Here is a 72,089-nt window from a genome sequence, read left to right as displayed (position 1 = left end):
ATCCTATATTTCTTTTGATCAGGAGTTATTTGTTAAACACTAGGTAAATGCTTTTTATGAATTGTCTCATTTAATGTTCTCACAACCCTCCAAGGGAGGTAATATAGTTTTATGTGTCTTACAGTTGAGGAACACAGACTTAGGGAGAGTAAATAAAGCTTCCCATTTTACCTAAAGTGTCACTATTAGTATAAAAGATAATAACTAATGAACTGATTGTGGCCTACCTCTGTGCCTTCATTCCCAAAAGAGGGACTCTCCATGTTCATCCTAATATTCCAGACATTCAGATGCAATCATATGCTGCATTATTTCAGGGCCTTTGCACCCTCTGGTCTTTCTGCCTCAAATAACTACATTAACTTCGTGACTTCAGTATTCCTCATGTGCTTTGTCAGTGTTGCAGAAAATCTCATTTCTCTGCTCCAGAATTTTTGCATAGGTCTTTCTTCTTCTACTATAGAACCTTTCCTGATAAGCTCAAGTGGAAACAGTCTCTTCCTTATCTCTCTCTCTCTCTCTTTTTTTTTTTTGCCACAACTGCATTGACTGTAGTGTGATATTGTGCCTCTCTCACTGTACTGAAATTATTTGTTCACATGCATATCTAAGAGGTCTTATCCTTTTACAATAAGAATTGTATTTCTTTCCTGTTTTTGGCTCCCAATAATGTTTATTATATGATAAAAACAAATAAAAAGGAATGAGAGATAAAAGAAACCTAGTTTTATTTTATAATAAAATATTACAACCAAGTTTTAACAGTTAAAGCTTATATTGGGAGACAATTGTGATAAGCTTCTCTTATGGTATTAGAATACTGCAATATTTTGAAGGCAATGAGATATTTATATCTAATTTTAGTATTATGCATGTTTAAAAAAATCTACGGAGAACCATTTTTATGGACAACATCTATTTTAGTCAGTTTTGTCACTGCTTTGACCAAGAGACCCAACGTGAACAGTGTTAAAGAAGGAAAGGTTTATTCAGGGCTCATAATTTCAGACGTCTCAGTTCATTAGACTCCCAGGTAAGCTGCACCTCTTGCCCCTGGACTGTGGTGAGGGGAAGGGATTTTGGTAACCTCCTGCCAACTGTGATCCATCTACAAGGTCCTTCTCTATGGATTATTGGGAAAACCACTTCTGAGGCATTCCCTGTGTTTTTATTTGTAATTGTAGATGGGGAGAAGCTCTACAGATTTAAAATCTTCTAAGTCTAGGTGTGGTCTCCACAAAACAGCTGTCCTTCCCAGCACCACTTTCTGTCAACAATTTAAGTTGAATTGTGCAATGTCCTTGATTGTCTTTACTACTTCTAACCTTTTTAAACTCTATTTGCTTTTTTTGGTAACTGTGTTAAGGAAGCGATTTTCCCTGCCTTTGTTCTTTCCCCTGGCCCTGCCATAGTCAGCTCTGGGTAAAGGAAGTATTTCCTTATTTTTTTTCTAATAATCTAATTCCAACTTGCCCAAGTATTAAGTTGTTCAATGTTGAGTGTTTGAGTATTTGCTCTGCCACCCACCTCTCTGGTCAGTTGTTCTTTCCCTGCTTTGATTCCAGGCTGCAGAGGAGTTGATGGTTGCTGCCCTGGTCTGCTCTGCCATCTTTGTTCTCTTGTTTGTCTTAAATAATGTAACTTCACTAATGTTACTGTCATTTTCATTTTTTTCTCACTTGTGTTCCTCACTTATGATTTTCTGTTAGGAGTAAGGTTTCTTTTGGTATGTATTTAATAATTTTTATTCATGAGTACATTTTTAGAGGCAGTTTTCCTCCTGAGTAATCTCAATATAGTTGTGTGTTGGAAGTAATACTTAGAAGTGGTTCTACACTTGCTTTTTTCAAATTTTCAGAGTTATTATCAGATGTGGACAGGTTTTTAAATTCAATTGTTGGTTAGGAGTCTTTTCCCTATAAAAGATCATATAAAGTTTCACTCAATCCAAATGTATGCAAAGAAACTGTGTTTTTACCCTCAACATTTTATCATCAATAATTTCAATTAGCAGTTGAATGAATGTATAATTAATTTCCACATAACTACCATCTATATTTGAGAATTGTTAACGTTTTGATCAGTTACATAAATAGTATTTGTTGCACCATCTGAGAGTATGGTTTATATTTAGTACTTTGCCCCCAAATACTTCAGAACACATCTTTTAAAATTTTCATTCCTCTCCAGAATTTAAAATTCTCTCTACTGGCTACTTGAAAATGCTCAGTTCATTGCTGTGAACTGTTATTTTTCCACTGTAACTATATGTCCCCTGTACCTATTAACTACCTGCTTTCCAAACCTCTTTTTCAGTCACTGGTAACTAATATATTATTTATGCCTATGAGATCAACTTTTTAGCTACCAAGTTAGGGAGAGTATGTCATATTTGTCTTTCTACGCACTGACTTATTTTAGTGAAGATATTCCAGTTTCATTCATGATGCTACATGTGACAAAATCTCATTTTTCATATTAGTGAATGATATTCAATTATATATATATGCTACATTTTCTTTTTTATTGATTTTATTATTTTTTTTAAATACACAACAAGAGTGGAATGCATTACAATCCTTATTACACAATTAGAGCACAGTTTTTCTTATCTCTGTATATAAAGTATGCTCTCATCAATTTATACCATTATACATGTACTGTTTTTTTGGCATTACAATTCTTTTTTTAAAATGTTCTTTAATGTACCTATATTAAAAAAAACACATGAGACTTAGAACAAGCAGGAGTGTCACAGTGGTGGTCCCAGAGTCATCCACAGACCAAACAGGCATGAGGCCAGCTGCAGGGCACACAAGGGCACATTTCTATGGTCCAGCTGCAAGAAGGCTGAGGCAGGCTGAGCAAAAGTTCAGGGGCAGCCTCACTCCATCTCAGAAAAAAACAAAAGAGCTATGGTTAAGCTCAGTGGTGGAGCACTCCTGGGTGAAATCTGAAGGAGGGAAGAAAGCAAAGGAGAAAGGAAGAGATTTCACCAATCTGTACTTAAGGCTGGAGTGGAGATGCCTAAATTAACATACACAATCTGTAATAAAATTTTAGAAAGACACAAAATAAATTGTGAAGTCAGGAAATAACAATTGATTTTTGAGAAAAAATAGTTGGCAGCAACATTGTGAGAAAAATCAAAGAAATCAATAGTTGCATTACATAGTGAGGATGAAAGAACTGCACTAGGGAGGGTATGTACAGAAAAGGGTGACTTGGTCCTGTACATGTGTGTGCACATGGGTGTGAGTGTGCATGTGTGGGTGCCAAAACTCACCCTCCCAGGTGTTTGCTTTTGTCACTTCACTTGGTGCTCTAGAGAACACTCACATGAGCATGATGCAATATTCCATAGCCTCTGTGACTCTGCAAAGTTGCTTAGCTGTTGCCTGGTGCACAGAGGGAACAATAAATTGTTAAAAAAATCTAATAATACTCACTGTGATTACTTAAATTTTATCATATCATAAGATCTTTATAGAAATAAATAGTTTATTCCCTTAAATATTTAAATAGTCCTTCCACCCTATTTTTAACAAAAAATTATCTAAAATAAACTTTTTCCAAGTGGACTTCAATTTAGTCCAACCAGACTAATAAAAATTTGGAGTATAAAGTGTGAATTAATGTTCTTATGATGCTAGAATCGTTCTAAAATCTTAGAGCTTGAATGGCATTAATATACATAAACACATTATGTATATTAATTAAGTAATTCTTGCTTCTTAATCAGTTAACACTTGGAAATTCTACCCAAAAATCACATTTTGATTTACATCAGGGTTTCAAGAAACATTCAGGATCTGGGCTTGGTAGCATGTCTGTCATCCCAGTGTTTATAGAATGAGGATCGCAAGTTCAAGCCCTTGGAAAGAATTTACCAGGATCTTCAATCAAAATTAAAAAATAAAAATATCTAGGGATGGGATCAGTGCTTAAGCACTCCAAATATGATGTTAATGGTGGTGCTGGTGATGATGATGATGATGATGATGATAATAATAATAATATTTATTGTGTCATAATTTGTGAGAGATGACTACAGATGCAAAAAACTTAAAATACAGAAAAATTAAATCTAACAAGAAGAGATATTTAACCCCGAGGAAACATGTTGCTTTCACATCTTCATGCTGAAACAATCCCTATATCCACTCCAGGGTGCATTTTCATTACCTCTGAATAGACAAACAATAAATGAAGGCACACACCCTTTTTACACACTTACAGTGTTTTTCTGAAAAAAAAAAAAGGTTTCTTGCTGAAGGGGTTGCATGACTAATTCTAGTGAAAAACCAGGCTGAGGCAGGGGATCACAAATTCAAAGTCAACCTCCACAACATAGTGAGGACCTAAGCAATTCAGTGAGACTATGTCTAACTATTTGAAAAAAAAATTAAAAAGAACTGGGATGTGGCTCAGTGGTTAAGTGTCTCTGAGCTGAATCCGTGGTACCAAAACAAGTAAAATAAAATAAAGTAAAAATTTCCCTCAAGTTTGATGAGTAAGTCTAAAACAAACTGAAACAACTGAAGGTCTCACCACATTTTTATATACAAGGCTTTTCTCCAGAGTGAGTTCTCCCATGATTCTCAAAAAGAACCTGGAAAGGTGAAAGTTTTACCACATTGTTTAAAGAGCAGTAGGGTTTTCCCTGATGTGAATCCTCTTTATGTCTTTGGAGGAAACCATGAAAGCTGAATACTGCCCCACATGGCTTATCCACAGGATTTTCTACAGTATGAGTCCTTTCATACAACTGAACAAAACTGGAACACTGAGCCCTTTGTATTTCTTACTTGAATACAATTTATTCATTTTACATGAATCTTTCAAGAAGAATCTTCCCAGTCCTTATAAAAAAGTGGGAAAATTAGAAAACTTTCCACATTTCTCACATTCTCAGGGCTTCTCTCCATGAATATTTTCATATAGGAGAAGGAAAGCAGGGCTGAGATGGGAAGCTGACAGGATGTATCCAATCCTCCACATTCTGAGTTTTTTTTTCCCCAATGTGAGTGAAATGGCTTTGAAGGCACCAGGGAAAATGGAATGATTTTCCAAATTTTTTACATTTAAAGCATTATTCTGTTAGATGTGGTGGTGTATGCCCTTAATCCCAAGTCTTGGGGAGCTCAGGCAGAAGGATCACAAATGTAAAGCCAGACTCAGCAACTTAGGAAGACACTAAGGAACTCCGAAAGTCCCTCACATTGAAAAGGTTGAACTCCACTGTGTCTTTGAACACCTTAAAATGCTCTCAGAATTTTTGATCTCATCTTCAATGTTTTTTTTCATCCAATTTGTTTCCTATAAAAGCCAGGTTTCTGAGGACTTCCAGCATCACATCTCTGTAAAGGTTCTTCTGGGAAGGATCCAGCAATGCCCACTCCTCCTGGGTGAAGTTCACAGCCACATCCTCAAAGGTCACTGAGATCATTTTTGTCTTCCTTGGGGACCTAGTGTTCTCTTGAGGAACCTCTGAGCATGAGAGATCTCTGGGACACAGGTTGCTCAGAATCACCTAGGCCTTTTTTTTTTCTCATTACAATTCTTAATACACATATATACCACAATTTTTCATATCTCTGTTTGTATATAAGGTATGTTGACACCAAATTCAAGTCTTCATACATGTACTTTGTATAATGATGACCATCACATTCCACCTTGCTTGCTAATCCCCTTCCCCCTCCCTTTCTCTCCCACCTCTCTTCCCTATATAGAATTAATCTAATCCTCCCATGGTCTTCCTCCCTACCCCACTATGAGTCACCCCCCTTTTATCAGAGAAAATATTGAGCATTTGTTTTTTGGGATTGGCTGACTTCACTCAGCAGTATCTTCTCTAGTGCCATCCATTTACCTGCAAATGGCATGATTTTGTTATTTTTAAATGCTGAGTAATATTCCATTGTGTATAAATGACACATTTTTTTATTCATTCATTCACTGAAGGACATCTAGGTTGGCTCCATAGTTTAGCTATTGTGAATTATTCTGCTATAAACATTGATGTGGCTGTGTCCCTGTAGTATGCTGTTTTTAAGTCGTTTGGGTATAGTCTGAGGACAGGGATAGTGGGTCAAATGGTGATTCCATTCCCAGAATTCCAAGGAATCTCCATACTGCTTTCCAAATTGGCTGCACCAATTTGCAGTCCCACCAGCAATGTATGGGTGTACCTCCCCCCCCCAGCCCCATTCTCGGCAACACTTGTTGTTGTTTGTCTTCATAATAGCTGCCATTCTGACTGGAGTGAGATGATATCTTAGAGTAGTTTTGATTTGCATTTCTCTGATTGCTAGAGATGATTAGCATTTTTTCATATATTTGTTGATTGATTTTATATCCTCTTCTGAGAAGTGTCTGTTCAGGTCCTTGGCCCATTTATTGATTGGGTTATTTGTTTTTTGGTGCTTAGCTTCTTGAGTTCTTTATATACCCTAGAGATTAGTGCTCTATCTGATGTGTGAGGGGTAAAAATTTTCTCCCAGGACGTAGGTGCTCTGTTCACCTCACAGATTGTTTCTTTTGCTGAGAAAAAACTTTTTAGTTTGATTCCATCCCATTTATAGATTTTGGGTTTTAATTCTTGTGCTATAGGAGTCTTATTAAGTAAATTGGGGCCTAATACCACATGATGAAGATTAGGGCCTACTTTTTCTTCTATTAGACACAGAGTCTCTGGTTTAATTCCTAGGTCCTTGATCCATTTTGTGTTAAGATTTGTGCATGGTGAGAGATAGTGGTTTAATTTCATTTTGTTGCATATGGATTTCCAGTTTTCCCAGCACCATTTGTTGAAGATGCTATCTTTTTTTCAGTGCATGTTTTTTTGTATGTTTGTCTAATATAAGATAATTGTAATTTTGTGGGTTAGTCTCTGTGTCGTCTATTCTGTACCATTGGTCTACCAACCTGTTTTTGTGCTAATACCATGCTGTTTTTGTTATTATTGCTCTGTAGTTAAGTTTAAGGTCTGGTCTGGTATAGTGATACCACCTGTTTCACTCATCCTGCTTAGAATTGCTTTAGCCATTTTTCCAGATGCTTTTTTAATTTCTCTGAGGAATGCATTGGAATTTTGTTCAGAATTGCATAAAACCTGTATAGTCTTTTGGTAGTATTGTCATTTTGATAATATTAATTCTGCCTATCCATGAGCAAGATAGATCTTTTCATCTTCTAAGGTCTTCTTTGATTTCTCTCTTTAGGGTTCTGTAGTTTTAATTTTATAGATTTTCACCTCTTTTGTTGATTTCCAGGTATCTTATTTTTTTTTTTTGAGGTTATTGTAAATGGAGTAGGTCCCCTAATTTTCCTCTCAGAGGATTTTTCACTGATACACAGAAATGCCTTTGATTTATGGGTGTTGATTTTATATCCTGCTACTTCGCTGAATTCATTTAGTAGTTCTAGAAATTTTCTGGTGGAGTTTTTTGGGTATTCTAGGTATAGAATCATATCGTCAGCAAATAGTGATAGTTTAAGTTCTTCTTTTCCTATACTTAATCCTGTAATTTCTTTCATCTGTCTAATTGCTCTGGCCAGTGTTTCAAGAACTATGGTGAATAGAGAGAGGGCATCCCAGTCTTGTTCCAGATTTTAGAGGAAATGCTTTCAATTTTTCTCCATTTAGAATGGTGTAGGGGGGAGAGCCAACATGGCGGCAGGCACGGAGAGATCAAGTCTCTGACCTCTTCAGCTGTGCCGGCATAAGGAGTCATAAACCTTCTAAATGCTGTTTTCTCAGGATCACTAGGCAATGCTGAGCTGACGTGGATCTGGGGCGAACAGTCTGGGCCTCTCAGAACACACACCGGGCCCAGATCGGCTGAATTCAAGCTCCCGTTCGTGTTGCCTGCTTCTCGCAGACAAACTGCTGTGACTGAGCACTAAACAATCCCACGGAAACAACTGGTTGGCCCTTCTGATCCTACCGAGGTTAATGCCAACCGAGCCTTCATAGGCAGTGGCCACAGGATTGAAACGGGGCTTGGGAGAGACAGTCAGGACCCACCCATTGCATTGGTCTTCCGGCAAAGGGAACGAACTGTCGCCATTTGCATGGGATACCACCATGGCAGAGAACTGACGTCACCAGAATGTGGCGGAGGAGATAACTTCATTGAAACCAGCGGCGACAGGTGTGTAGTCCCCTAGTCTTCCCTCTCCACACAGCGGGAAAACCTTAAGGGCCCCTCGCAGCTCTCCCGTGAGCGCGATAGCCAGACCGAGGGAATCAGGAGTGGTGCAGGACCCGTGGCGCGGAACTCCCGGCTACTGCTCCCACCAGTGCTGACAACTGAGGTCTCATGCACCAGCTACCGGGGGCGTGGCTACCAGAGGGCAAGCAAAATTCGCTGAGGGTTCTCAGCCCCAAGCTCTACAAACTTAGGGTCTGAAGGAATGGCAAACAGGGAGAGTGTGCCCAGTCGTTCATGAAAACAGGGCTCCAGGGAGCAGCAGACCTGGCATGTAGCCAGTATTGTGGTGAGCGTCACCAGTGAGCAGGACCTGGCTTGAGGAAAAGTGGGGAAGTGACTAGACACAAGAGAAGGCCCTAGGCACTCAGGATTGGAGACCCGCCCAGTCTGGGAGGAGGAGCTGCTGCACAGTGATTGGTTCCCGCATATTGAGAGGAGAAGCTTGGCCCAGTGGGAACAGCTCCACCTACTGGAAGAGAAGTTAATCAAACTCTAAGACTGCATTTATTAATTTTTTTTTAATTTAGGTTTTTTTTTTCATTTTCATTTTTTTGTTGTTTTTGTTTTTTAAATATTTTTTAATTTTTTTTAAATTTAAATTTTATTTTTTAAATTTTTTAAAAAATTTTTTTATTTTCTATTTTTTTCTTTTGTCTTTTCATTTCTTTTCAATTTTCTTATTCCCCCTTCCTTGAATTTTACCTGCTTACTCTCATTCTCTTTAGTGACTTCTTCCCTTCCCTTCTAATACCTTTCTTCCCAAGCATCAAATAAATTTATAGGAGTAAAACAGTAACTCAGCAGTCAAACAGAACAAGAAGTAACATGAGCAGCATGAAGAAGCAAGGAAGAAAAGGAGTACAAACAATGCAGGACAGCCTAAATATTCAGGAGGACCTAGAGTCATCAGAAAAATGGTCAAATAAAGAACTCAAAGAATACCTTAGCAGATGGAATGGAACCTTAAAGAGGATATGAGACAGCTAATTCAAACAGTGAAAGAACACATTGAAAATGAATTACATAAACAGATAAAAGAAGTTAAGTATCTTTATCAGGAGATAGAGATTATAAAAAAAATCAAACAATAATTCTAGAAATGAAGGAAACTATAAACCAAATTAAAAACTCAAATGAGAGTATCACTAACAGAGTGGAGCAAGTAGAAGCCAGAACGTCAGATAATGAAGACAAAATATATCATCTTGAAAAGAGTCTAGCCAACTCAGAAAGGCTGGTAAAAAATCATGAGAAAAACATCCAAGAGATAGGGGATAACATAAAAAAAAACCAAATTTAAGAGTCATCGGGATAGAGGAAGGTATAGAGGTTCAAACCAAGGGAATGAATAACCTTCTGAATGAAATAATTACAGAAAACTTTCCAGAAATAAAAAAGGAAACGGATATACAAATTGTAGATGCATACAGGACACCGAGCACACAAAATCACAGTAGACCAACGCCAAGACACATTGTTATGAAGCTATCCAATATACAGAACAAAGAGAAAATATTAAAAGCTACAAGAGAAAGGAGGCAGATTACATTCAGGGGTAAACCAATAAAGTTAACAACGGATTTTTCATCACAGACGCTGAAAGCGAGAAGATCCTGGAATAACATATTTCAAACACTGAAAGACAATGGATGCCAACCAAGAATTCTGTATCCAGCAAAATTAAGCTTCAGGTACGATAACGAATGGGAAAATAAACAAGGAGAGTAGATGGGGTAGAAAGAGAAGATGGGAGGGGAGGGGAGGGGGGATAGTAACGGATAGGAAAGGTAACAGAATACAACAGTTACTAATATGGCATTATGTAAAAATGTGGATGTGTAACTGATGTGATTCTGCAATCTGTATTTGGGGTAAAAATGGGAGTTCAGAACCCACTTGAATCTAATGTATGAAATATGATATGTCAAGAACTTTGTAATGTTTTGAACAACCAATAAAAAAAATGAATGGTGTTGGCCTGAGGCTTAGCGTAGATAGCCTTTACAATGTTGAGATATGTTCCTGTTATCCCTAGTTTTTCTAGTGCTTTGAACATAAAGCAGTGCTATATTTTGTCAAATGCTTTTTCTGCATCTATCGAGATGATTCTATGATTCTTATCTTTAAGTCCATTGATGTGATGAATTACATTTATTGATTTCCGTATGTTGAACCAATGTTGCATCCCTGGGATGAATCCCACTTGATCATTGTGCACAATCTTTTTGATATGTTTTTGTAGTTGATTTTACAGAATTTTATGAGGATTTTTGCATCTATGTTCATTAGAGATATTGGTCTGAAGTATTCTTTCTTTGATGTGTCTTTTCCTGGTTTTATAATCAGGATGATATTGGCCTCATAGAATGAGCTTGGAAGTACTCCCTCTTTTCTATTTCCTGAAATAAATTGATGAGAATTGTTATTAGTTCTCCTTTAAAGGTCTTGTAGAACTCGTCTATGTATCCATCTGTTTCTGTGCTTTTCTTGGTTGGTAATCTTTTGATGGCTCCTTCTATTTCCTCACTTGATATTGGTCTGTTTAAGTTGTGTATATCTTCCTGACTCAATCTGGGCAGATCATTTGACTTAAGGAATTTATTGATGCCTTCACTGTCTTCTATTTTATTAGAGTATAAATTTTCAAAATAATTTCTGATTATCCTCTGTATTTCTGTAGTGTCTGTTTTGATATTGCCTTTTTCATCACATATGCTGGTAATTTGAGTTCTCTCTCTCCTTCTCTTCATTAGCATAGTTAAGGGTCTGTTGATTTTATTTATTTTTTTCAAAGAATGAACTTTTGTTTATTTTTTCAATTGTTTCTTTTGTTTTGATTTCATTGATTTCAGCTCTGATTTTAATTATTTCTTCCCTTCTACTGTTTTTGCTGCTGATTTGTTCTTCTTTTTCTAGGGCTTTGAGATGTAGTGTGAGGTCTTTTATTTGTTGACTTTATCTTGTTTTAAGGAATGAACTCCACACAATGAATCTTCCTCTTAGTATTGCTTTCATAGTGTCCCAGAGATTTTGATATGTTGTGTCTGTGTTCTCATTTACCTATAAGAATTTTTGAATCTCCTCCTTGATGTCTTCTGTTACCCATTGTTCATTCAGTAGCATATTGTTATGTCTTCATGTGATGCAGAATTTTTTATTATTTATTTTGTTGGTGACTTCCAATTTCATTTGCTAAGAGTTTTTATTTGCTGAGAGTTGCCCTGTGGCATAGTATATGGTCTGTTTTTGAGAAGGATCCATGTGCTGCTGAGAAGAAAGTGTATCCTCTTGATGCCGGTTGATATATTCTATATATGTCAGTTAAGTCTAAGTTATTAATTGTGTTATTGAGCTCTATTGTTTCTTTATTCAACTTTTGTTTGGAAAATCTGTCCAGTGGTGAAAGAGGTATGTTAACGTCACCCAAGATTATTGTGTCGTGGTCAATTTGACTCTTGAACTTGAAAAGAATTTGTTTGATGAAAATAGCTGCACCATTTTGGGGGGCATATGTATTTATGTTTGTTATGTCTTGCTGGTGTATGGTTCCCTTGAGCAGTATGTAATGTCCATCTTTATCCCTTTTGATTAACTTTGGCTTTAAGTCTAGTTTATTTGATACAAGTATGGTGACCCCTGCTTGCTTCTGCAGTCATGTGAGTGGTATGATTTTCCTCAACCTTTCACCTTCAGTCTGTGTATGTCTTATCCTATCAAATGAGTCTCCTGTAGGCAGCATATTGTTGGATCTTTTTTTTTAATACAGTCTGATAGCCTATGTCTTTTGATTGGTGAGTTTAAGTCATTATCATTTAGGGTTACTATTGAGATATGGTTTGTATTTCCAGCCATATTATCTTACTTTTGTTATTTAACTTGAGTTGGTTTTTCTCTTTGATTAGTTTTTATTTAAGTGTATTACCTCCCTCTGCTGGTTTTAATTTTTGTTTTTCATTTCCTCTTCATGAAATATTTTTCCAAGGATGTTTTGTAGTGCCAGGTTTCTAACTGTAAATTCTTTTAACTTTTGCTTATCATGGAAGGTTTTTATTTTATCTTAAAATCTGAAGCTTATACAAGATTCTTAAAATCTGAAGCTTATACAAGATTCTTGGTTGGAACCCATTATCTTTCAGAGTTTGAAATATGTTGTTCCAGGATCTTCTAGCTTTCAGGGTCTGCATTGAAAAATCTGCCATTATCCTAATTGGATTACCCCTATATATAATCTGATTCCTTTCTCTTGTGGTTTTAAAATTCTCTCCTTGTTCTGTATGTTGGGCATTTTCATTATCATGTGTCTTGGTGTAGATATGTTGTGATTTTGCACATTTGGTGTCCTGTAGGTTTCTTGGATGTGGATTTCTATTTCATTCTTCATGTCTGGAAAGTTTTCTGATATTATTTCATTGAACAAATTGCTCATTCCTTTGGTTTGGACCTCTAGGTCTTCCTGTATCCCAATAACTCTTAAAATTGGTCTTTTTATGCTATCCCATATATCTTGGATGTTCTGCTCATGGTTTCTTTTCATTTTTGCTGTGCTGTCTACCTTCTTTTCAAGATGATTTACTTTGTCTCGTTGTCTGATGTCCTGTCTTCTAAGTTGTCTACTCTGCTGGTGAAGCTCTCATTTGTGTTTTTAATTTGGTTCATTATTTCTTTCATTTCAAAGATTTCTTTTTTTTAAAATAATTTTTATCTCTTTGGAGAGGTCATCTTTTGCTTCTTGGATTTGTTTATGTACCTCATTGTACATAAACAAAGTAATCTTTCACTGTCTGCATTTGTTGTATAATCTCTCCTTTGAGATTCCAAAACATGTAAATCATGTAAATCCTGAAATCTTTCTCTGTCATTTTTTTCCTGCTGTTTCTGTTAATTTTTCTAGTGATATGTTGTCTTGAATTGTTTGTTGTCCTTTCTTCCCTTGTCTTTTCATGTTGCTTTCATTTCTTTCCCTCTCTGTGGGACTGTTGTGTTATTGTTTTTACCCTATAGATTTGTAGTTCTCTTGTATAGTTCCAAGATCCCTATTTTGTGGGAAGGACACTGTTGACAGTTCCCAATATCAACAATACATCACTTATGAATAAATTATTGTTATTAAGACATTTATAGTTAGTCTCAATGTCTAGAAATGTTGATTCAATTATTATTTAAAATCTAATCAGTAGTTTCATAAAAGCTGTACAGTTTCTGGTGGTGGACAAAGAACTGGGGGTTGGGTGTATGATGTTAAGAGGGAAAGATGTGAGGGTATGCAAATAACTTAGGAAATTTGGAGAAGAATTCTAGTGAAGAGGGTTAGTAGCAGGAGAATAGACAGGAGGTAATTTAGGGTAGACAAGTACATGGGAGGACAGTAGAAAGCAGAAAAAACAAATAATATATGTATTTAGAAAATTACAAGAAGTAAAAATAGTAAAAATTAGGAGATTGAAAGAGGAAGAGAGGGATGAATAAAAATAAAAAAGAAACAAAGAAAGAGAAAAAAGAGTGAAAGGAAAAAAAGAGGGTTTATGCAATTTCTCTATATTATATTATTCTGGTGACTCAGTTCTTAAAATTCTATTTCATTCAAAGTTCTTGGTTTCACATATATGTTAGGGTTGTCAGGACCAGAGGAGGAAGGGTAGAGGAGAAATGAAGAGGATAAAATGGAAGAGAAGAAAACAAACAAACAACAACAAAAAGCAAGCAAACAAATAAATAACAAAAAATATATAGAGAGTTCTGTTTTCTTCTCTTCTCTTTCAGTAGGTGGAGGTTATTTATTCCAGGCTTGAGTCTCTGCCCTCAGGGTGGTGTAGGTAACCAGTGTGAGAAGACTTGAGCCTGGGTATCATCTCCCTCTCTTGCCTGTAGCTTCCCTAATCTTGGTCTCTCTGAGTTGCTCCTGGTTTTTAGACCCTTCCCCTCTCTTGCTTATCAGGTCTCAACTGTGGGACCTCTTCCATCCACCCTTATTTGCACCAGGTGGACAGTGCCCTGGTCACATTGCGCTCCTGTTCAACTGAGAGCTGATTTTGTGCTGATACTTACTGTGCTGAGTTATCACAGCTGGGGGGAGGGGGAGTTGGAAACAAGGTACCTGTTCAGTCACACAACCAAGCTGGTAGCCACACCCAACAAAGACGGCGAGAAGGTTTTCCAAGATGGAGTCTGTCTGTTTCCCATGTTGGAGTGACTGGTGAGGTGGGGGGAGCTGAGATGTCCTCATGCTGTGGCTAGAATGTGGTCCAGTGACCTGCATGGGAGTGAAGCATAGTCTGGAGTCCTGCAGCTCTGCAGAGGTGCTGATTTGGTGTTTCTGCTTCACCACTTGAGAGCTGCACATGTGCTCAAACTGGGGGCTTATGGATCAGAGTCTGGAGTCTTACCAGAACATAGAGGCTCTGAGTTCTACTCAGTGTTTGCAACTCTGGTGGATTCTGTGAAAATCCGCTACATGGGATCCTGTCACATGCTTTGGGGTGTTGTATTCCGTCAAGGTGAGACCTTGTGGAGAAGCCACCTGATAGCTTTCTCAAATTCATGTACAGAGTAGCCAGACATGAAATCTCCTCTACTCTGCCATCTTGGATCCCCTCCTACAATTTCTTTATCCATTTATCTGTTGATGGACAACTTATCTGATTTTATATTCTGGTTATTGTGAGTAGTGCAGCAATAAATATAAGTGTGAATGTATCTCTTTTATGACACTCACAGTTTCAAAATTATGTATACAAAATGAGATAGTTGGGTCATATGGTGAGTTTATTTTTAGTTTTTTGAGAAAATTTTATAGTTTTTCCATAATGCTTATAATAATTTACCTTCCCACCAGCAGTGTAAGACTTACATTTCTGTGCATTTTTTACCATGATTTGTTAGTTTTTGCTTTCATTGATGATATCCATTCGAACTGGGGTGAGATGATTTCTCATTCTGTTTTTTTCAGTAATTTATTATTAACTAAGTTTTCCCTACGAGGAAAAAGAAAATAAAACATACAAAACACCCCCAACAAAATGTGTCTTAAAAATGCTCTGATATTTATAAGCAATTGAATATGTTCTAGATCCCAATTGCAGGCTGCAATACTGTTACCTTCAATGTAGGCTCAAATAAATACTACCCACATAATGTTTATTATTGTGCAGAAACCTGAGTTTGCAATGGTGGAGAAATTTTGTCATTTTCAACATTTTCAGAGTTAGTAGCCACTAATGGTTGACTTTGGGGCTTAATTTAAAGTACATATTTCTCCACAATATCTTGAATTTCTTTTGAAATCTATTAAGTCTTTGTTAAGTTTTGTGGCTTTATTGATGATTCTTTCTTGTCTTTCATTCAATTGAGACAGGAGGTCTAAGATCTTATACATCTGCTTCACATCTAAGCAAGCATCAGGAGACCAACTCTTGGGTTCTTGCCTCCTGAGAGTGGTCTGGCTAGACATGTAGAAATCAAAATCCATGTGACTTGGATTCCAAGACTGGTTATTCAATTTCTCAATGACAGCCATAGCACATCATAGATTGGTGAAATAGTATCTGTCCTCCCCGTCATCAGCCAGCTGGGATTTCAGAAGAAGGTGATGTACTGGATGTAGGACTACAAGTGTGGTGGGTTTGCCCTTCAGCACAATGTAGATGAGATCGGGAAAGAAGTAGAAGAAGGCTCAAGTCACTTGCAGAAGCAGGCTAATTGTTGGTGATCTTGATGATGTTGAAGATGTGCTTGCTACACCTGGTAATGCAGACCAGCTTATCTTGGGCACAGTATTTGTATCCATATCAGTGATGTCTTATCTTCTTCTAAATGGTGTGGTCTTTCCTATTATCAGTGGCTTCTGAACAAAACCATATTTATAGAGGTGAGTTATGATGTAATTCTCCATTTGATCCATTATCTTCTCAACTGTTTCTGGAGGCACTTTTCCACAAGTCAGTATTCTTTCCACCACATTCTGGTAAAACTCCTGAGTACACTCTGAATGCTCCTCAATGCCTGAATCCTTTTTGTAATGAATCATTCCCCAAACATCTTGGTCTGCTTATGGATCTCTTGTTTGATTTTGTGGAAGGTCTTGAGAAACTCTATGAGCTCCTTAGGCCCTGTTTCAATGTTGGTTTTCCAGTTTATGAAAGGAGTGGGAGCTTTTGCTTCATGAATTTCTGATCTTCTTGATCCAACTCTGGAAGAAGCACTGAAGGATTTCTTCACTGTGGTTACCTTGTGGATCTTTCCACTGGTTTTGTTTTCTTCAAATTTGGAAAATGTGATGAAGGGCACCCCTGCTGCTCTGACTGCTGCTGGCAAAGGCCTCTTCCTCTTCCTGCTGAAGTCCTTCAGCCAGCTCCAAGTCCTTCTGGATCTGCTTCTGCTGGGCTCTGTGGTACTCCTCTCTCCAGCACTGGGAGCAGAAGCCCTGCCAGGCAGGGTTGCCATAATATCCACAACCCTTCTTGCACAGGACCTCCAACTGGTCCCTGTGAATTTCTAGGTGCCCAGACTTCAGGCTCATACTCTTCCTGCTGGGCGGCCCCTGGTGTCAGCACCACCTCCCCTGGTGCAGCTCCAGGAGGTGCCTCACTGTGGTTTTGATTTGCGTTTTGCTGATGGTTAGTGACACTGAAATGTTTTCCTGTACATTGAGTAATTGGCATTTTTTTAATTTTAAGAAATGTGTGTTCAGAAAGCCTATTTTTAATTGAACAATTTATATTTTATTGTTGTGTTTCTGAAATCTTTATTCATTCTTGTAGTAATTCCTGTCAGAAAATTAATTGAAAAATATTTTCTCCTCCTCTTTAGGTTGTATCTTTACTCTGTTGTTTCCTGTGTTGCTTCCTTGACATAATGTTATGTTTCCTTTACTGTCAGTGCTTTTGGGGTGTTATCCAAAAAATATTTTCTTCTATGGATGTACTGAATTTATTTCCCCTTTGTTTGTCTTGTAGTTTTATAGTTTTAGGTGATAAATTTAGGTCTTTAATACAATTTGAATTGATTTTGAAACATGGGGAGAGGTGGTGGTCTAATGAAGACCTCTATTTTTAGGATTTAAAAAATGAAGGTGGATAACTGTATCCCCACATTAAACAAAAAATCACAATGTGGCAATAACATTTTTTTCTGTGTTCATTTTTCCAAATTGTCCCCCCCAGGTACATGTGTCTTTTATAATGTAGTTGTCTTCTCAATTGTTGTTAGAACATTTTGTTTGCCCAGGGAGCATGGGTTGTGTGTACATGTGCTTGCATGCTTAATTAAAGATGTGCTAATTAGCATATGATTGGAAAACTATACACAGCACTCGAAAAAGTGAGCAAAATTTGCAGCACATGACTTTTACTTACAAAAAGCTCACAAAGCAACATGTAGCACAAAAGGCAACATGAAAGATACAACATAACATTTAGGAACTTCCATGTCTCCCTCATGAGAGGTCACATAACATACATGACAGGCATGCGATAGTAAATCCATAAAATATTAGTGAAGACTATTTTTCTTAAAATCACAAGGAAATATAAATAGAAGTTCTAGTATTTTATTTTTCTTCCCCAGTTTTTCCTATTTTTTTTTAACAACCAGGGCACCCATGCTCAATTTTAAAGTTCACTAAAAAAATCTGTTGACTATATAATTTAAAGGATTTAAGCATAGATTCCATCACCATTCCCAAGTGTTTATATTCTTCTCTGAGAAAGGATTAAGCTTTGATGCTATTGACATGTCTTCCTATGGGTGGAGTTTCTTTTTTCTGCCCTTTCACAGGTTTATCCAGGTGACATCCATTGGTCAAAAGATCAGAGTGAATATAATATGCACTTGATCCAAACTGAGGATGCTACTGCACAATTCAGCTTACAAGGAGTCACTCAATGATTGTGGATACCTTCTCAATCATTTATACCCTGATACTGTGCTTTTGTACACTGCACATCCTCCTCACCATACCTCCCACCTGCGTTCTAGGATGAGAAAACATTCAGAAAGGATACAAGTCAAGTTATAGTCAGTTTAGGATCTACATCCTAAGCCCACATGTAATGTGTATGGGAAATAAATGTTCTAAGCCACTCAGCTTTAGGCGTTGTTTCTGATACAATGTAATCTATTTGCAATGTGATTTATTCTAGGGAGAGAGATATAACTTTATAAACCTATTTTGCTTAAGGAATTTGGATGAGAAAGCCTCTTAGAATCAGTTATTATTATTGGGAGGAGGGTATGTGTATGCACAACCCTCTAACTGCATGTACTTTGTGAAGTCCAAAAATTAATTGCAGAGAACATAAGACTCCTTTGTACATTGTAGCACCCTTTTCCTACTAATTTTTTCAGTCTTAAATTAAGCACTAGATGGGACAGGGCAAAGTAGGTGTTTGCTGTAGGATGGGTTGAGCAGGTGTAATGTAGAACAAGACCTTAGATCTCAAGCAGGGAAAGGTGACAATGAAGGTGTTTGGCTTGACAGTGGTATTGAAGCCCATGAAAAGTGAAGAAAATCTCACCATGGTGTGGTGGGAGTGTATTCTGGTGTGTATACTCAGAGCCTGAGCATGGTGAGGAGGATGTCCACAAGTGGCAGTGGTCCATAGCAGAGTAGCAGAGGACAGGAGAATTAAGGAGGTGTCCCAAATAGTGGAAGGCTGGTGTGAGTTGTCAGCCTGTGAGAAGAGGCCATCTATGTGGTGGTGTGGTGAGGTATGGGGAATGTAAATTAAGCAGGGTTTGGAAGTCATTCATGCATGAAGTCATTTTTTTGTGAGAAGTCAGAGCCCCCTTTTGGGTGAGGAGTGAGTCCCTGGAGAGATGCAGCCTGGCATGGAATCTCAGCATCTGGGAGAAGCAAGTAGACACTGCTGAACAGTGTTAGTTCCAATGTTGGTTGGGATTCATTGACTAATGTGGGGTGAGGACATCATCCTTGCAGAGGGTAATCCTGTGTGGGTTTCAGAGACCAGGCAGGGTAAAGAGGGTGTCTGCATGTAGACAGTTCAGTGTTGGAACTCATCACATAAGCAAGGTAAAGAAGGCAATTAAATTTTTTTGCTATGTTTTTTTTTTTTTTAATTTGTTCTACATAACAGTAGAATGAAAAATGTATTTTGGCAAAATACACAAAAAGTATAATATATATATATATATATATATATATATATATATATATATATATACATAAAGTATATACATAAATATATATATATATATACATAATATATATACATAAAGTATAACTTATTCTATTTAGGTTCACACTCTTGTGATCATACAAGATGTGGAGTTATACTGGTCATATATACAAATACAAATCTAGGAAAGTTATGACCAATTAATTTGAATGTCTTTCCTATTCACCACCCCCACTCCCTTCCCTTTGTCCCCCTTTGCTAGTCCAATCTATTTCTATTATTTCCCTCTCCAACCTCTCTTATTTTGGGTTTGCATCGACAAAGTATAGAGAACATTTGGCTTTTGTTTTTTGGGGGATTGGCTTATTTCAGTTAGCATGATATTCTCCAGTTCTATCCATTTACTGAAAAATATCATTATTTAATTCTTCTTTATTGCTGAGTAATATGCTGAGTAATATTCCATTGTGTTTATATGACACATTTTCTTTGTCCATTCATCCATTGCAGGTTGTTTCTATAGCTTACCTATTGTGACTTGAGCTGCTATAAACATGAATGTGGCTGCATCTCTGTAGTATGCTGTCATTTGCGTATATGTTGAGGAGTGCTATAACTGCATCAAATGTTTCCATTTCAAGTTTTCTATGGAATCTCCATACTGCTTTCCAGAGTGTTTGAACCAATTTGAAGTCCCACCAGCAATGTAGGAGAGTAAATTTCTCCCACATCCTCACCAATACTTATTGTTACATGTATTCTTTATAAATGCCATTCTGACTGAAATAGGATGAAATCTTGGTGTATTTTTAATTTACATTTCTCTACTTGCTAGAGATATTGAACACTTTTAAATATATTTTTTGACTATTTGTATTTCTTTTTCTGTGAAATGTTTGTTTTTCCCATTTATTGACTGGTTTATTTATATTTCTGTGTTAAGCCTTTTGTTTTTTGGTACTGAGGATTGAACTTGGGAGTGCCTGACCATTAAACAACATCTTCAGCCCTATTTTTATTTATTTTTTTAAATTTAGAGACAGGCTCTCACTGAGTTGGTTAGTGCCTGTTTGCTGAGGTTGACTTTAAACTCGTGATCCTCCTGTCTTAGCTCCTGGGATTATAGGTATGTTCCACTGAGCCCAGCTCTGAGTTAAGATTTTTTGAGTTTTTTTTGAATATCCTGAATTTAATGCCTTTATGTGAGGTACTGGTGGTGAAGGTTTTCTCCCAATCTGTAGGATCTCTGTCCATGTTCTTGATTGTTTCAAGAAGGCATTCTTCCTGGCGGTGGAGGACCTGGCATGGGATATCAAAGCCCAAGCAGGATGAGAAAAGTATTTACACAGAAGACAGACATGGTGTGGCTTTCAGAAACTGAGCTGGATAAGGGACCTCTCCACATGGAGGCAAACCCCAGAAGGGAAATTGATCCTTACCTGGTAAGGACTTCCATCCATGGGAGTAAACTTGTGTGGGTGTGAGAGCTCAGGCAGACCAAAGTAGGTAGAGATAAGCTTTAAAAATCTGATCTGATTCATCCTTAAAGAAAATTAGAGCAGCAATACACTATGTCCCTGAAACACTCCTCTCTATTCTCAAGAAAGCAGCCAAATTAAGAGAACCATATGAGTGGTCTTGGACTAGCATGTTCAGGTGAATACTATCTTGTAGGATACTGACTCTCTTTTTCATATATGCTGTAAATTTGAGGTGTGGCTTAGCACAGGGTCAGAACTTCAGCGAAGTGAGCAGAATGTTCATTTTGTGGGGTATGGCTGGCTGGTCCTATGTGGGAACACCCATTTAGAGCTAAGAGGGCTTCAGGGTAGGGGATAGGAGATTAGATTAAGGAGCCTGGAATTTATCAGGGGGAAGAGTATCTTAGGGAATGATGGCACAAGATGAGCAAATGGTAACATACAGAGAATAATCAAACAAGTTAACAAATAAGTGAAAAGTTAAAGATAACAAACACAGGTTTCTTTATGTCACTGAAGTGTGGAACAAATGTGGAAATTAAGTAAATGAAAATAAAATCTGAGGCATTGAATTACAATTAGGGGTATTACTGTGATTTTAGTGTTTTCAGTATAGTTGATATGAAATAAGTGTAGAAATAGAATGGAAATAAATATAGAGGCGAGAGAGAGGAAAAGATGTGGAAAGAGGAAGATAGATATAAGAGAAAAAAGAGTTAGGTAGGGGTTATTAAAAGAAGGCAAATCATTTGGGGTGAACTGAGGCAAAGAACCAGGGCTTGAGTTGAGAGCAGCCCTTTGAAATAATCCCACATGAAAGATTTAGTTTTCTTGATGTTATCCCATAATTCTTGGATGTTCTGCTCATGATTTCTTAACATTCTCGCTGAGCTGTCTATGTTCTTTTCAAGTTGAAAAACTTTGTCTTCATTGTCTGATGTTCATCTTCTAAGTGTTCTACTCTGCTGATAATACTCTCATTTGAGTTTTTAATTTGGTTTATTGTTTCCTGCATTTCCAGGATTTCTGTTTGTTTGTTTTTTATATCCTCTATCTCCCTATAGAGTTGATCTTTTGCTTCTTGGATTTGTTTATGTAATTCATTGTCAAAGTGATTTTTCATTGTCTGAATTTGCTGTAGAATGTCTTTCTTGAGACTCCAGATCATCTGAAGCATGTATATCCTGAACTCTTTGTCTGACATTCCATCAGCTGCAGATATTACCTCATCTAATGTTGAATTGACCTGTATTGTTTGTGGTCCTTTCTTTCCTTGTCTTTTCATACTGCTCATGATTCTTTCTAGCTTTGTGAAACTGTTGTGCTAATGTTTTTCCCCTTATATATTAGTATTGTTCTTGTATAGCTCCAAAATCCCTGTTTTGTGGAGAAAGACAATGTTAACAGTTCCCAATATCAACAGTACATTATCTAATCACAAGTTTTCATTATTAATACATTTATAGTTAGATTCTAAGACTATAGATATTGGTTTTAATTATTACTTAAGAATATATTCATTAGTTTCTTAAAAGGCGTACCATACTGGTGGCATATAGAAAGCTTAATTTCAGACGAAGGATGTTATACTTAGAGGGAAAGAAGTGAGGGTATGAGGTTAAACTAACTTAGCACCTTTGGAGAACTCTAACCACTAGACTGGTAATTTATGGAAGAATGTATAGACAGACTCAACCTCCTATCTATTTAGATAGTTACCTTATGTATAGATAGCAAAAGTTAGGAGATTGAAAGTGGGATCAAGAGAATACGAATGAAAAAAAGAAAAAATAATAACAAGGAAGAAAAGAGAAATAAGAGAAGGAAAAGGAAAGTAAGATAGAAATAAAGAAAAAAATGGGGGAAGGTGGGGTATATGCAATTCCTCTATATTATATTACTTTGGTAATTCAGTTGTTCATGCACAGTTCTTAGTTTCACATATGCTGAAGTTGTGGAAGAGAGAGAAGAAAAGAGAGAAAGAAAGAGAAGAAAAGAAAAAAAAAGTCTCTCAGAACACTGTTTTTCTTGCTTCCAGTAGGTGGTGTTGTCTATTCCTAGCTTGAGCCTCTGTATTCAGGGTGGTGGGTATAGCCAGTGTGAAAGGAAATGAGCTTCCACCTGTATCTTCCCTACTCTAGTCTCTGAGGTAGAAACCAGTTGCCTGAACAGTTGTTGTTTTGCGTTGATAGCTACAACCCCCTAAAGCTTGTGGGAAATATTTTGAGTTATCGCAGCTATGGGTGGGAGAGTTGGAAACCGGGTACCTGGATCAGCCACAGAACTGTGCTGGTAGCCACACCCCCTTTGATGGGTTTTAAGGGTTGATGGGCTTCCTCTGGACTAGCACTTGGGGCGGGGCTGGACTTCCTCCTTTGGTCTGGCTGGGCGCCTGGCGTCTTCCTCCTCCAGTCTGGCTGGGCGCCTGGAGTCTTTCCTTCTCCGGTCTGCTGGGCGCCTGGCGTCTTTCCTCTTCTGGTCTGGCTGGGCACCTGGTGTCTTTCCTCCTCCCGTCTGGCTGGGCGCCTGGCATCTGTCCTCCTCCGGTCTGGCTGGGCGCCTGGTGTCTTTCCTCCTCCGGTCTGGGATACAAGAGGGTACAGAGGTCCAAACTAAGGGAATGAGCAATCTATTCAATGAAATAATACTAGAAAACTTCCCAGACTTAAAGAATGAAAAAGAAATCCAAATACTAGAAGCCTACAGGACACCGAATGTACAAAATCATAAGAGATTCACACCAAGACACATAATAATGAAGATGCCCAACATACAGAATAAGGAGAGAATCTTAAAATCCACAAGAGAGAGGAAGCAGATTACATTTAAGGGTAAACCAATCAGGATAACTGCTGATTTTTCAACACAGACTCTGAAAACTAGAAGATCCTGGAACAACTTATTTCAAATGCTGAAAGAAAAAGGGTTTCAACCAAGAATCATGTATCCAGTGAAATTAAGCTTCAGGATTGAAGATGAAATAAAAATCTTCCATGATAAACAAAACTTAAAAGAATTTGCAGCTAGAAAACCAGCTCTTCAAAACATCCTTGGCAAAACATTACAGAAAGTAGAAATGGAAAATAACAATGAAAACCAACAGTGGGAGGTAGTACAGTAAAGGAAAAAGTAAGCATAGAGGAAAAACAAATCATGTTAAGTAACATAAATAAACAAATATGGCTGGAAGTACAAACTATATCTCAATAGTAACCCTAAATGTTAATGGCTTAAATGCACCAATCAAAAGACATAGGCTAGTAGAATGGATTAAAAAAAAAGATCCAACAATATGCTGCCTACAGGAGACTCATAGATTTCATAGGAAAAGACATACAAAGACTGAAGGTGAAAGGTTGGGAAAAATCATATCACTCATACGGACCCTGGAAGCAAGCAGGGGTGTCCATACTTGTATCAAATAAAATAGACTTCAAGCCAAAGTTAATCAAAAGGGATAAACAAGGACACTACATACTGCTCAAGGGAACCATACACCAACAAGACATGACGATCATTAATATATATGCCCCAAACAATGGTGCAGCTACATTCATCAAACAAACTCTTCTCAAGTTCAAGAGTCTAATAGACCACAACACAATAATCATGGGAGATTTTAACACACCTCTCTCACCACTGGACAGATCCTCCAAACAAAAGTTGAATAAAGAAACCATAGAGCTCAGTAATACAATTAATAATTTAGACTTAATTGATGTATACAGAATATACCACCCAACATCAAGCGGATACACTTTCTTCTCAGCAGCACATGGATCCTTCTCAAAAATAGACCATATATTATGTCACAGGGAAAATCTTAGCAATTACAAAGGAGTTGAAATACTACCATGCATTTTATCTGATCATAATGGAATGAAATTGGATTCAATAATAAAATGAGAAAGGAAAAATCCGACATCACATGGAGATTAAACAATATGCTACTGAATGAACAAAGGGTTACAGAAAACATCAAAGAGAAAATTAAAAAATTCTTAGAGGTAAACAAAAACTCAGACACAACATATCGAAATCTTTGGGACACTATGAAAGCAGTACTAAGAGGAAAATTCATTTCATGGAGTTCATTCCTTAAAAGAAGGAAAATCCAACAAATAAATGACCTCATACTACACCTCGAAGCCTTAGAAAAAGAAGAACAAATCAGCAGCAAATACAGTAGAAGGCAGGAAATAATTAAAATTAGAGCTGAAATCAATGAAATTGAAACAAAAGAAATAATCAAAAAATTGACAAAACTAAAAGTTGGTTCTTTGAAAAAATAAATAAGATTGATGGACCACTAGCTATGCTAACAAAGAGAAGAAGAGAGAGAACCCAAATTACTAGCTTATGGGATGAAAAAGGCAACATCACAACAGACAATTCAGAAATACAGAAGATAATTAGAAATTATTTTGAAACCCTATACTCTAATAAAATAGAAGATAATGAAGGCATCAATAAATTCCTTGAGACATATGAACTACCCAGATTGAGTCAGGAGGATATAAACAACCTAAACAGACCAATATCAAGTGAGGAAATAGAAGAAGTCATCAAAAGACTACCAAACAAGAAAAGCCCAGGACCGGATGGGTATACAGGAGAGTTTTACAAGAACTTTAAAGAAGAACTAATACCAATACTCCACAATCTATTTCAGGAGATAGAAAAAGAGGGAGAACTTCCAAATTCATTCTATGAGGCCAATATCACCCTGATTCCCAAACCAGATAAGGACACCTCAAAGAACGAAAACTACAGACCAATATCCCTAATGAATTTAGATGCAAAAATCCTCAATAAAATTCTGGCAAATCAGATACAAAAACATATCAAAAAGATCGTGCACCATGATCAAGTAGGATTCATCCCTGGGATGCAAGGCTGGTTCAATATACGGAAATCAATAAACGTTATTCACCACATCAATAGACTTAAAGATATTAACATATTTTCATCTTGATAGATGCAGAAAAAGCATTCGACAAAGTACAGCATCCCTTTATGTTCAAAACATTAGAAAAACTAGGGATAACAGGAACTTACCTCAAAATTGTAAAAGCTATATATGCAAAGCCTCAGGCTAGCATCATTCTAAATGGAAAAAAACTGAAGGCATTCCCTCTAAAATCTGGAACAAGACAGGGATGCCCTCTCTCACCACTTCTATTCAATATAGTTCTCAAAATACTGGCCAGAGCAATTAGACAGACAAAAGAAATTAAAGGCATTAAGATAGGAAAAGAAGAACTTAAATTATCACTATTTGCAGATGATAAGATCCTATACCTAGAAGACACAAAAGGATCTACAAAGAAACTACTAGAGCTAATAAATGAATTCCGCAAAGTGGCAGGATATAAAATCAACACGCATAAATCAAAGGCATTCCTGTATATCAGCGACAAATCTTCTGAACTGGAAATGAGGAAAACCACCCCATTCTCAATATCCTCAAAATACTTGGGAATCAACCTAACAAAAGAGGTGAAAGATTTATACAATGAAAACTACAGAACCCTAAAGAAAGAAATACAAGAAGATCTTAGAAGATGGAAAAATATACCCTGTTCATGGATAGGCAGAACTAACATCATCAAAATGGTGATATTTCCATAAGTTTTCTATAGGTTCAATGCAATGCCAATCAAAATCCCAACGGCATTTCTTGGAGAAATAGATAAAGCAATCATGAAATTCATATGGAAAAATAAAAGACCCAGAATAGCAAAAGCAATTCTAAGCAGGAACTGTGAATCAGGAGGTGTAGCGATACCAGATTTCAAACTGTACTACAAAGCAATAGTAACAAAAACAGTATGCTGCTGGTACCAAAACAGGTGGGTGGACCAATGGTATAGAATAGAGGACACAGAAACCAATCCACAAAATTACAACTATCTTATATTTGATAAAGGGGCTAAAAGCATGCAATGGAGGAAGGATAGCATCTTCAACAAATGGTGCTGGGAAAACTGGAAATCCATATGCAACAAAATGAAACTGAATCCCCTCCTCTCGCCATGCACAAAAGTTAACTCAAAATGGATCAAGGACCTTGATATCAAATCAGAGACTATGTGTCTGATAGAAGAAAAGGTTTGCTCCCATCTACATATTGTGGGTTCGGGCTCCAAATTCCTTAATAGGACACCCATAGCACAAGAGTTAATAACAAGAATCAACAAATGGGACTTACTTAAACTAAAATGTTTTTTCTCAGCAAGAGAAACAATAAGAGATGTAAACAGGGAGCCTACATCATGGGAACAAATTTTTACTCCTCACACTTCAGATAGAGCCCTAATATCCAGAGTATACAAAGAACTCAAAAAATTAAACAATAAGAAAACAAATAACCCATTCAACAAATGGGCCAAAGACCTGAACAGACACTTCTCAGAGGAGGACATACAATCAATCAACAAGTACATGAAAAAATGCTCACCATATCTAGCAGTCAGAGAAATGCAAATCAAAACCACCCTAAGATACCATCTCACTCCAGTAAGATTGGCAGCCATTATGAAGTCAAACAACAACAAGTGCTGGCGAGGATGTGGGGAAAAGGGTACACTTGTACATTGCTGGTGGGACTGCAAATTGGTGCGGCCAATATGGAAAGCAGTATGGAGACTCCTGGGAAAGCTGGGAATGGAACCAACATTTGACCCAGCTATTGCCCTTCTCGGACTATTCCCTGAAGACCTTAAAAGATCATACTACAGGGATACTGCCACATCGATGTTCATAGCAGCACAATTCACTATAGCTAGACTGTGGAACCAACCCAGATGCCCCTCAATAGATGAGTGGATAAAAAAATGTGGCATTTATACACAATGGAGTACTACGCAGCACTAAAAACTGACAAAATCATGGAATTTGCAGGGAAATGGATGGCATTAGAGCAGATTATGCTAAGTGAAGCTAGCCAATCCCTAAAAAACAAATGCCAAATGTCTTCTTTGATATAATGAGAGCAACTAAGAACAGAGCAGGGAGGAAGAGCAGGAGGAAAAGATTAACATTAAACAGAGTCATAAGGTGGGAGGGAAAGAGAGAGAAAAGGGAAATTGCATGGAAATGGAAGGAGACCCTCATTGTTATACAAAATTACATATAAGAGGTTGTGAGTGGAATGGGAAAAAAATAAGGAGAGAAATGAATTACAGTAGATGGGGTAGAGAGAGAAGATGGGAGGGGAGGGGAGGGAGGATAGTAGAGGATAGGAAAGGTAGCAGAATACAACAGTTACTATTATGGCATTATGTAAAAATGTGGATGTGCAACCGATGTGATTCTGCAATCTTTGTAATGTTTTGAATAACCAATAAAAAAAAAAGAGAAAGATTTAGTTTTTGGACTGTTTTTATTTTGGCCTTTGGAAAAATAAATCATATTTGGCACTCAGTTTGAATTCATCCTCTTCTAAACGTGATTCCATTTAATTTTCTGAACCGTTAAGTATATTCATATGTACCTTCCAGAGCAGGTTGTTAAGGTGATGTTGGGGGTAAAGGGAGATATAAGTGTAGAAATAAAGGTTGCATCCTCTTTTATTATGGCTTTCAGGAGTATTGGAGGTGACCAGTAGCAAAATGAATGAATGAATGAAGGTTGATGATGGTGCTGATTGTGAACAACAGGGAAAGCAGAGAGCACAGAGGATACCTTCAGACTACTCATTCCTCACTATGCTAAAGGAAAATGGCTCTGCACATGGGGAGGCTGTCATGTGAGATTTGTGTAACGATCACCTTAGAATGTGGCACAAAAAAGCTGCCTGATCAATCAGACATGATGACATGAAGGCAATATGAGCAAGTGTTGCTCAGGTTGGTTAGCTAATTAGTTATATTTGCATGTGAAAGCACAAATTTAGTTTTCCTGGTGAGTTTACGAAATGAGGTTCTTAGGAAAGACTTCTCTAATTGCTTGATTCCTCTTTTCCTTTCCTTCCTATTTCTTTTGAGTTCCCACTTTTGTTACACTTATCTATATCTACTGTTTGCAGGCTGTAATTCTCATTCTGGTTGTCCTGAGGATGAGACCTCAGTGATTTCACTGTCAGGTATGTGTCTATTTATTACATCTAGTTAAGTGGTAGAGTAATTTGCTCTAAGGCTGGAATCTCATTTGTAATATGTTTTAAGGAAAAGATGGCATGAAATTTCTGAAAAAAGCAGAAGGTTTCTTCTCAAGATGGCTTTGAGAACAAATTATGCTGAAGTGAGTTTGAAAAATGAACTGAAGTCCTCAGGCACCAACTCAAATTCTCCTGCAGGTAAAAGATCATTTTCCAGGGGTTAATGTTAATTACAAGGTGAAGGATGAAGAGACAGTTAAAAAGCAGGGCCAAGGTAATTTTGTTGCTGTTTCTCTGAAGTATTCATGTCTGGGACACCCAGGAATGTCTGAGGATTTTGCTGCCTGTAGATAGGAATGAAGGTGTTTTTGAGCAGCAAAGTGGGAAAAAAGTCCATAATATTTTCTTTACTATTATCATTTACATAAAATCAGATATTGAATTTTATTGTATATCTTTCCATATATGAATATATAAAAAGGTGTGAACCTATATTTCCAAAACTGAAAGAATATAATACTGAGTTTTTCCTCCTCACTATTGACAATATACATACTTAAAAATTATTCCTATTTATCTAATGCTTTTATCTTAATGGAAAGTGACTGCATGTCTACCACACCATTGGTAGTGATCATTTTCAGGTTTTGTATATCCTAGGCAAAATTGTTGTAGCATGGAGCTATACCCTCTGTTGACAAAATGGGTTCTGACCAAGAAATATTGACTTAAAAGGGTGATTGTATCCTAAAAACATGAATTGATCATAATGATTTATCTTGTATAAATAGCATACTTATAAGTTGGACACAATATTATTTAAATAAGTAATGAAATAATAAGCAATTATAAATAATAATAAAGAAATTATGGTGAAAGAATGTTCATGATACAGTATAAAAGAAAATAGTGAGTCAGAAATCAGTAAATATGTATGTCAACCGAATGGAAAAATGTTCATTTATATTGTACACACTTCAAAAATTGCTGAAAGAACATGTGCCAAAATATTAACAATAGTTATTCTCAATGTTAAAAATCTGCAATTTTGGATATTTTATAAAGTTTTTTAAAAATAGTAAACATAATTGTTTTTTTCATATTTCATGTTCTTATTATTATAAATATTCACAGTAGTAGTGATTGTACTTTATGGGAGAAAGAGGAAGATGTTAGCTTTTTGTAACTGTGACCCAAATACCTGAGAAGAACAACTTAGAAGAGAAAGCTTATTTTAAGATCAATATTTTAGAGGTCAGTCTATGGTGAGTCAGCTTCAGGCCTTGAGGTAGACAGAACATCATGGTGGAAGGGCATGGCAAAGTAGATCTCTTCACTTGATGGCAGCCAAAGGATCAAGGAAACTTCCACTGAGATTTCAAAGGAAGACCTGAGTGTTCAGGCAAAGTAAAGCAGTATTGGAATCTCCCCGTGATTCCCTTGAGAGGACCTGCATGAAGTTGTGAAGGGGAAGCTGAAGCTGGAATGGAGATGCCAGGGATTAAGATACGCCAGTAATGTGGAATGTCTGCTAGGAAAGCTGTTGGCTGTAGATGGAGTCAGCCTAAGAAAGAGACCATGTGGATGACAACCAGCAAGGCAATTTAGGTGGTGCTGCAGAAGCCCTTTGAAGATTACATCTCATCACAATATTCCCCAGATGTGGATGTGGAGTTACAGAAACTAATATCTGTCTGAGTTTTGGTTCCATCCTTTTCTTCTATATCCTATTCCTCCTTTTTGGAATGGGAACATTTATTTATGCCATTGTATATTGGAAGTATGCAACTTGTAAGGACAGGCACTCATGATCAAAAGAGGCAGATTAAAAGCAGCTGAATAAGGATTTATTGAGAGTGGTTTCTGGGAGAGACCCTCCAGTCCAACAGAATGGGTCTGGGAGAAATGCACCCAGGCTCAGCTGAATTGGAATTTTTTGGGCTCAGGGCTGGAAGGGAGGGCTTGGGACAAAAAGGGAGGTTTTTAGAGTTCCTTGTCTTCCTAGGTTGTTCAGGGGATCTTTCTGTGATCCATATCCTTCCAGGATTGGTCAGGAGACCCCACTGATTTACAGATTTTTTTGAGGCACCATCACTGCTTGTTTGTAGGCACCTGATTGTTTTTTCACATGCACAGATTGTCTTGTGCTTCATTTCTAAGCCCCTAACATCCCAGCGATTTTGATGGTATAGGGTCTAGAATTACATCTGGCTACTTCATGCTTGCTAGGGGCACTGTGGGGAAGGGGATGGCTCAGGTGTTGGTTTGGTAAGGGAGGTGACTGTAGTCATAAGGAGCATCTGGTTGTAGGTCACTCTGTCAATTTCACCCATGCGCTTTCAGGTGAACCTGAGGAGGCAGGGAGAAATCATTCATAGAAGTCTAATTACTAATATAGGAGTGAGAATGGGAGTCAGCCACGTAATGAGGGTTGAGTTTAGCCAGCCGGTCATTTGATTGTTGCTATTTAAGCTTTTCACCCAAACAATGGAGGATGTTGACATTCTTTTTGACCAATCTAGTTTCATTGATGTAGTAGCAGCATTCTTCTCTCAGGAATAGACAAGTTCCTCCTTTGTCTGGTGTCAGGAGATCTAGGGCTTGACGGTTCTGTAGTGAGACTTGGGCAATCAATGTTATTTGCCTTTGCAGGGAAGTGAGAGAGGCAATTGATGCCTCTACCACTTCTCAAAGTTGTTGTTCAAGCTTCTGAGTAGTGGTTGCTGCATAACCAAGTCCTCCTTCCCCAAGTCTGGAGACAGCAAGTGAGAAGGCCAGGGAGATTTCAACTACTACTGGTAGAAAGACAGGCTCGTCTTGCCCTGGAAAGGGAGGTGGTAACATACCATATTAATTCAGCCTTACTTTACAGAGTTAATTGAGGAACCAAGGTGGAAGGAACACAAAAAGCCAAGGGCATGCTGAGGCTTAGATTTTTTTAGGGTACTGTTGCACCAGAAAAAGAACCTCCAGAGGAGCAAAAATTGGGGAACAGATTCAAATGATCTGGTCACAGGGTACTGAACCAGAGGATGTGTAGCAGCAGGGGAAATTCTCTGATGAGTTATGAAAAAAGGCTACTTTCTCAAAGGCTGGAGAGGGGGATTGTTGGGATATGGTTGAGGTATTGAGAAGAAGATCAATGGGAATTGCAGTAAAAGAAGTATGATCCAAACCTGTGCAGAGGAACCAGTCTGAAATGTTATTAACTTTGGATAAATTGAGAAGCTGAAGTCCCTGACATACTAGGACCATTCATTAGAAAGGGTCAACTTTAGGATGGGCAAATGCATCCAGCTGGTTTTGTATTTCTTTCTCTTGCTCCTTGTTGGTTATGTGAAGTTGAGGGAACATTTGTACATAACTTCTCCAGATTCTGATAGAGGCTGAGGGGAGCTTGGTAAAACCCCAAGAATAAAATTTAAGATCAACACTGGTTGCTCATTTCAGGTCCCATATAGTTAATTTGTTGTATGCTTATTTTTCATAGCAAGGCTTATCTAGGAAGCATGTCTTGCATGAATTGTAATGGCATCCACCATAGGTGTTAGGCCAATGTTTACAAGATTTCTCAGTTTGGTCTGATATGAAGCATAGCATTTCTGCACATATATGGGATGAGGCAGTTTGGTTGAATCCAGTAATGTTAAGGGTGACCACCTGATTGTAGCCAGAGGAAGGGCAATCACCTTGACCCATAAACTGAGAGTGGGTTGTGTCATCTTGGTGCTATGTTGCTTGGATGTAGAAGCACCATCTATGGGTTGGGATAGAAGTGTGAGAGAGATTAATGATTAGTAAAATAAGAAGAATATTGGTGAGAAATCTTGAGTTTGGTGGGCCCCAGTGTGGTGGAAGTCCACACTGGACAATTGGAACAGGTGCCTTTTTAAGGCGGCAGACATGGTACCAGGGGAAGTGGCCCAAAAGCTTGGCTGCCACTGGGATAGTAAATATGACTGTAAGGGGTCTTGTCCAGCGAGGTTCCAATGATTGAGGATGTAGTTCCCTAAGTAAGAATGCATCACATGTTTGAAGATTGTCCAATTTGGTTTGTGGTTGCACTGGGATTGTGGCAATGGATGGTGCAGGAAGACACTGGTCTGCATGTTCCCTTAGGAGTTTGTGTAGAATTGTGAGATATGACAGGTAGGACACAAGGGGAGAAAGAGTGATTGGAAAGCTTTGGTTGATTAAGATAGGGCACCCTTGGTGTTTCTCAAAGGGACTAAAGCCTGAATTCAGGTGAGGGCCAATGGCAGGAGATTGGGCCAGGAAAGCCTGAGTTCAATAGCAAGTTTAGTGAGATGTTCCTTGAGAATGCCATTAGCCCTCTCAACCTTACCCAATGTTTTGGGATGGTAGGGGATGTGGAGCCTCCAAGTGATGTTGAGGCCTTTGGAGACTAGTTGAACAACCTGAGAAGTGAAGGCCGAATCATTGTCTGACTGGATGTAGGTGGGAAGAACAAACCTGGGAATTATCTGCTTGATGAGAATGGAGGCAATGGTGTTGGCAGTTTCCCTGGAGGTAGGTTAATTTTCTATCCAACCTGAAAAATAATGAACCAAAGTAAGTAGGTAGTGAACTTTTTGTGCCTAGGCATGTGAGTGAAGTCAATCTGCCAGTCTTTGCCTGGCTGGTGGCCCCTCATCTGATGTGTGGGGAGTTTAGTTTTGGTGCCTCCTTGTGAGTATACTGTAGGGCAGACAAATGGAGTGGACCTGATGGAGGGTAGTTTTCATTCCTGGGGAGTAAAAGAGGTGTTTTAAAAATTGTAAAAGGAATTTGGGGTCAATATAAAGACAGTTATGAATGTCCATCAATAAACTGTAAGCTTGTTGTTTAGGGAGGGCAATTTGATCCCCCAGGAAGATCCAGCTATCCTCCCCAAAATGGCCACCTTGGTTATTAGTTCCTCTCATTCCTGTGGGGAATAGTTAGGTTTAATTGTGGAGGATAGAAATAGGATAGGGCCTCCTGAGAATTTTGCCATTAGTTCTTGTGCTATAGAGTCTGCCTTGTTGTTGCTTATAGCTATAGGGTCAGAGGAATTTTGATGTATGATGGCCACTCATGATGGCAGTTGTAGTGCCTCTATGAGTTTGGAAATCAGAGAGGCATTGACCACTGGCGATCCCTTTGTGGTCAAGAGTCCATGTTCCTTCCAAATAGCCGAATATGAATGAGCAATTAGGAAAGCATGTTTGGAGTCTGTGTATATGTTAACCCATTTGTCTTTGTATAGAGTGAGAGCTCTGATAAGTGCAAAAAGTTCAGCCTTCTGGGAGGTGATCCCTTCATAGAGGCAGCTGGCTTTTAGAACTGAGGCAGTGGTGACTACTGTGTATGCATCTTTACACCATCTGCAGTGACCCATTACCAAACTGCTGTCCACAAAACTGGTTAAGTCAGGTGAGGGAAGTGGGTAATCAAAGTGGTCCTCATGGGGTGATTGTGGAGCCTCCAGAACCTGTGGACAGGAATGTTTAGCATTCGAAGAGGGTAGGGATTGTCGGAGGAGTGTGGCAGGATTGAGGGAAGAACAAAGGTAATGGTGGAGTTTTCTATAAAGAGAAGGCGGAATTCTTGAATTTGTGAAGGGCTCAGAAGGGGAAGAGATTTATGATTCAAGAAATCCTGTAGTCGGGCTGGGGATGTGGCTCAAGTGGTAGCGTGCTCGCCTGGCATGCGTGTGGCCTGGGTTCGATTCTCAGCACCACGTACAAACAAAGATGTTGTATCCGCCGATAACTAAAAAATAAATATTAAAAAAAAATTCTCTCTCTCTCTCTCTCTCTCTCTCTCTCTCTCTCTCTCCTCTCTCACTCTCTCTTAAAAAAAAGAAATTCTGTAGTCAATGGTGGAGAATAGAGTTATTTGTTGGAGCAAGGTAAGTTTTAGGGCTTTCTTAAAAGTTAGTTCCACTGCTGCTTCCAGTGCTCAGAGGCATGGTAGCCTTCCATGAACCATAGAGTCTAGCTGCTTGGACAGCTTGTAGAAGGGTCCAATCGGTTGAGTGAGGGGGCCAGTGGCAATATCCTGTCTTTCTTCCATAAAGAGGTGGAAAGGAATTTTAGGGCTAGTAAGAGATAAAGTGCGAGAAGGTGTGAGAGCACCCCTGAGCTTAAAAAAGGAGTTGGCTACAAGGTTAGGGGAGGTGAAAGGCTCATGGGGGATTCTCATTAGCTGCCTGATATAAGGGCTTGACAAGGAGTGCAAAGCTGGGGACCCAATGTCTTAAAAGTCAGCCAGACCCAGAAAGGAGAGAATGTAGTCTGCTCTTTTGGATGGCTGTAGATCATGGAGAGCTTAAATTCTGTCTGTTGTCAGGCTTCTAGAGGTTGGAGTGAGGAGTATACCTAAATAGGTGACTGAAGAGGTAGTAAGCTGGGCTTTGGCTGGAAAGACCCAATATACCTGGGACCCAAGAAAATTGAGGAGCTGAGCAGTGTGAGTTTAGGAAGTCTTGAGGGATGAACTGCATAGGAGAAGGTCATCCACATACTGAAAGAGAGTGCTATCCTGCAAGTCACAAGTGATTAGATCCTGTGCCAAGCCTTGTCCAAAGAGGTGGAGAATGTCACTGGAGCCTTGGGGTAGAACTGTCCATGTCAGCTCTTGAGACCTAAAGGATGTAGGGGTCTTCCCATGTGAAGACAAAAAGGTAATAAGAGTCAGGATGGAGTGGCACAGTAAAGAAGGCATCTTTAAGACCCAGGACAGTAAAGTGAGTGGTTGAAGAGGGAATATGAGAAAGAAGAGTGTAAGGGTTGGGAACCACTGGGTTAATGGGAATAACTGCCTTGTTAATTAGACAGAGGTCCTGGACTAAGCGATAGGCTCCTGAGGGTTTGTGTCCTGGCAATATGGAGTGTTGCAAGGGGATTCAGTAAGGATGGGGAATCCTGGGGAAGTAACTGGTATATGATGGTTTTAAGTCCCTCTCTTCCCTCTGGAGATAGGAAATTTGGGACATGCAGAAACTTTAGTTTGAGGTTTCAGCTTGATATGGAATGGCTTATGGTGGGAGGCTATGATCGGCTTGAAGGTGTCTCAGATCAACTAGGTAAGGGGGCAACAGCACAGAAGATACTGTCAGGTTATTAGAGATAGTAAGAATTAGAGATAGAAGAAAATGGGTAGTAATATTCTTGGGGTATAGTTGGAGGGTGGCTCCTAATAATTAGAGAATATCTCTGCCTAGGTGACAAGATGGAATGACCAGAAAATAGTGTGTGAAAGGGCACAGGCCAGCTTAGCAGTTCAGTTTGGGAAGGTGGGTTTGCCATCAATCTCCATAACTGAGACCTGGGAAGGAAACAGAGCCCAAAATGGGTAGGTAAGAGAGAATATGTAGGCCCCATGTTCACAAGGAAGGTTATGAACTTACTGGCTACCTGGAGTGTTACCCTGGGCGCTATAGGGTGATAGGGTGATGAATCTAATTTGTTTTATCCTTCAGATCCCAGAGAAAACACCATTCCTCACCAGAGTCATTTTGGTTTTTCCAAGCTTCTTCTTGCCTTGTTGCTGATACTTTTCCTGATGAAGGAAATCTTACTGACTGCCTCTTTTATCAGTAAGTATGCCAACTGAGTCAGTTATTAATTCCTGCCTTTCATGAATAGAAGCCATTCATTAGAAACTGACATTTCACAATGATCCAGGAATTTGAAAAATAAATTTTCTATTGCGGGGGCATGGGTTGGAGTTCCTGAGAATTCAGTGGGAACTTTGCTTTTGCAAAAATCATGGAATTTATGTTCACTGAGAGAATTTGAAGAGTAGGTATATGTGTATGGGTTGGTGTCACAGAATAAAATCTATGGGTCATCAGTTCTACATTAGATTCTGTGTAAGGACATATCTATATTTCCTTAATAGCATTTATAAGGCTAGTCTTATTTGATTTCACAGACACTTATATTTTTGGGTGAGCAGGTGGACATTAAGGGGATGGAAGAAATGTCCCAGGAAGAGTATCCCAGGGAATTTTCTTCTAATAATTTCTGTCTTTCCCATTGTGAGATCTCAGGAAATGTCAATTTAACAAATAGGTGGATTTATGCATATGTTATATTTCAGAGTTTATCAAGCTTTCAAAAGTCATAAAACTTAGCATAAACTAGAGTAGATATTTTATTTATTAATTTGGTCATTTGATAAGTAACAATGGCCATACATATTGTTTACTAGGCACTGTGTGAGGGAATCCAGAAATAGCCACAGCCACTGCTCTCAAGATATTAATAGAATAGTCAATATAACCAGTATTTACAACATAAGATAAGAAGTATTTTGCAGGTAAGAAGTGAGCACAGAAAGCTGATATGGGTTTCCTGAAGGAGGAGACATCTGCCCCTGTTACTACTACATGACATAGATATATTATATGTATGTCATTACAACATGGAAGTATTTTGGGGAAATACAAATATGCCTGACCAGGAAAATATAGTGCTATGTGAAAAACTTTGAAATAAAGTTGTAGATGGCAGACAGAAACAGAATTTAGATCCTGAAGAAGGTCATACACTATTATAAAAAAATTTTGATTTTTTCTTAAAGATTATATGATAAGATATCCTTTGCTACTTAATAAACAAGCCTAAAACAGTGAATTGAAACAGATATTTATTTAGCTCATGTATCTGTGGTCTGGAAATTTAGACTGGCTCAATTGGGTATTTTCTTTGGTCCTAGCTGAATTCACTCTTGCATATGATGTTGGGGACCCAACATGAGCAGCTCGGCTTCTGAAGAAGAGCATGTGAGCTAGAATGAAAGGAGCAATTTTACCACAGTCCTCTCATTATTCATCAGACTAGCCTGGGTTGGTGCTACAGAATGAAATCTATGGATCGTCAGTTCTATACTAAATTCTGTGTGAGAACACATCTGTATTTCCTTAATAGCATGCATAAGGCTAGTGTTATTTGACTTCACATACACTGATGTTTTTGTATGAGCCAATTTCAGACTTCCATGATAGGGGGCAAAAGGAAAAAAGGCATGTTAAAGTTTAAAATTGGAACGATCCTGGTTGCTTTTGCACATTCTGTTGACCAAATGGAGTCTTAAAGGCAGCTCATATTCTATTGGTGAAGAAACAGATTCTTGATTGGAGAATCTTCTTAGTTCTACTTGATTGGAGAAGCTACAAAGTCACAATGCTAAGGGATGTAAATCCAAGAAGGGTGGAACATTGAGGCCAATTTTTCAGTCTGTCAGTGAGTGTGGAGACATTGCGGAATTTGGGGCAGGGATTTGACATAATCAAATTTGACTTAAGGAGGCATGCTTTTACTGAGGTGTGAAGATGAACTAGGAGGACAAAGGTGAAGGTAAGGAGAGGCGTTATTTTCTAGAAAACGTACAGAACTAGACAGCATTTTGTTAAATGAGATAAACCCGACTGAGAAAGTCATTGGCTGTATGTCTTCTCTCATATATGATAATTTAGGAGCAAAAAGAGAAAAAGGGGTCAGATCTCATGAAAATTGAGGCAAAAGTAGTAGAGTAGAGGCAGGGTACCAGGGTGACAGAAGAGGGAAGGGAATGGGGGAGGTACTGAGGAATGAAAATGACCAAATAATGTTATGTGTGTGTATGACTATGTAACAGTGCATCCTATGATTATTATAATTATAATGCATCAAAGAGATGTTAATTCATCATCCCATTGGAAAACATTGAGAGTCTCATTTAAGGATACTGTTAGTGAAGAGAGGACAAGTAGCTTTGAAGGGTAAAGAAGATACAATCAAGGTGGCCAAGGTTTGATGAATATTGGGGATTAAAACCCCAGAGAAGTTAAGTGTGAATATAATATCCTGACCTTCTAAACTCAGCAGTGAAGAAGCTGTTCAAAGGTGTAGGCAGGATAGGATGAATAGTTTGTTTCAAGAGATGATTATTTACATTTTGGGCACAAAGTTAACTCACAATGTACATGTCCAGTGGGAGGCACATTTGTCTGGATTTCAGGAGAGAGGTCTAGAAGTTTAAAAGTCATTTACATAATGATAGCAAGTTCCAGCATAGGAATTATGGTATCACTCCAGAAGAGGACTTTAAACTATATAGGGATTAGGGTAATACTCTTGGAAATACTACATTTTTTTTAACATGGTAATTAGAGGAAAAGAGCTTATGGAAGAGGATAATAAGCAGCAGTAAGAAAGGTGAGGCAGGAATAGGAGAGAACAGTGTACCAAGAGTAAGGAGGAAGACCTGGGTGAGTGATTGCACGAGGCCATTAGAAAATGACTAATAAATCGTTCTAGTAAATTATTGATGATCCATTTCATGCATGGTTTAATGAAATGATGGAAGCCATAGCCAGAATGAAGTGGGTCAAAGAACAAATAGGAGGTTAAAGAGGAAATTTAATTTCTAGCAGTAGTGTTTATTAACCCAGGGCCTTGTGTATTCTAGGTAAGTGCCGTGATACTGAGATACCACTGCAGCCCAGAAAATTGAATTTCTAGAGGTGGCAGTGAGTTAGTTCTAAACTGGGAGAGACACACAAAAGAGATGAAGAACAGTGTCCTCTTCATCAATCTTTAAGATCACCCAGAATTGGTTAAAATTAGCAAATTATTCCTTTCCCCAAAGTCCCAGGTTTTGTACTTCCTTAAATAATTTCCACTCCCATCTCACAAAGTTTAGCCTTTGTTTGCATCTTGGGTTAACTCTTAAAGGAGACTATGGATAACATCCTTCAGATCCCAATTGATGGTACTTTCATGTCTTCTTTCAACTCCTCATCTTTTAGTTATTCCTGGAGATATCTAATATTTACAAAGCAGTAGGATTAGGATTCCATTGATTGAGGGGTCATGGGGAAACTTTTTCTGTCAGGCTCTGTCCAACTGGGTAATTGGACATGTGTAGATTTTTGTCTAAAGAGTGCAAGAAAGCAATGTAAAAAGCAACGACCTAATGCTACCAGAAAACGATTGGTTTATGTTCTATTTTTCAGATTTCTTTCAAAAAAATTCTCAGCTGTTTGAAGACAAAAATAATAAAAGATTTATAAAAAAAATGATTTACACACATTTGGAGTGTGTAAGAACGAATTCATCCATGGAAGGTAAAACTTCATGTGCCTGGAATTCAGTTGCTGACTGTAGTATGTAAGATTCCCAAATCAGTATTTATTATTTTTAGGTAGAACACACTAAGGAGTGGAGTCTCATGGTATTCTAATCTACAAGTGTACAATTTCATAGAATCTAACATTCTTTTTTAAAAATCTTTTTATAGTTATAGACAAACACAATATATTTATTTATTTATTTCTGTGTGGTGCTGAGGATAGAACCCAGTGCCTCACATGTGCAAGGCAGGTGCTGTACCACTGAGCCACAGCCCCAATCCAGAACCTAACATTCTAATATAGATATTGAGTATTGTCCATGTGAAGCTCAATTTGGAAAAATAATATATTGTTATTGTATTTCTTCAGACTGTTCTTTTTTTCTGAGGTTTCTGCAAGGCTAGTGTTTTTCTCATGTTAATCAAACAATTTGGTGAAAATGAAGATGAATATATGGTGAATGAGAATTTTTTTTTACCTTTAAACGAAGTCTGAAAGACATTTTTAAATTTACAGAAAAGTTGAGCAGATAATATTAAAAGATTCTATTTTAACCCTACTTTGCACACACAGTGGCCATTATTATTATCCTATTCCTAAGTAAGGGCATTTGTTACAACAAATGAACCAATATTCATGATTTTTTCCCCTTTAGTACTAGGAATTGAATTCAGGGTTTCATACATGCTAGGCACATCTCTATCACCGAGCTACTTCCTTAGCCCAACATTCTTGATTTTCCCAATTTTAAACTCTTGTTCTTTTTCATATACTAGAATTACTGCAGTCCCCCACATTCCATTTATTTGTCATATCTCTTTAGTTTCCTCTTTGCTATAAAATTTTTTTTTACAGATCTTCCTTGTTAGATGACTTTGACAACTTAGGGGTATACCATTTCTATATTATTGGTTGTCTCTGTGTTAAAATTTGAAGTTTTTCTAATGATTATGGGGGGTTATTTGTTTTGGGGAGGAAGGTCACAGATATAAAATGCTATTCATCACATTAGTTCCAGGGTATATATTATCAAAGTGAATGTTGACTATCGATGCTGAACTTGATCACCTGAGGTAGTGTTTGTCAGGTTTCTCATTGTGAAGCTACTTTTTCCTCTCCTACCCACACTATATCGTTCATTAGGAGATTGCTACATGCAGTTAATATTTTATGATGGAGGAGTCATGCTCCCATTTATTAGGGTGGTGTATTATGTTTGTGCTCTCTAGAGAAATAGAAGCAATATGAACATGGATATTTATTTTAAGAACTTGACTCATGGAAATGTGGGGGCTTGATAAGTCCAAAATCCAATCTGGGTAACTTTCAGACTCAGGAAGGAATGGCAGATGGAGGCCAAAGGAAGTCTGCTAAGCTTTTAAAAGGTCATTAAATTTTTCAGTGATAAAATTTCCATTTTTACATCTTTTTTTATTGTCTACTTTTTTCTTTTTTAAAATTTATTTATTCAACCTAATTTTTTATACATGATGGCAGAATGCAATTTATGTATATTACACATATAGAGCACAAATTTTCAAGTCACTGATTGCACACAAAGTATGTTCACACAAATTTGTGTCTTCATATATGTACTTAGGTAATGATGTCTAACTCATTCCATCATCATTCCTGTCCTATTGCCCCCTCCATTCTCCTCCATCCCCTTTGCCCTATATAAAGTTCCTCCATTACCTCCCCCACCCCATTGCCATTATGAGTCAGCACTCTTTTGTTTCTTTAAGATGATTTGTGTTGGTACCTGAGATTGAACCTTGGGCTGCCAACCCCCTGAGCCATGTTTCAGCTTTTCTTTTTTTTGCCACTATTGATTATCATTTTTTTACTAAAATTTAGAACTTCCTGGTTCTTGGTAAGATTAATTATTTTGGGTTGAAACTTGGATATTACCATTTTGAGGTTTTTGGGGTCTAGGTTTTATTTAAACATTATATTTTATCTTTTTTTTTGTAATACCAGTCCAGCAGGTGAAAGGGGCCCTGACACATTATTGCCCACTTCAGGCAACTTGCCTCCTTGGCAACTGAGGAGAGGGATCTCCTTGTTATATCTGGGTGAATATGGGAGCTACAGCTTTCATGCTGTTTCCCTAGGTCTTTAAGTTAATAATACACACAGTTTAACAATAAATTTTTATATATTGCACTGATTTGCCCTTCTTGTCTATAAAGGAAAAGTCTGGAGCTGTTGCCCACAGAATTGGAAGTCATTTAGTTCCAGTTGCTACTTTTTTTCTACTGATGCAAAATCTTGGAAGGAGAGTCAGGAGAACTGCTCTAGAATGGAGGCTCACCTGGTGGTGATCAACAGCAAGGTAGAGCAGGTACTTTCTAAGAGACAATGGAGTCATGAGCCTGTCTGACTTTTGTACATGTCTTTGCTAAGAAGGGATATTGATGCTGTGGCAGAAGACTTTCCCTAAGACAGATAGGAGAGGCTCCCTCAGCCTTCCCATTCCACACCTTGTACCTTCTTCAGTGTAACTAACCTACCCCCAGGGAAATTGTGGCATTCAACATGTAGGACCTGGGGGTTTAGTGAAAGGATGAAAATGTTTCTGCCTACAACAGCAGTTGGTTATTTCAATATGTAACTGTTTTCTGAATTATCAATTGCTTAACAGAAAGGAGAATTAACTTTAATAGGCAAAGTTAAATCAAGAGACTGACAATCAGCAATCAGGAATGAAATTTTAAGAATCTGTGAAATGCTGGTTGTTGTGGTGCATGCTTGTAGTCCCAGGGGCTTGGGACGCTGAGGCAGGAGGATCTCAAGTTCAGAGCAATCCTTTGCAATGTAGCAAGAAACTAAGCAATTTAGCAAGACTCTGTCCCTAATTGAAATATAAGAAATAGCGGTTAGTGGCTCAGTGGTTATGTGCTCCTGGGTTCAATTTTTGGTACAAAAAATTTTATGATGATTTGAAAGGAAAATGAGTAAATTTGTAAGAATTTTCTTATGTAAAACTTTTAAGAATATTCTCTCAGTGAAGAAGAGAGGGAATTTGAATTTGAGATAGAAATTCATTATGATTGTAGGTAGGAATTGCTTCTATATTTAATAAAAAATTAAGACTTACAGATGAAGTCTTTGATCCTTTTGTGTTCAAAGATCTGCAGTTCTGAGGTCCCCATCTGGTTATTCCTGAACCGTCTACTTTTGTTTTCACTTATGTTTATCATAAAGAGTTCAGTTGAAAAATCACACTGTACCTTTAAATATGTATAATTATTAGATGTTAGTAAAATCTTTCAGAAGATATAAAGAAGATGGAAATGTTAACTATGACAATTTGATCATTATGCACTGTGTATATATATCAAATTATTTGTTATCTGAAAGATTTTACAATTAAATAATAAAGAAGAAATAAATCACCAAAAATTTTTTAAAAATATTTTTATTGGTGAATTATATTTACTCACGAGAGTGGACTTCATTCTTTTACATTAACACCAGTACTAGCATGATTTGGCAATTTTTAAAAAAAACCCCTCAGTTCAGGCTGAGTATCTAAAGCCTATGACTTCTTTTCTTTTTCTTTTCCTTTAGGATTTCCTCACTCAGAATATGGATAAAAATGCTGCTTATTTTGTGGGGCTATCAGATCCAGAGGGTCAAGGACACTGGCAATGGGTTGATCAGACCCCATACAACCAAAGTGCCACGTGAGTACAGAATTAGATAAAGGAATCCTGGTCCTGGGTCATGCAGGAAGTTTAGAGTGTTCCAGCATCAGTTCTGAAACTAAAACAGCTCACTCTTGTCCTTTTGCACACAAAGTTAATCAATTTTATTACCTCATGAAATTATCACAGAACCCTAGGAGGCACACATTATTTTTCCTATTATAGAACTGAGGAAATTGAGTTTGGAGAGTATAGATAGTTCAGCTAATGTCATCCAACAATAGACTTTAGAACCAGGTGGATTCTACTGTGCTTTTAAAAGCTGTATTGATTCTCTGTAATAAAAATTCATGTTTTTAAAGATTATTGTATATTATTATGATTTAATAGTTCTCATAAAGCATAATCCCAAAGTTGGATAATATTACAATATTTCATATTTATGTAATCTTTAAAGGCATTTAAATACATTAGTATACTTCTATCTTTGATCCTTATAACTTCTTTGTGAAATATATAGTGCTGTTACTCTGGTCCACTTTTTAGATGGGCAAACTGAGAATCTAAGAAATTAAATTATTTGACCTAGAAAACAGGAATAAGTAGAAGATCTAGAGACTTAATTATTTCTTCAGATTTCAAAATCATCCCATTAAAAAGGAAAAAAAAATCCCATTTTGAATCATGGGACCCGTTGACTTCTCTTCATCATATAAGAAAGCCCCATGGATTGACAGTCTCCTGGTAATAGGGCCTACATTTAGAGGAGAGCCTGTGGGTAACATTTGGTCAAATGCTTAGGGCAATAAGGTATGAGAAAATATGACTGATGAGGGCACAATTTTTAAGATAAATGCCAGAGGTGTTGGTGGAGGAGAAACTGCATGAGAATTGGGAAGGGTTGGTGTGGGCACATCTGACCCTCACTTCCACAAACATCCACCCCAGCCTCTGACCCCATAATGACTCTAACCCCTTTAAAAGCAGTCTTGGAAGAATGACTTCATCCTTTTTCTCTGTTCCAGATTCTGGCATCCAGGTGACCCAAGTCATAGTGAAGAGCATTGTGTTATAGTAAATCATCGTCGTTCATCATTGCAATGGGGCTGGAATGACATACTTTGTAAAGATCTTCAAAGATCAGTTTGTGAAATGATGAAGATCTACATATGAATCAACACTATTTGTGGACATGTGTTCAGATTTTCATTCATTATTCTAGAGCTATTGTTGGGGATGAGCTCAAGGACATGATTCAAGGACATGAAATAATGAGGCACAGTTCAGGTGTATTAAAGCAATTGTTCAGTGTAAAGTTTTGATGAAATATTGTGTAATAAAATTTTGTATGAAATGCTTTGGAGCAGTTAAAAAAGTTGTAAATGGAATTTTTAAAATGAGGAACCAGCTTTGAGGATTGTGGTTCATGTTTGCTGTCTGTTCATCCCTTCTTCTTGAAAAACAATATTTCAATATTGTTTAAAGTCACACTTTCCTTCTTAAAGCTCATGTGACTTGGGATGCTGTGAGTGAACATGGATTAATCCAAGTCAACAACTCAGTCATACTAGTGGTTGGTTTAGGAATAGCATGGATTTTTAGTCCTGCTCAGAAATTGCTTCTTCCTCTTCTCAGAGGAATCAGGGAGTGAATCTCCCTCTCCTAATGAACATGAATGGTTCTGTTCACTACTGACAGTCATTCTGTAATCAGGAGGGGAAGTAGCCTTCAAATGATAGAAAAACCAGTGATGGCAGAGTAGAGCTATTGGAAGGACTTGCTTATTTACATTCTTTGTGGGTTATTGAATCACAGCATAGCCTACTGTGAATTTTTATTGTGAAGACTAATAAATTTCTAATTATTTGTCTGATTGAGTCCTGATGGATTTAAGAAAATATATTACTTTTAGTGATTAGATTTTATTGAGCTACCATTTACATCAGTAAAAGGCACACACTTTCAGAGTATAGTTCCATGATTTTGTCAAGTGCATGCAAACCTGTAACCATCATGATTATCTACAGTAAAGATTTCTAGCATTGCCTAATGTTCCCTGTTCTAACCGCATGGATGCAGTATTCTGATTCCTGCTTTTCATATTCCATATTAAACAGATAATAAAGTTTGATTTTTTTTACTTTCCTTATCTCAATATGTTTGTGAAATTCTCCTAAGTTTTTTTTTTGTATTTTTTCATAGGTAGATTCAACTTTTTTTAGTTGGGACCTACACAAATTTTTCCAATGTCTTCTTACCGTTAGTAATGTGCATTTAAAATTCCTCCATTCTATTTTATGGCCTGTTGACATTTCTTTTTGTTGCAGAAAATATTTTACCATAGTTTATTCATCCATTGAAGTACATGTTGATTGCTTCTAATGTTTGACACTTATGAATGGAGTTTTTATTTGTCCTCTTGTGTGGTTTTTTGTGTGGACATGTTTTCTGTTCATTTGTGTTAACACCTAGGAACACTCTTATTGACTTGGGTGTTAAGACTAAGAACTGTTTTCCAAAGTGGCTATCATTTTGCATTTGACCAGCCATGAATCAAAGTGTTCCTATTGTTCCATTTTCTTGCCAGCATTTGGAATTGACAGTGTTGTGGATGTTGTTCATTAATATGTGTGTGTGGTGTCTAATTTTTAAAATGTTTTCCTCCCTATCAATTAAAAAATGTAAAATCCTTTAGTATAATGACTTTGATTTGTTGTCTATTGAGTCCTAGACATAACACAGTATGTAGCCCCAAGTTGTCACTCAATAAGTACTGATTGAAAGAGAAAATGAATGTCTCTGCGGAGTGGTAAAGAGGTGTCCATCTCTTTCTGGGTAAATTTCATACAAGTTAACATGTTAGAAAATTTATTGAGTTTGGAAATTTAAGCCAAATCCTACAACCTAGCTTTTGTCAATAATGAAGTTCATGCTGTGATGTCTTACATATGCATGCATCTATTTGGGTAGGGACAAGGGAAGAGAGGGGTATTATTTATTGGCTCCCTAAAGCCACAATGATAACTTTCATAAAAGATGAAATAAGTAGAAATTTTCATTTTAAAAATTTAAACTAGACTTATGTTAAACTGATACATACATCACCAAATTGTGCATATTATGGGGTTCTATGTTATGTTTCAATATATGTATGTATAGTGTAGTGTTTAAATCAAGTTAAACATATCTGTCTCCTCAAGCATTTATCAGTTCTTTATGTAAAAACTGTCAAAATCCTTTTTTTTAAATATAAAATAATTTTTTTTTAGTTGTAGATGGGACTCAATACCTTTATTTTATTTATTATTATGTGGAACTGAGGATTGAACCCTCTGCCTCACACATGGTAGGCAAGAGCTCTACTACTGAGCCACAACCCCAGACCTCAAAAATTTTTTTTCTAGCTTATTTTTATTGATGTATTGTAATCGAGGGCACAGAGTAGTGTCTGCTTTCAAGACTGGAGCTGTGCTGCAGATGGTAGCAGAGGGGCAGCCTGACAAGTGAAGATGCTGCTGACTTCCCAGCAGAAACCTGAGAACACTAGATGTATACAGTCTCCTATTTAGTCTCCAAGATTTATGAGGTAAAGCTGTTTTTATAACAAATCTTCTAAAAATTGTTTTTCAGAAGTAGCATTACCCAATCTGTCCTAAAGGAGCATGCGTTAGTGACAGATAGTGGGACTTCATTGTAAAACTAAAATCTCCATGCAGGGAAAACCCGAGGCCTCATTTCCATAACATGGAAAGTATAAGGAAGCATGTTGTCAGACTTCCTTGTGCAGGAAAGTCCCCACGTTTGTGATGATGTCTTCTCTCTACCAGGTCATGCATTCCCTGCCAGAAAAACTGTAGCCTGCTCTGGTAGCCAGTAGGGCTTTGGGAGCAATTCCCCATTTGAAAACAAATTGGTTCCCTGTCATCACTGTTCTTGGTGTTATGTTCTGCCTGGATTCTCACCAAGAGGTGGATCCATTAACTTGGGTCACACAGTCATTGTTCAAGGAACTGGAAGAATTGTGATGTGTGTAGAGGGGTGCTGTCACAGCCCATCATCCCTAAGACCCATGTTCTTGGTGCTTATGGGAAAGGTGCAGAATGCAAAAGCTGGGGAGGTGGCAACTACAGATCCTCAGCTTCACTGAAGTGCTTCAGGCTGGCCTTGTGCAGCAACCTTGGGGATGTGCATTTATTTCTCCTGCTCACCTTCTGAACCCAGGCCCAGGTTTTACCGCTGCAGCTGCTGCAGCAACTTGGCCACCTGCAAGATGGTTTTGGTTCCAAGCACAGTACCCTGCAGCATTCCCATACTCTTCCTGGAGACCAGCCTCTTTCTACAAGAACAGGGCCAGAACTGAGCTTTTGTGTTTTGGTTCTACTTTGGGCTACTGTTGCCCACATAACCCTTCATTCAGGGAACTGTCTCTGGAAGGACAGAGCATTGGCAGGACTAGTCATTTTCAAAGGGCACAGGTCCTGGAAACTTCAAACTTAGCAACAGAGTCTGAAGGATCTTCATTATGCCTTCATGTGCCCTGGTTTGTCCAGGTTTCACAGCCTAATTTTTTAAAAAATCAGTTATTGAACATTCCCAGTTATTTTATCCTTTAATTCTAAATTTTCTTCAAAAATATCAGTTTTAATCAACAAATTAATTAGGCATATTAATAAGATTCACTGAGATATTTTCTTAACCTATACAGCCTGCACTGATCACATCCATACCTTCTCTTCCACTCCCTCCACCCCAACAGACTTCCCAGTTGCTAGTAATCACAATTTTACATTCAGGTAAACTTTTCACATATTTTGTTTTAATAGGAGAACAAATAAGATACTTTCTTTCTATGTCTGTTTTTTTTTGGTTGCTATGATTTTATCAGTTCCATTTTTTTTCTTTTTTGTTGCAAATGACAGGAGTTTTTTCTTTTTAACGAGTGAATAATACTCCTTTTTGTATATATACCATAGTTTCTTCATTCCGTCTGTTGGTTAATTGTACTTAGATTGATTCTATGTGTTAGTTATGCATAGTGCATGCAGTCAGTGAAACTGACTCTTTTGTATGCTGTTTTCCTTTGGATATATACCCAGGAGTAATGTTGATTGTTCATGTGATAGTTCCATGTTTAGTTTTTTGATGAATCTCTATATTGTTTTTCATAGTGGACACATCAACTTACACTTCTACCATCAGTATATAAGAGTTCCCTTTCTCTATGGCCTCACCAGCATTTGTTAATTTTTGTTGTTTTGATAATTGCTATTCTAAATGGGGTGAGATTGTATCTCATTTCAGTTTTGGTTTGCATTTCCCTGATGGCTAATGACATTGAGCAAAATAAAATACATTTATTGGTCATTTGCATTTTTCTTTTGAGAAGTGTGTATTAAGATCATACACTCATTTTTATTTGGATGACTTGTTTTTGGTTGTTAAGTGTTCTTTTATTTTCTTCTGTAGTTCAGATAACAACCATCTGTAAGATTAATAGTTGGCAAACATTTTCTCCCTTTGTGTAGGTCATCTCCTCACTCTGTTGATTTTTCCTTTGCTGTGTAGACACTTTTTATTTTGATATAATCCAAGTGTCAGTGTTGCTTTTGATTCCCATGCTTTTGGGAAATATCCAGCTTTTGGTCCTACCTGGAAAATCGTTGCCTTCCCTAATGCTGTTCTCATGTCTTGGAGAACACCTTTAAGGAAGGTTAAATTAGAGAGGGGTAAGGAAGTCAAGAGCTCTTTAACTTGCCTGTCCAGAGCTGAGAATGTTTTCTCTTCCTTCACAGTCAGATGACCTGATCATCAAGTTTATTTCTTCATCTCTAAGAGGAACTGGAAAAAATGGCAACATTTTATACCCACTTCTTCCATCTCCCCCTATGATTTATTTTATCTCAAAGTGACCATGGGAGAAACTTTTGGGGTTTCTATCCTGTTTCTCAAAGTCTGTTTCATCATGTGCCACAGCTATGACTATCCCATCACTAACAGTGTCCTGCTGAGTTCAAGTCCACTTTTTACTGAGGTCCAGTTATGGAGGTCTGTTTAATTAAATCATTGGCTATTGGTGATGGCACTTGGTTTCCACATAACTGGTTCCTTTGGCAAGCAGCTCCCATTCTGGGACTATCTTGAGGACCCTCAAGAGTCACATAATTGGCATAAGGTCAGGCATGGCTGAACGGTGCATATTATGGATAAAAAAACTGTCTACTCTTATCTTTATTGTTCCAAACCTATTTTGGGAATTTGGCAAGGAAAACCCAAATATTATAAAAAATATGCTTTTATTACCCTTATGGTTGAGAAAGTTTTATGGTTTTAGAAACTCTGTGCCAAGAACTGAGGATGAAATCAAATGTATATTTCCTTTTATAACCCAATATTGTGAGTTCAATGTCCATATATCCATATTAGATTTCCATGTATTCAGACTGCTTCTTTAAGTAAATGGAGATGTTTTTGGTGTTACTAAAGAAAAAATGTACATAATCTACATTCTGCAACCTGCAAAATATTGAGGCAGGTTCCCAAAGTCCTTGAAATGAAGTCTACTTGTGAATTTAAACCACTTCAGGCTTCCCTTTACCTGAGGATGGAGGATTAAAAATTTATATTGAACTTTGCTCAATATTTATCTTGAATGATACCTGTGACAATAATGACCTCAAGTACTGTGGTCCTGCCAAGAGGAGCAGAATTTTTATTCTCTAAGCAAATGACAAATCCTGTGAAACAAAGAAAACATGTGGGTAGAATTAAAGCACCTTTAGTAGGTACTCTACCAGGACCACTGGTTTTAGGAATGTTTTTCTTGTCAACCAGGAAAAGGAACTTTAAAAGACCATTTAGCCTTTTATGCAATTTTACATCAAAAATATTTCTTCATGTTATAGAAGCAAAGGTTTCAACTTGTGGAACTTTGTAAATACTGACCTTTAAATTGATTACATCTCTTTTTAAAATATATCTCCCACTGTCTAGAAACCATAACCAAGTGTTAATCCCCATGATACATTAAAAGAAGAATAAGTGAAAATTCTGTTATTCTGGTTACCACTAGTTCTGTGGGGGATAAAGGCTTTTCCCTTTGGAAAAAAGTGTTTTGTTTAGTATTTAGATATTTTATACTCTTTTTCCCCTTGGACTAATATTTATGTCACTCTTTTTAATGTAAATTTTTAAGTTTATATATGAGAGCAGAATGCACTACAATTCTTATTACATGTATACAGCACATTTTTTTTCATATCTCTGGTTATATACGAAGTATATTCACACCAGTTCCTGTCTTCATACATGTACTTTGGATAGTAATGATCATCACATTCCACCATCATTAACTAACCCTTGCCCCCTTCCTTCCTATCCAACCCTATGTCACATTTCTTTTATCCACTAAACAATACATAAGTACATGTTTAAAAATTTCCTTTCCTCTGGGGTGTTAGGCTTTAAGGTTTAAAAATTCTTTTGTATTGACTTATTGTTACGAGTATGATCAGTGTACAATATTGAACACGTCATGAGTTTACTATAAATTTTGATAAAACATTACTAATACAATGAAATTCCATTTGAAATCTTAGCAAGGTGAATAGGGATTTTAAAAACTGTAATCTGATGTATCCATCATCAAATCATATTATTGTTAGCATAAAGTAGTTTTCAACATCAATGACCTAATTTTCAACTTGATGACACAAACTAATAAATTTTGGTCTCTTAAAGTAATAGATAGAAATGGAATGAGGTTTGTTAGAAAATTATCCAAGTTTTTGAAAAATTTAGTTCTCTGTTCGTGATCATATTGTAAACTATTATGAAAATTATTTGTAATGGTCTACCAAATAAGAATTTGATTGTTATTGTGTTAGCTATTTATTGATGTGAACAAAGTGTCTTACAAAAACAACTAAGAGGAGGAAAAGTTCATTTTGGGGTAATGGCCTCAGAGGTCTAATTTCATGGATGCCAATGCTCTGAACCTGAGATGAGTGGGAACATTATGGCAGAACTGCTTGGTGGAGGAGAGATGCTCAGTGGGGGGAACCTGGGACAAAACATAATCCTCAAGGTCATGCATCAGTGACCAACTTCCTCTAGCCACACTCTTATCTGCCTAATTACCCCCAGCAGTTTATTCAAGTGATTAGTACATCAAATGAATTAATCAGTTGATGGGGTTACAGTTCTCAAAACCCAGTCTTTCCACCTTTGAACATTGCTACATCAGCTAACATGAGCATTGGGCATTCACTAGATCTGAACAATAATAGACATTCTTTGATATTGTTGAATGTAAAGAATAAAAACTGGGATAAGTTGCAAAATGTTTGTTATTTCTCATTTCGTTGTTATTTGTTTTCTCAATATTTATACAACATTTTTCATTTTATATTTTCAAAGTACGGTATCAGGTTATTATTCTCAGAACAGTTTGGGAAAATAAAACAACTAATGCCAATATACATTGTTTATATATGTTTTATTTACAATGGCTTTGAATACATATTTTTGTTAACATTTGAGCTAGAAAGTTAGCATAGTCATGTTAAAAAAATTGTACATCATGAACAAATTGTTTTCATCCCAGGGATGTTAGGATGGTCTAACATATGCAAATTAAGAAATGTAATTCTCCACAGAAATATGTTTCATGACAAAAATCACATAGTCATCTGAATAGATGCAGAGAAATCCTTCAACAGAATTCAGGACCCATTTATGATAAAAGCACTGGAGAAAGTAGAAATAGAAGAAACTAGAGATAGAAGGATTTTTTTCCATTGCTGAATTATAACTTTACATAAAAGCAGAATTTCTTCTGATATGTTCATAGATGAATATAGCATAATTTGGTTGATTTTATTTCCCTGTTCTTCCCCTTTCTACCCCTTTCTCACTTATCCTTGACTCTCTGCCTTTATTCTAGATCTTCCTTCTATTTTTGTGAAATCTTCCATTCTACTTTTAAAATTCCTTTTTTCTCTTCAGCTTCCTTAGATCAGAAAAACACTCAACTCTTGACTAAATCTGATCCATTTCACTTAGCATGATCCCCCCAGCCCTACCCATTTACCAGTAAATGAGACAGTTTCATTCTTTTATGGCTGAATATAGGAAGAGCAGAAAAGTAGTGGAAAGTGAACAGGGGAAGGGAGGAGGAGAGGGAAAAGGGAAGCATTGGGGAATGTATTGGAGCAAATTATGTGATGTGAATATCCATAGATGACACAATGAGCCCCACTACTACACATAATAAAAATTTAATGAAAGAACTAATAGGCCAGGTGTGGTGGCACACACCTGTAACCTCAGTGACTCAGGAGGCTGAAGCAGGATGGTTACACATTTGAGGCCCTAAGCAAAGTAGTTAGACCCTGTATCAAAATAAAAAAACAGCACTTGTTTGTGTGGGCTCTTTTTGTTCAGTGATGAGGTCCATGAAACAGGGTATAGGAGAGTGTGGCTGTGGTGTCACTAATCAAAACCCATGGAGACCATGCAGTAAGCAGGTCTGATTTTATTTCACATTTACCATGTATATATACTCAGGCAGTAGCTAAGCAGATTACAGGCAGCCACCAATGCAATTTCTGCTAATTCTCCTTGCAGTGTCCAATTAAGGAGTGGCCATGGAGCAAACACAGGGACCTCAACACATGGCCTCACACCCTGGCCTGTGCCTATGAGATAAGCAGCCTGCTGTTTAGACACCAAGCATGAGGGGAGTGGTCTGCCACTCAGAAGCCCTTAAGGTATGCCATGAATGCGGTACTCCATGCACTTGTCCCCACACTTACTGTCTTGCCTTTCTCCTCTCTTGCACTTTGCCTTGTGTGATGAGATGACAAAGCACAAAGGCCCTCATCAGATGCCAACACCATACCATTGGACTTCCCATCCTCCAGTACCATGAGCCAAATATACTGCTCTTCATAAATTTCCAGTCTGTGGTATTCCCTTATAGCAGCCGAACCTGAAGTAAGACATTAGGTCAGAGGTGACTTCCCAGTCCCTGTTCTTTCTTGTCATGGCGGAGATTTTGAGAAAAGTGCTTTTGATATTCTAACTCTCAGACTTTTTGTTTTGGGGAAAATGTGGATGATCACTTTTCTAGGTAAATTCCCTCAGTTGCATTTGATGTCTCCCTTCATTGTCGGAATGTGAGCCTGTAATATGTCTCACTTGCACTATTCTATGCTTTCCCATAGCTCTCTTCTTTTCAATTCAACTTATGTGTTGCCAGCACAATAAATTTTGTCTGGTCTGCTCTTGTTTCTTTGTTGAGAGCCACAGCCCAAGGGGCCCCAGCAAACTTCCAGCTGCCAGCTGATTGGCTCCTCTGTGGTGATGCTCATTGGGCTGTTTCTCCACCCTTTCAGACCACGGAGCTGCTCATTGGGGGACTCTTTAGGCTCCGCCCACATGACCCAGCCAATTGGCCTCAAGAGCGGAAGGAGTGGGAGGTTGAGAGGCTCCCCAGAAGCCGGTGGTGGCAGTTGGGCTCTGAGGGAATTCCTGAAGAGCTCATGTGGTGCTGCATGTGTTCTAAAAATAAAGTTTATTTCTGCTTGATAAGTGGCATGTGAATTGTGCCCAGCCAGACTGTGGCATTTCTTTCTTCCTTACTCTTCTCCATATTATTCTTTGCTTGAGATTGAAGTCCAATGTATTGTCTATCCTCAACTTTCTGGTTTTCCTTTCAGTTGCAATATGTTCCAGTAAACTGGTGTGCCAGTCATTCTTCAAACACTAGAAGCATTAAATGCTGGCTAAAATTCCCTCCACCTATATCTTCCATTGTCACTGCCTGTCAAAATCTTCCCCATTGCATAAGGCTAGTTCAAATACTACTCCAACAAACATCCACCTATCCTTCCCATCTGAAAGGTGTTCTCCATCAATTTGTTTAGAACAATGTTGAAATTCTCCCTCCAAGATTTTTAGCTCTTTGAACAAAATAATCACATTTTTATTTTCTTGCATTACTTTCCATACATCTTTCTTGTTGGGAGATGTTCACAAAATACTTGTTGAATTAGTGATATTTGTGCAGAGGGACTATAAGTCATCAATGTTTGTCTTCATTCTTTTACTCATTTTCCTGTCAGTTGCTCCTAGAAATATTGCTTGACTATTTCTTATATATTTTTGTCATTGTGCAGAAAACCTCATTTCATTGCTCCTGAGTCGGTCAAGATGTGCAGGCCAGGTAACCAGACAGATTTTACTTTGATACATGGACTGTTGGTCCTGGGGAAGAAGCATTAGGTATAATGTAATACAGTTGTGGTAAATTTAATATTTTATAGTCTCTCTCATGTCATCTATTACTGGCTTATACTGTATCATACTTTGTTCATGATTCTTTTTTTGTAAACTTCTAACAGCCACATATTTTATTGTTTCTTAATTATGCCTGAAGAAAATATATAGGTTTGTGAATCTACAACTCATACCTAGAAGTTCCCCATCAATCACATATTCTCTTGAGAAAAAAAGATTAAACTAGTATTATATATACTCATGGGTGCTTAAGCCAGGATATGTCTAGGCTTGTGATGATTTTCACAGTTGTTTTGTAGTCTGGAATTTATTTCAAAAATTATTATTTTTATGAAAAAAAATTATCATTTTATTTCTATTTTGAAGAACAGGATTTGGAGGGAGCACACATTTTTTAAAAGAGGTGTAATATACATCTATTGCCTGCAGTAAAAAAAGGGTTCATTGTAATCTCTTATTTTGCCCTGTTAATCTAGTGATAGTATGTTATTGATATCATGTTAATAATTAAACAAAATAGTGCACTCTAGACCCACCATTGATTGTTTTGTTTGCTGTTCATTATTTTCTTTGTTGTTAGCTTTGTTTTGCCTCTGCACCTAGATTCATCTATAAGTCATCAACTAACTCATATATGTCTTATAGATAAGGAACACAGACATAGGGAGAGTAAATAAAACTTCCTATTGTACCTAAAGTGTCACTATGTTAGTATAAAGATAATATGAACTGATTGTGGCCTATCTATCTGCCTTCATTAGAAAAAGAGGGATTCTCCATGTTCATCCTAATATTCCAGACATTCAGATGCAATCATACGCTGCATTATTTCAGTGCCTTTGCACCCTCTGGTCTTTCTGCCTCAAATAATGACACGACTTCAGTACTCCTTATATGCTTTGTCAGTGTTGCAAAAAATCTCATTTCTTTGCTCCAAATTTTTTGCATAGATCCTTCTTCTTCTACTATAGAACTTTTCCTGATAAGCTCAAGGAGAAACAGTCTCTTCCTTCTCTTTTTTTTTTTGCCACAACTGCTTTGACCATAGTGTGATATTGTGCCTCTTCCACCGTACTGAAATTATTTATTCACATGCATGTCTAATAGACCTTATCTCTCTCTTTATATAGGTATTGTATATCTTTCCTTCTTTTGGCTCCCAATAATGTTTAGTACATGATAAAGACAAATAAAAGCAAATGATAGATCAAAGAAACATAGAAGTAACTGAAATTACAGCTAAGTTTTAATAGTTAAAGCTTATATTGGGAGATAATTGTTATGAGCTTCATTTATGGTGTTTCAATATTTCACTATTTTGAAGGTATTGATAAATTTATATTTAATTTTAGTATTATACATGTTAAAAAAAATCTATGGAGAACCATTTTTATGAACAACATCTGTTTTAGTCAGTTTTGTCACTGCTGTGACCAAGAGACCCAACAAGAACAGTGTTAAAGGAGCAAAGATTTATTCAGAGCTCATAGTTTCAGAGGTCTCAGTCCATTAGACTCCTGGGTAAGCTGCATATCTTGCCCCTGGATTGTGGTGAGGGGAAGGGGATTTGGTAACCCCCTGTCAACTGTGATCCATCTACAAGGTCCTTCTATATGGATTATGGGACAACCCACTTCTGAGGCATTCCCTGTGTTTTCATTTGTAATTGTAGACGGGGAGAAGCTCTATAGATTTAATTTCTTCTAAGTCTAGGTGTGGTCTCCACAAAACATCTGCCCTTCCCAGCACCATTTTCTGCCAACAATTTATGTTGAATTGTGCAATGTTCTTGATTGTCTTTGCTACTTCTAATCTTTTTAAACTCTGTCTGCTTTTTTTGTAACTGTTGTTAAGAAAACAAGTTTGCCTGTGCTTTTCTGCCTTTGTTCCTTTCCCTAGCCCTACCATAGTCAGCTCTGGTTATAGGAATTATTTCCTTATTTTTTGATATAATAATCTAATTCCAAGTTGCCCAAGTATTAAGTTGTTCAATGTTGAGTTTTCAAGTATTTGCTCTGCCACCCACCTCTCTGGTCAGTTGTTCTTTCCCTGCTTTGATTCCAGGCTGCAGAGGAGTTGATGGTTGCTGCCCTGGTCTGCTCTGCCATCTTCTTTCTCCTGTTTGTCTCATTTAACATCACTCATGTTACTGTCATTTTCATTTTTTCTCACTTTTCTTTGTGGATTTTCTGTTGGGTGTAAAGTTTTTTTGATTTTTTTTTTTAAATTTATTCATTTGTATGTTTTTAGAGGGAGTTTTCCTCCTCAGTAATCTAAATCTAGTTGGGTTGTGGGAGTAATATTTTAAAGTGGTTTTGCATTTGGCCTTTTCAAATTTTCAGGGTTATTATCAGATATAGATAAAAATTTAAATTAAATTTTTTGGTTAGGAGTCTTTTACTTATTATAGGTCATAAGAATTTTCACTCAACCAAACCTATGCAAAGAGACTGTGTTTTTACCCTCAACTTTTTATCATGAATAGTTTGAAATAGCAGTTGAATGAATATATAATTAACTTCCACATAACCACCATCTATATCTGAGAATTGTTAATGTTTTGACCAGTTACATAAATAGTATTTGTTGCACCATCTGAGAGTATGTTTTATGTATCACACCTTGCCCCCAAATACTTCAGTACACATCTTTTAAAATTTTCATTCTTCTACAAAATTCAAAATCCTCTCTACCAGCTATTTGAAAATATTCAGTTCATTTCTGTTAACTGTTGTTTTTCTATTGTACTAAATGTCTTCTGTACCAGTTAACTACCTGCTTTTCAAACCTCTTTTTCAGTCACTGGTAACTAGTATATCATTTACTTTTAAGTGATGAACTTTTAGCTACCAAGTGAGGGAGAGTATGCATTATATATCATTCTGCACCCTGACTTATTTTACTGAATAATTTTCAGTTTCATTCACGTTGCTACATGTGACAAAATCTCATTTTTCATATTAGTTAATAATATACAATTGTGTATATATGCTACATTTTCTTTATCCATTTGTCTGTTGATGGACAACTTATGTGATTTTATATTCTGGCTTTTGTAAGCAGTGCAGCAATAAATATAAGAGTGAATGTATCTTTTTTATGACAATTGCAGTTTTTCAAATATGCACCCAAAATGAGATTTTGGGTCATATGGTGAGTTTATTTTTAATTTTTTAGTTTTTCCATAATGGCTATCCTAATTTATATTCCCATAAGCAGTGTAAATGACATTCATTCCCTGTCCATTTTCATCAAGATTTGTTATTTCTTGCTTTCATTGATAACACCCAGACAACCTCCCAAAAATGTACCTTAAAAATGCTCTGACATTTAAAAGCAATTGAGTATATTCTAGATTCCACTTGCAGGGTATAGTACTGTTACCTACAATGCAGGCTGAAATAAATACTACCTACATAATGTTCAACATTGTGCATAAACCTGAGTTTGCATGGTGGAGAAATTTTGTCATTTTCAACATTTTCAGAGTCAATAACTGCTAACGTTTGACTTTGGGGCTTAGTTTCAAGTGGATATTTCTCCACAATGTCTTGAACTTCTTTGCAATTCCATGAGTCCAATCTATTAAGTCTTTTTCAAATTTTGTGGATTCATTCATTATTCTTTCCTGACTTTCATTCAATTGAGATAGGAGGTCCAAGATCTTATACATCTGCTTCAACCCTAAGCAAGCATCAGGAGACCAACTCTTGGGTTCTAGCCTCCTGGGAGTGGTGTGGCTAGGTATGTAGTGATCAAAATCCTCCTGAGTTGTATTCAAAGACTGGACATCCAATTTCTCAATGAAAGCCCCAGCACAGTACAGGTTGATGAAATAGTATCTGTCCTCCCCATCATCAGCCATCTGGGGTTGCAGAAGCAGGTGATGTACTGTATGTAGGACTACAGGTGGGGTGAAGTTGCCCTTCAGCACAATGTAGATGAGCTTGAGCAAGAAGCAGAAGAAGGCTCAAGTCACTAGCAGAAGCAGACTCATTGTTGGTGATCTTGATGGTGTTGAAGTATGCTTGCTACACCTGGTGATGCAGGCCAACTTATCTTGAGGCACATGCTTCAAATCCCTATCAATGACATTTGATCCTCTTCTGAATGGTGTAGTCTTTCTTATCGTCAATGATTTCTGAACAGAACACATAGTTAGAGAGGCGAGTCATGTTGTACTTTTCAATCTGATCCATTATCTTTTCAACTGTTTCTGGAGGCACTTTTCCATGAGTCAGCATTCTTTCCGCCACATTCTGGTAAAACTCTTTACTACACTCTGACTGCTCCTCAGTGCTCAAATCCATTTTGTAATGTGTCCTTCCAAAAATATCTTGGTATTTTTTTTTTTGAACTCTTGTCCATTTTTTTTGACGGTCATGAGAAACTCTATGAACTCCTTAGACACCGTTTCAATACTGTTTTGGGGGTTTATGGAAGGACTGGGAGCTTTTGCTTCCTGAATTTCTGACCTATTTGATCCAACTCTGGAACAGGCACTTAAGAATTTCTTCACTGTGGTTACCTTGTGGATGTTTCCACTGGTTTTCTGGAAAATGTGAGGGAGGGAATCCCCTGGTTGCTCTGACTTTTGCTGGCCAAGTTCTCTTCCTCCTCCTACTGAAGTCCTTCAGCCAGCTCTCAGTCCTTCTGAATCTGCTTCTTCTGGGCTCTGTGGTACTCCTGTCTCCAGCACTGGGAGCAGAAGCCCTGCAGGGCTGGATTTCCATAATAGCTACAACCCTTCTTGCACAGGAGCTTCCACTGCTCCAACATGAATTCCTAGGTGCTCAGACTTAAGGCTCATCTTCTTCCTGCTGGGCGGCTCCTGGAGTTAGCACTACAGCTGCCCAGGCTTCTATAGGAGGTGCCTCCTTGTTGTTTTGATTTGCATTTTGCTGATGATTAGTGATAATGAATTTTTTTCCTATACATGTGAACGATTTGTATTTTTTTAGTTATATAATTTGTATTTTTATTGTTGTGTTTCTAGAATTCCTTATATATTCTGGTAGTAATTCCTGTCATAAAATTAATTAGGAAGTATTTTCTCCTCTTCTGTAGGTTGTATCTTTACCCTGTTGTTTCCTATGCTTTTTCTTTGACTTAATTTTATGTTGTCATTTGCTGTCTGTGCTTTTAGGGTGTTATCCAAACAATCTTTCCTTCTATGTATGTATTGAGTTTTTTTTTCCCATGTGTTCTTCCAATAGTTTTATACATTTCTGTCTTAAACTTAGGTGTTTAACACATTTTGAATTTAGTTTCATACATGGTGAGAGGTGGTGGTTAAATGAAACCCTCTAATTTTAGGATTTCAAAATGAAGGTGGATAACCATATCTCTACTTGATACAAAAAAAATCATACTGTGGCAATAACAGGTGTTTTGTGTTCAATTTTATGAATTGTCCCTCCACAGCATGTTCAATTTTATGAATTGTGTTCAATTTTATGAATTGTACCTCCACAGTCTCTCATAATGTACTTTCCTTCTTATTTTTTGTTAGAATATTTTCTTTTCCCAGAGAGTATTGTTTGTGTATACACATTCTGATATGCTTAATTAATCATGTGCTAATTAGCATATCATTGGGAAACTATTCATAGCACTGAAAAAGTGAGCAAAATTTGAAGCACATAACTCTTTTATTTACAAGAAGATCATGAATCAAATGTAGCAAAAAAGTCAACATGAAAGGTAGAACATCAATTTCTTAGGAACTTCTGTGCCTCCTTCAAAATAGGTCATATACCATACATGACAGGAACCTAATACTCAATCCATAAAATGTCAGAAAGCTTATTTTTTCTTAAAATCATAAGGAAATATAAATAGAAGTTTTAGTATTTTATCTTTCTGTACAAGTGGTTCCTCTTTTTAAACAACCAGGGTACCTGTTCTCCATTTTGAAGATCACTGTGTAAGAGATCCATTGGCTCTATAATTTAAAGGACTTGGGCATAGATTGCATCACAATTCTCAAGTGTATATATCTTTTTCTGTGAAAGGATTAAGTTTTGATGCTATTAACATGTCTTCCCATGGGTTGAGTGTCTTTTTCTGCCCATTCACACGTTTAGCCAGGTGACATTAACTGGCCAATAGACCAGAATGAATACAATATGCACTTGATCCAAATTGAAGATGCTACTGCACAGTTCAGCTTACAAGGAGCCACTCAATGATTGTGGATACCTTCTCAATCCTCTTATACCCTGGTACTGTGCTGTGGGACACTGCATGTGTGGACATCCTCCTCACCATGCCTCCCACCTGGCTTCCAGAATGAGAAAACATTCAGAAAGGATCCACATCAAGTTATAGTCTACTTGAAGTACATCCTAAGCACATGTACTATGTGAAATCAATGTTATAAACCACTCAGCTTTGGGGTTGTTTCAGACACAATGTAATCTATTTACAATATATTTGGCTTATTCTAGGGAGAGAGACATAACTTTAGAAACCTATTTTGCTTAAGGAACTTGGATGAGATAGCCTCTTAGAATCAGTTATTATTATTGGGAGGAGGGTGTGTGTGAGCACAACTGTCTAAATGCATGCACTTTGTGAAGTCCAAAAATTAATTGCAGAGAACATAAAACTCCTTTTTGCATTGTAGCATCCTTTCCTACTAAATTTTGCAGTCCAAATTAAGCACTAGATGTCACAGGGCAAAGTAGGTGTTTGCTGTAAGATGGGGTGAGCAGGTGGAAGCAATGAGGCAACAGGCCCTCAAGCTCAAGCAGGGAAAGGTGGCAATGAAGGGGTTTGGCTTGACAGTGGTATTGGAGCCCATGAAAAGTTAATAAAACTTCACCATGGTGGTGGGAGTGTCTTTTGGCATGGATAATCAGAACCTGAGCATGGTGAGGAGGATGTCTATAAGTGTTCGTGGTCCAGAGCAGAGTAGCAGAGAACAGAAGAATTGAGGAGGTGTCCCCAATAGGGGAAGGCTGGTGTGAGATGTCAATCTGTGAGAAGAGGCCATCTAAGTGGTTGTGTGGTCAGCTATGGGGAACATAAATTAAGCAGGATTGGGAAGTCATCCATACATTTTCTGTAAAAAGTCACTTTCTGTAAGAAGTCAGAGCCCCTTTTGGGTGAGGAGTGAGTCCCTGGAGAGGTGCAGCCTGGCATGAAATCTCAGCATCTGGGAGAAGCAAGTAGACACTGCTGAACAGTGTTAGTTCCAATGTTGGTTGGGATTCAGTGCCTAAGAGGGGTGAGAAGACATTTTTGCAGAGGATAAACCTGGGTGGGTTTCAGAGATCAGGCAGGGTAAAGAGGATATCTGTATGTAGACAGTCCAGTTTTGGAACTCATCACATAAGCAACGTACTGAAGGCATTTTTTTTTTACAAATTTTTTATGTCTTATTTTTGTTCTACATGACAGTAAAATGAAGGATGTATTTTGGAAGAATATACATACATAAAGTTTGACTTAATCTATTAGGCTCCACTCTTGTGATTGTACATGATATGGAGTTACCCTAGTCATGTATACAAATACAAGCCTAGGGAAGTTATGACCAATTAATTTGACTGTCTCTCCTATTCACCTCCCCTTCCCTTCCCCTCATTTTCCTTTGTCTAGTCCAATCTTTTCTATTATTTCTCTCTCCAATTTCCCTTGTTTTGGGTTAGCATCCACATATCAGAGAGAACATTTGGTCTTTGTTTTTTTGGGATTGGCTTATTTCATTTAGCATGATATTGTCGAGTTCCATCCATTTACTGGCAAAGACCATAATTTGTTTCTTCTTTATGGCTGATATTCTTTTGTGTATACACACCACATTTTCTTTATTCATTCATCTGTTGGAGGACACCTAGTTGTTTCCATAGCTTGGATATTGTGAGTTGAGTTTTTACAAACAAACATGGATATGGCTGTTTCACTGTAAATACAACTGGTTTTCAGTTCTTTGGGTATATGCCGAGGAGTGGGATAACTAGGTCAAATGGTGCTTGCATTCCAAGTTTTCTAAGGAATCTCCATACTGCTTTCCAGAGTGATTGCACCAACTTGCACTCCCAGGAGCAATGTATGAGAGGTTCTTTCTCCCCATATCCTCTCCAACATTTATTGTTACTTGTATTCTTTATAAATGCCATTCTGACTGGAGTGAGAGGGAATCTCAGTGTATTTTTAATTTGCATTTCCCTAATTGCTAGAGATAGTGAATAGTTTTTCATGTAATTTTTGACCATTTGTACTTCTTCTGTGAAGTGTGTGTTCTGTTCCTTTGTCCATTTATTGACTGGGTTATTCAATTTTCTGAGTTAAGTTTTTGGAGTTATTTGTATATTCTGAATTTAATGCCTTATCTGAGGTTCTGGTGGTGAAGGTTTTCTCCCAATCTGTAGGATCTCTGTCCATGTTCTTGATTGTTTCCAGAAGGCATTCTTGCTGGCAGCGGAGGACCTGGCATAGGATATCAAAGCCCAAGCAGGTTAAGGAAAGTATCTACACAGAAGATAGATGTGGTGTGGGTTTCAGAAACTGAGCTGAATAAGGGAGCTCTCCACATGGTGGCAAACTCCAGAAGGGGAGACTGATCCTTACATGGTAAGGACTTCTATCCATGGACGTATCCTTGTAGGCTGTGAGAGCTCAGGCAGGCCAGGGTGCCTACAGAGAAGCTTTAAGAATCTGATCTGTGTCATCCTTAAAGAAAATAAGAACAATAATATACCATGTCCCTGAAACCACCATTTTTTTCCCAATAAACTAGCCAACTTAAGGGAACAGTATGAATGGTCCTGGACGAGAATGTCCAAGTGAATAGTATCCTGTAGGACACTGACTCTTTTTTTTCATGTATGTTGCAAATTTGAGGTGTGGCTTAGCACAAGGTGTCAGACCCTCAGCAAGGTGAGGAGAATGTCCATTTGGTGGGGTGTTGTTTGCTGGCCCCATGTGGGAACACTCAATTAGAGTGAGGATGTCTCTGTTTAGGGGATAAGAGATTAGCTAGGGAGTAAGGGATATCAGGGAGAAAAGAGTGTCTTAAGGAAGGATGGCACAAAAAAATGAGAAATTGGTAGCATCCAGAGTAAAATTAGTTAACAAAAAGTGAAAAGTTAAAGATAATAAACACAAGTTTCTTTCTGTAACTGATTTGTGAAAGAAATGTGGAAATTGAGAAAATGAAAATAAAACCTGAGGCATTGAATTAGAATTAGGCATATTACTGTGAACTTAGTGTTTTCAGTATATTTTGATATAAAAATAAATGTAAAATAGAATGGAAACAAATATAGAGTTGAGAGAAAGGGAAAGAAATTGAAGGAAGAAAATAGATATAAAAGGAAAAAAGAGGTGGGGGTTATTAAAAGAAGGGAAATTGTTGGGGGAGATGTGAGGCAAAAAACATGGGCTTGAGCTGAGAGCAGGCCTGTGGAATGATCCCACATGAAAGATTTAGTTTTTGGACTGTTTTCATTTTGGCCTTTGGAAAAATAAATTAGATTTGGCACTCAGTTTAAGTTCATCCTCTTCTCCATGTGATTCCATTTAATTTTCCCAACTGTTAAGTATAGTCATATTTACATTCCAGAGCGGACTGTTCAGGTGGTGTGGGTGATAAAGGGAGAGATAAGTGTAGAAATAAAGGTGGTTGCCGCAGTCTGGCTGGGCACAAAATCACAAGCCACTCACAGCTTTGTAGATTGAAACAGCAATTCTTTATTCCCGATCTCACACCGACACTCTACAAACACGTTCTGGGGAAATCCACATTCTCTGCCCAAATCCACCTCCTCTGCCTCCCAAAATAGTCTCTGAATCCCTGGAGAACTCAAGGGGAAACTCAGGCAGCAGGATACGCCCTATTCCCAGCAGGAATAATCTTAAACCTGGAACCGCCCTAAACCTGGATCCGCCCTGGTCCTTGAGCAAGGTCACCTTACATGCAATGTTACTGCAAAATGTCCTATTTCCACGAGTCCTTCCACTAAGCAACACGGGGTATGCTGGCAAGGAAATTGTCATACCTACTTGGCTAATGGCTCCCAGCAGGTGGTGTCCTCATTTATTTTGGCTTTCAGGAGTTCTGGAGGTGACTAGTAGCAAAATGAATGAATGAAGGTTGATGATGGTGCTGATTGTGAACAGCAGGAAAAGCAGAGAGCCCAGAGGACAACTTCAGACTATTCATTCTCCACCATGCTAAAGGAAGGTGGCTCTGAACATGGGGAGGCTGTCATCTGAGATTTGTGTCAATGATCACCTTAGAATGTGGCACAAAAAAGCTGCTTGATCAGTCAAACCTGATGACATGAAGGCAATACGAGCAAGTGCTGCTCAGGTTGGTTGGCAAATACATTACACTTGCATATGGACACCCTCACGTTTCAGTTTTGCTAGTGAATTTATAGAATAAATGTCTTAGGAAAGATTTCTCTAATGTGTTTTAACCATACCCATAGTCTTTGGCATATAGATAGTTTTCAACATTTTCAAAATTATAAATAACATTCTTTGGAAAAAAAGACTTCTCTAATTGCTTGGTTCCTCTTTTTCTTTTCTTCATATTTGGGTTCCCACTTTTGTTACATTTGTTTATCTATTTTGACTATATTTGAATGGTATGATTCTTTTTCTGGTTGTCCGGAAGATTGGATCCCTGTGGCCCAGTGGTTTCACATGATTTGACTCTTAGGGGTATGTGTCTATTTATTACTTGGGCTCTCATCTAGTTAGGGTGTAGAATAATTTGCTCTCAGGATAGAATCTCATTTGTAGTATGTTTTAAGAAAAATATTGCATGGGATTTTTGAAAAAAAGCAGAAGGTTTCTTCCCAAGATGGCTTTGGGAACAAATTATGCAGAAGTGAGTTTACAAAATGAATTGAAGTCCTCCACCACTAACTCAAATTCTCCTGCAGGTAAAAATCATTTTCCAGTGGATAAAGTTAATTGTGAGGTGAAGGATGAAGAGACAGTTAATAAGCAGGCAGAGGTAATGTTAGTTGCTGTCTGAAGTGATCATGTCTGTGAAACCCAGAAATCTCTTGAGGATTGTGCTGCCTGTAGATAGAAATGAAGGTGTTGTAGAGTTGTAAATTGGGATAAAATAGATCCATACCACTTTCTTTACTATTATAATTCATAGATAATCATAGTTTGAATTTTCTTGTGTATCCTTCCAGATATAAATATATAAAAAATGTGTGTACCTATATTTCCAGAACTGAAAGAATATAATACTGAATTTTTCTTCCTCATGATTGGCAAAATATAATTTTAAGAATATTTTTTTTCTATTTATTTGGTGTTTTTATCTTAATAGAATGTGTCCCCACTGGCTCCCTCCCCTTTGGTGGTGTCCAATTTCAGGGTTTTTTATATCCTAGGCAAAATTGCTGTACCATGAAGCTATATCCTCAGTCCAGAAAATAGTTTCTAACCACAGAACAGTGACTAAAAAGACTGATTTTATCTTAAAAATATTAAATTTGGTCAGAAAGTTTTATGTTTAATAACATACTTGCAAGTTGGACACAATCTGGAATATTTAAATATGTAATGAAATATTAAGAACCATATTAAAATATTTAAAAATATGTTAAAAAATGTTCATGAAACAGTATAAAAGAACATAGTGAATCAGAAATCAGTAAATATGTGTGTCAAGAGATGGAAAAATGTGCATATATGTTGTAAATACTTCAAAAATTGCTGAAGGGATATGTGATAAACTTTGAAAACTATTGGAACTCCTGGAGATCAATTAAAGATATTTTCCATTGTGAGATGGACATGAATTTTTGGGTACCATGGGCGGAATGTTATGGTTTGAATATGAGATGTGCCCTGAAAAGCTTGAGGCAATTCAGGAATGTTCAGAGATAAAATAGTTATGAGAATTATAACCTAATCAGTGCATTAATTAATATGTTAGATGGATGAATGATTAGAGTGGATTACTGTTTGGTAATTTATTATTACCAATATTAAGAATAGTTATTCTCAATGATAGGATTTTGTGTTTTGGGGTATTTTATAAAGTTTTTTTATAAATAAATATCATTTATTTTTTTCTTATTTCAATTTTCATATGATTTCAAATATTCATGGTATTAGTGATTGTGCTTTATGAAAGAAAACTGAAAAGTAGAAGAGGAGGATATTAGCTTTTCTGTAACTTTGACTAAAATACCTGATAAGAGCAACTTAAAAGAGGAATCTTATTTGGGGATCAATATTTCAGAGGTTAGTCTATAGTGAGTCAGATCTATTACGGTGGCCCTGAGGTCAGTCAGAACACATGGTTGTAGATTACTGCAGAGGAGAGCTGATGGCAGCCAGCGGATCATGGAAGTTTCTACTGAGATTTCAAAGGAAGACCTGAGTGTTCAGGAAAAGTGAAGCCGTGCATGTTGGAATCCCTGCAGGATTCCCTTGAGAGGGCATGCATGAAGCTGTGAAGGGGAAGCTGAAGCTGGAATGGAGATCCCAGGGATTAAGATATGCCAGTAATATGGAATGTCTGCTGAGGAAATGTGTTGGCTGTAGATGGAGTCAGCCTAAGAAAGAGATCACATGAACTGCAACCAGCAAGGCCATTTAGGTGGTGCTGCAGAGACCTTTGAAGATTACATCACACCACAATATTCCCCAGATACTACACGTGGAGTTACAGAAACTAATATCTGCCTGACTGAGTTTTGGTTGTTTTGGATCCATCCCTTTCTTATATCCTTATTTCTCCTTTTGAGAATGGGATTGCATTTTGAAAATATGTAACTTACTTTTGATTTTTACAGAGGCTTACAACACAGAGTTTGTCTTGAGTCTCAGGAGACTTTGGACTTGGTCTATTGGGAAATTTTGGAGCTTTGAACACTATGGGGACTCTTGGAGATCAATTAAAGGTATTTTTCATTGTGAGATGGACATAAACTTTTGGGGACCAGGGGCAGAATGTTAAAGTTTGAATATGAGATGTGCCCTGAAAAGCTTATTTGGCAATTCAGGAATGTTTGGAGATAAAAATAGTTATGAGAATCATAACTTAATCAGTGCATTAATTAACATATTTGATGGATTAATAATTAGAATGGATTACTGGTTGGTAATCAGGTGTGGTATAGTTGAAGAAAAAATCACTGGGGCATGCCATAGATCATATATTTTCAATTCCTTGTTTTTAATAGATGAATTATAATTATACACAATCATGGGGTTCACTGTTACATATACATACATGTACTTTATATGAGAATATAATTTGATCAACATCATTCCTCAGCAGATTATATTTTCCCCTGTTTCCTTGTTTGCTCTTTCTGCTTCCTGGCTATCTTGAGCTGAACAATGTTTCCCTACCACACTCTTGTATGATGTTCTACCTCACCTCAGGCCTAGAGCAGTGGAGAAGACTGACCATGGACTGACATCTCTAAAATCATGAACCCCAAATGAACTTTTTCTACTCTAAGATATTCTTGTCAAATGTTTTGTCACAGTGACAAAAAGCCAACTCATAGAGGAGGATTTGGAAATAAGGATAGAATTTCTTTCAGAGGAATTAATTTGATTTATCCTTTGGATCACCATGGAAACACCATTCCTCATCTGAGTAGTTTTGGTTTTTCCAAGCTTCTTCTTGCCTTGTTGCTGATACTTTTCATGCTGAAGGAAATCTTATTGTCTGTCTCTTTTATCAGTAAGTATGCCAACTGGGTCAGTTAGCAATGCCTGCCTTTCATTAACAGAAACTATACATTAGAACGTGACATTTCACAATGATGCAGATATTTGAAAAATGAATATTCTCTGAGGTGTGGGCTAGAGTTCCTGAGCTTTCACTGGCAATTTTGCTTTTTCACCAATAATGGAATTCATGTTCACTGAGAAAATTTGAAGAGCAGATATGTGTGTATGGGTTGATGTTAGAGTGAAATCAATGAGTCATCAGTTCTATAACAGATTCTGTGTGAGGACACATCTATATTTCCTTAATAGCTTTTATAAGGCTAGTCTTATTTGACCTCATAGACATATTTTTGGGTGATCAGGTGGACATGAAGGTGATGGAAGGAAATGTTCCAGAAAGAGTTCCCAGTGAATTTCTTTCTAATAATTTCGGTCTGGCACATTGTGAGATATCAAGTAAAATCAATTTAACAAATAGGTGGATTTATGCATATGCTGTATTTCAGAGTTTAACAAGTTTTCAAAAGTCATAAAACTCAGCATTTATTAGGGTAGATATTTGATTTATTACTTTGGTCATTTGATAAGTACCAATGACCATACATATTGTTTGCTAGGCACTGTGTTAGAGAATCCAGAAATAGTCACAGCCACTGGTCTCAAGATATGAAGAGAATAGTTAAAATACCCAGTGCTGTGCTGGGGTTGTGGCTCAGTGGTAGAGCACTCGCCTCGCATATGTGAAGCCCTGGGTTCAATCTTCAGCTCACAAAAAATAAATAAATAAAATAAATAAAGGTATTGTGTCCATCTTCAATCCAAAAATAATTAAAAAAAATATAGCCAGTGCTTACAACATGAGATGGGAAGGGTTGTGCAGGTAAGAAGTGAGCACAGGAGGCTGAGATCGGTTTCCTTAAGTAGGAGACAGTTACATCTGTTAGTAGCAAAATGAATGCACACAGATTATATTATAATATACAAGATTTGGGGGCAATATAAATGTGTCTGACTAGGAACATATAATGTGATGTGAAATACTATGAAGTAAAGTTGTAGGTGGCCGACATAAACAGAACTCAGATCATGTTATATACTATCAAAAATTTTTTTATTTTTTTCCCTTAAGATTATTTTATAAAATATCCTTTGTTACTTAATAAACAAGTCTAAACCAGTGAATTGTAACAACTATTTATTTAGCTCATGCAAATGTGGTTTGGCAATTTAAATTGGTTTCAGATGGGAGTTTCTTTGGTCCTAGCTGAACTCACTCATGCATATGATGTTAGGGACCGATAAAAGGCAACTTGACTTGTGAAGAAGAGCATGTCAACTGGAATGAAAGGGGCAATTTTACCACATTTTCGTCATATTTATCAGGCCAGCCTGGGCTTATTCACATGGCCACTTGCAGACTTCGAAGATGGAGGGTGAGCGAAAACCAAGCACAATTTGGAACTAGCCTGGTTGCTTTTGCACATTCTATTGGCTAAATGAAGTCTTTAAGGCAGCTCATATTCTATTGGTGAAAAAACAGACCCTAATTCTTGATTGGAGAGGCTACAAAGTTGCATTGCAAAGGAGTCTAAATACAAGAAGGGTGGAACATTGAGGCCAGTGTGCAATTTGTCAGTCATGTGGAGTCATTGTGGAATTTGGGGCAGGGATTTGACATAATTAAATTTGACTTAAGGAGGCATGCATTTATTTCTATTGGTGCTGAGGATTGAACCTAGTGCCTCACATGTGCCAGGTAGGCGCTGTACCAATGAGCTATAGCCCCAACCCAGAATCTAACATTCTTATATGGATATTGAAAGTTATCCATGTGAAGCTTGATTTGGAAAAAGGATATATTGTTACTATATTTATTCAGACTTCTTTTATCTGAGGTTTCTGCAAGGCTAGTGTTTTTCTCACATGTCAAACAATTTAATAAAAGTGAAGATGAATATATTATTGTGAATGTGAATTTTTTTACCTTTAAATAACAAGTTTTAAAAATATTTTTAAATTGCCAGAAAATCTGAGCAGATAATATTAAAATATTCTATTTTAACTCTACTTGCACACACAGTGCCCATTATTATTAAGTTATTCCTATGTAAGGACATTTTTTTTCAACAAGTGAACCAATATTTATGAGTTTTTCCCTTTGATAGTAGGAATTGAATTCAGAGTTTCACACATGCTAGGCACATCTCTATCACTGAGCCACTTCCTTAGCCCAACATTCTTGATTTCCCCAATTTTTAACTCTTGTTCTTTTTCTATACTTATAATCCTGTGCAGTCCTCCACCTTCCATTTATTTGTCATCTCTCTTTATGTTCCTCTTTGCTATGATATTTTTTCAGAACTTTATTGCTAGATGACACTGACATTTAGGGGAACACCATTCTGTATATTATTGGTTGTCTCTGTGTTAAATTTGAGGTTTTTCTAATCATTATAGAGGGATTGTTTGTTTTTCGGAGGAAGGTCACAGATATAAAATGCTATTAATCACATTATTTCAAGGGTATATATTATCAAAGTGAATGTTGACTATTGATGCTGAACTTGATCACCTGAGGTAGTGTTTGTCAGGTTTCTCATTGTGAAGCTACTTTTCCCTCTCCTACCCACACTATATAGTTCATTAGGAGATTGCTACATGCAATTAATATTGTATGATGGAGGAGTCATGTTCCCATTTATTAGGGTGGTGTATTATGTTTGTGCTCTCTAGGGAAACTGAAGCAATATGAATATGGATATTTATTTTAAGAACTTGACTCATGGAAATGTGGGGTGTTGATAAGTCCAAAATTTGATGTGGGTAACTTTCCTGCTGAAGACTCAGGAAGGAGTGGCAGATGGAGGACAAAGGAAGTCTGCTAAGCTTTTAAAATGTTATTATATTGTCAGTGATAAAATTTCCATTTTTTACATGTTTTTTTTGTTGAGTCTACTTTTTTATTTCTTTTTTTATTAAGTTATTTATTCATCCTAATTTGTTGTACATGATGGCAGAATGCAATTCATTTCATATTACACATATAGAGCATAATATTTTAAGTCACTGATTGCATCCAATGTATGTTCACACAAATTTGTGTCTTCATATATGTACTTAGGTAATGATGTCTAACTCATTCCATCATCATTCCTGCCCTCTTGCCCCTTCCCTTGTCCTCCCTCCTATTTGCCTTGTCTAAAGTTCCTCCATCACTCCCATGCTCTCCCCTCCACCATGTCATTGAGAGTCAGCATTCCTTTGTTGTTTTTTGGGGGATGGTGGTTTGTGTTGGGTACCTGAGATAGAACCTTGGGCTTCCAAAGCCCTGAGCCACATTCCAGTCCTAATTTTTTTTTTAAATTTTGACATAGGAGTTTTCTAAGTTATTTAGTTCTCTTCCTTTTTTTTTTCAAAATTGTTTGAATCT

General features: G+C 37.3%; 1 protein-coding gene and 2 pseudogenes across 2 annotated transcripts; 1 reads left to right on the top strand and 2 right to left on the bottom strand.

The window, feature by feature from the left end:
• Nucleotides 1-15,738: 15,738 nt before the first annotated feature.
• On the bottom strand, nucleotides 15,739-16,734 carry LOC143396675 (rab5 GDP/GTP exchange factor pseudogene; annotated as a pseudogene).
• A 12,129-nt stretch (nucleotides 16,735-28,863) lies between these two features.
• LOC143396674 (C-type lectin domain family 4 member A-like) lies at nucleotides 28,864-45,114 on the top strand. Of its 2 annotated transcripts, none has more exons than XM_076852620.1 (7): nucleotides 28,864-28,918; nucleotides 29,001-29,131; nucleotides 36,399-36,515; nucleotides 39,921-40,031; nucleotides 42,230-42,372; nucleotides 43,611-43,726; nucleotides 44,713-45,114. In XM_076852620.1, exons 2-7 carry the CDS (start codon nucleotides 29,050-29,052, stop codon nucleotides 44,858-44,860), a joined length of 717 nt encoding a protein of 238 aa, XP_076708735.1. In that variant the 5' UTR covers nucleotides 28,864-28,918; nucleotides 29,001-29,049; the 3' UTR covers nucleotides 44,861-45,114. The 2 variants fall into 2 exon arrangements, with proteins under 2 accessions (XP_076708735.1, XP_076708734.1); XM_076852619.1 differs by having other exon boundaries at nucleotides 42,230-42,381.
• A 13,671-nt stretch (nucleotides 45,115-58,785) lies between these two features.
• LOC143396673 (rab5 GDP/GTP exchange factor pseudogene) lies at nucleotides 58,786-59,795 on the bottom strand (annotated as a pseudogene).
• Between the last annotated feature and the right edge of the window lie 12,294 nt (nucleotides 59,796-72,089).

This window comes from Callospermophilus lateralis, chromosome 4 (assembly GCF_048772815.1).
Source record: "Callospermophilus lateralis isolate mCalLat2 chromosome 4, mCalLat2.hap1, whole genome shotgun sequence".
Taxonomy (NCBI): domain Eukaryota; kingdom Metazoa; phylum Chordata; class Mammalia; order Rodentia; family Sciuridae; genus Callospermophilus; species Callospermophilus lateralis.
This window is presented reverse-complemented; position numbering and strand designations above follow the sequence as displayed.

Excerpts from the sequence above, each read along its gene's own strand:
- LOC143396674 (XM_076852619.1), top strand. The coding sequence starts at position 29,050 with ATGGCTTTGAGAACAAATTATGCTGAAGTGAGTTTGAAAAATGAACTG. Across the intron at positions 42,382-43,610 it reads TCAACAGCAAGGTAGAGCAG|GATTTCCTCACTCAGAATAT; the intron begins GTACTTTCTAAG and ends CTTTTCCTTTAG. Across the intron at positions 43,727-44,712 it reads CCATACAACCAAAGTGCCAC|ATTCTGGCATCCAGGTGACC; the intron begins GTGAGTACAGAA and ends TCTCTGTTCCAG.